The sequence below is a fragment of the Cryptomeria japonica genome, chromosome 1 (genome assembly GCF_030272615.1).
Source record: "Cryptomeria japonica chromosome 1, Sugi_1.0, whole genome shotgun sequence".
Taxonomy (NCBI): Eukaryota; Viridiplantae; Streptophyta; class Pinopsida; order Cupressales; family Cupressaceae; genus Cryptomeria; species Cryptomeria japonica.
This window is the reverse complement of record NC_081405.1, coordinates 678106953-678179041: the sequence shown is the minus strand read 5'-3', so window position 1 is coordinate 678179041 and position 72089 is coordinate 678106953. Positions and strand designations below refer to the sequence as shown.

At 34.3% G+C, this 72089-nt stretch overlaps 3 protein-coding genes across 3 annotated transcripts in view; 1 reads left to right on the top strand and 2 right to left on the bottom strand.

The window, feature by feature from the left end:
• Window positions 1–18455: 18455 nt before the first annotated feature.
• LOC131030330 (adenosine kinase 1) lies at window positions 18456–35354 on the top strand. The gene is made up of 13 exons (XM_057961072.2): window positions 18456–18756; window positions 18864–18917; window positions 24482–24528; window positions 24658–24689; window positions 24797–24898; window positions 25031–25098; window positions 25228–25304; window positions 25383–25480; window positions 25597–25667; window positions 26026–26092; window positions 26177–26299; window positions 34744–34804; window positions 34886–35354. Exons 1-13 carry the CDS (start codon window positions 18680–18682, stop codon window positions 35035–35037), a joined length of 1029 nt encoding a protein of 342 aa, XP_057817055.2. The 5' UTR covers window positions 18456–18679; the 3' UTR covers window positions 35038–35354.
• Window positions 35355–47369: 12015 nt separating this feature from the next.
• On the bottom strand, window positions 47370–50911 carry LOC131030339 (aldehyde oxidase GLOX). The gene is made up of 2 exons (XM_057961095.2): window positions 50423–50911; window positions 47370–48749 (listed from the first exon to the last, which is right to left on the bottom strand). The coding sequence occupies exons 1-2, from the start codon at window positions 50887–50889 to the stop codon at window positions 47609–47611; spliced, it is 1608 nt and encodes a 535-aa protein (XP_057817078.2). The 5' UTR covers window positions 50890–50911; the 3' UTR covers window positions 47370–47608.
• Window positions 50912–59325: 8414 nt separating this feature from the next.
• LOC131030319 (probable ferric reduction oxidase 1) overlaps window positions 59326–72089 on the bottom strand; it is a 19226-nt gene continuing 6462 nt past the window's right edge. The window contains exon 8 of the mRNA XM_057961051.2: window positions 59326–59601. Coding sequence (XP_057817034.2) covers window positions 59429–59601 — 173 coding nt within the window. The 3' untranslated portion in view covers window positions 59326–59428. The remainder of the gene's footprint in view (window positions 59602–72089) is intronic.

The following is a 72089-nucleotide window of genomic DNA, read 5'->3' as shown; positions in this document are numbered from 1 at the left end:
GTCTTGCACACTTATCAAAAGAGTGACAAAGTTTCTTTGAGTTTTTAGTTTAAGTTTTAGGTTGATAATTTTGGTAAAAGATTAGGGTTGCATTAAAGGATTCAATCAAAGGATTTATGTCAAAATCATGATTATAAAATGTTGAAAGAGTTAGAAATAACTTCAAACACAAGTATACATTAACCTTCCTAAATTATATGCTAGACCACTTTTCTTGGGAATAAAATGTAAAGTGTTTCAATATAGAAGTTTAAAATTTAAGTGTCCATGTCTAGAATTAAGTTTCTCTTTCTATGAATTATCATCCAACTTATTGTTCTTAATTTGTAGAATCCCATCAATGGAATCAAAAATAGAAACCAACAACTAAAATAAATCAATGAACACCACCAAAACAACAAATTACACAAGATTTATGTGGCAAAACTCTTGGAAGAAAAAAATCCACAGAGAAGAGAGACCAAGTATGTGTTATCTTTACAAATAATATTAAAAAGTAACACACTTCCTTCATCTTTTTGTCTCAAATCTTCAACACCCATGTACTTGTGAACTCTTAATGAAGCAACCAAACTTGATGTCTAACAACCATTCCAAGGCTCCAGTTTAAACGAAGTTTAGAAGAAGCATATCACTAGGAGTTTCTAAAACAAGAATCACAGAAACCATGGTGCCCAAACATCCCTTACAAAAACCAAACATTCCACTCAAAATTCCCTCCAGAATGTGAAAATCCATCTACCTTGGCATATCGACATACATCATTTCCCTCCTTGTCAAGCACCCAACTTCAAAAAGCCAATAGTAACCTATACAACATATCAAGAGTAGCATTTCCCTTCTTTCCAAGCATCCAACTTAAGGAGATAATTAATTGTATTGGACCCCTTAATCCCTTATGAATGTATTTACAAACCATAGGTAGAATATTTCTACAAATTAAATTTTCACTAACACCTTAGGCACCTCGAGACACCTTTGTTGGAGTAGTTAGTATAATTATCTAATTATTTATTAATTTGGTCCTTTAATTAATTTTTCACTTAAGCTAAACTCAGGTGATTTTTGTTATCTAGAGTTTGCTTTTCTAACTTTAGTTCACTGTAGATAGGCTTTATTTAGCTCCTTTTTTCTTTTTTGTAGTTATCCTAATTTTAGCATTAAGGTTTTACATCTAAGGTTTCATTCATCCTTATATAAGGATTCATTCATTGCAATAATCAATTTGTGTGTGCAATAATACATAATTATGAGGTTGTTATTAAGCATATAATCTTTTCTTGATCTCTCTTTTGTAATAGGTGTTTTGCTTGTAGATGAATCTTAGCTCCTGTGGTTGTATCATCAACTTCTACATGGTATCAAAGCATCAGATCTGTCAAGTTTCTCTCCACGTGCTTGAGGGATCCAACCTTGGATTATTTTTCTATGCACATTAGGCTCAAATAGAGGTTTCCATTGCATCTATAACATCCCAAAACCTTAAGAGTGACTGTCGTTTCATCAAAATTTGAGTAGTTGAAGTTTTAGGTGAATTTGGACGAGGGCATAAAAATGGAGGCAAAATACAAGGGTAGCTAAAAAACTTGGGCACTTTGGAGTGAAATAGAGATTACCATCATGTTGAACACCACCAGATGCTAAGAGGGAGAGTGAATTAGCATATACTAAAACTTAATCAGATTTAATCTTTTATTGAACATTCATTCCATCTAACATATGCATGAAAGTATATAACTGAAACCACAAAAGCAACCACATAAGAACACCAAGATTTTTGGATAAACAAGTTTGACATTAATAACATCAAGAACACATATATGCAACAACCTCCCCCTTTGTCATTGATGGCAACACTTGTGCCATCTCCAAAAAACACCCCCCTTTGACATCAAAGACAAAGGGTGTCTTATTATAGCAAAATTGAACAACCTATATACAACTTCCCCTATCTACAACACTTCCTAAAAAATTGAAGACCAAAAATGTTTCACACACTCATTTGCATATGATCAAAATATCTTATCAGAATCAATCAAGAACCTTGATGGGCAAGTTGCCCACTTTGTTTAGTCAAGGGTATGGTACTCTAATGAATGAACTTTAGCTAAGCCCATGTGGTACTTCGATTAGCTCCTACAAATACCAAAAGATTACATTGACTCTCCATCTTCAATAGAAGATCCTCTGCCTCTTCACAACTTCCCAATACCTTGACTGGCATTTTTAACTCTTGAGAGTCTTTAAGAATCTACACCATAGTGGTAAGATGCACATTTATAATATCTCTCAACCGGTAAAAGTCCTTGATCTGTCCCTTCTGATTTATAAGTAAATTCAACTTTATGTATAGGTTCTCTAATTAAATTCTTCCTAAATTGCCATATCCATCTTCCCTCAAAGTTTATTGACTTAGACACCTCTACAATCTGATTCTCAAAAATGTTTATCTAATCTTGTATACCCTGATTTCACTTAGGCCACTTGTGACAAAATTTATATACCTCTACCACATAATTTACACTTTTCTCAAAAATAGAACAATGCTCTCTTGTAGTCGGTTGTGTGCATCTGCATACTTATTCACCATATCACTTAGCCTCTTCTCTTCCATCTTCTTCTCATAATTTGTTTCGAAGTTAGAAGCACGGTCCTTTGATCCACTCAACATAGTTTGCAACTTCTCTTCTTCACTCAAAGACTCAACAACTTCTACTTCCAGAAGTTTCTCCTTCACTGTGTTATTTATCAACTTAGTACAATCCACCTTAGAAATGATGTATTTTTTCCTATTTGTGTGGTGGAGAACATCACCCACATATAACATATGAAGGGGTGATAACTTATCCAAATCCAGCTTACCTTGTGTCATCAGAACTTGCAACACTCCCGATGTAACAATAGGTTCAAACTTCATTTGCAACTATAATAGTTTTGTTCCAGAATCTTTGAATAGTCCAGAAGATTCACTAACTAACATTCTTCTAATCATCTTCTCCTTCTTTTTTATTGAACTCTCCTTCTTTATACTATATTTCTCTTCTTTTTTCTTCTCCTTAGGCTTCTCTATCTTTCCTTTGTCTTTGTTTCTTCTTTTCTTCCCTTCTTAAGATCGACTTTCTCCTTTTCTTCTTTGGTAAGTTCTAGAATCTCCTTAGCAATATTCATCAAATTTTGTTCTACTTTTAACTTATCATCCAAAACAGTATTCAACCCAATGCTATCCTTTTTCTGCTCATTTGTTATTTTTTCCGGATTTGTCGAATTGCTTGTCTCTCTCGAACTAGATCCTATGTTTTTCTTCTTTGGAGGAGAAGACAAAGTAACCTTTAGTATCTCCATGACCTCCATTGCTTCATCTTCTAGTTGCTTCGCTTTCCTCTTGATATCTTTTGGATCTCCTCCCATAATTAAAGTGACTCTTTCTTTCATCTGGAATCTTGTATTTAAAGACTCGTTTATCCTAGTCCTTTCTTCTTTTGACAATAGATTGATTACCATATCAAGTTCTCGAGTCCTTATGTTTGTCTCTTTCATTACTGCAACCTTTCATTTCTTGGTTAATATTTCCAAAAGCTCCTTAGGTAACTTATCTTGAATGTCATCAATAGCTTTGTTATAAATAATCATATATTTAATACCATTCCTCTCTATCTTCTCCTTATTTGTCGGAGGTGCACCTAGATACATCCCAACAGAGGCTTCCAATGAATCATATTCACATATTGCATTTACTAAACTATCAAGATCCAAGAGCTGATAATTTGGATCATCTTCAATATTTTCCTCCTTCTCCCTAGGCTTCTACTTTACTTCTTTTCTTTTCTTGGTAGGGGTCACTTCTGAGGTGATCAATGATCTTTTTCTTTTGACTAGAGGCATTATGTCCTCTTCTTCTTCTTATTATTATTATTATTATTCTTTGTCTTCTTCTTCCATCTTAGTCCCCTTGGACCTTATCCATATATAAAATTGTTCCTTCTGCTCTTTCTCATTCAAATTGTTGCTTTCCACTTCTTCTACTTCAAGCTCCAGATCATATTTCTTCCTTGTAGCCTTTTGTTTTCACCTAGTTGCCTTCTTCTCACTTGTAAATGGCTCTCTCAACAACTCACATAGGTTGAATCTCTCTCCAACAATCTCCATTTGATGTAGTGTAAATGACTCTAGTGATGACAAAACCCTCTTGGTTTTAATAATAAATCTTGTATGCCAAAATCTTCATCACATATTGAACACCCATATTAGCAATGTCTTCTACTGTCATAGCCCTTCCATCTAACTTAACACTAGTCAACTCTACAATAGTATCATTCTTCACAATCTTGTTCTTCAAAACCATACTAGTGCAACACATACTAGCTAATGCCCTAATGGCATCCCTAGCTATCTTGTAGGGTTTGTCCAAATACATTACATCCTCATGAACCTGACTCAAAATTATCTTAATCCACTCCTTTTCATAGCTAAAATTTGGAAAATCCTTCTAAACATTCAACCCATTGTTGGAATGTTCTTATATTTGTTCCTTGAATGAAGTTAAATCACCTTCTATCAACTTATCCCAGATATCATGAAACTTCAAATGACTAACCTCTTTCAGCTCGACATGAATGTATGCCCTAGCATCTTTAGTGTAAACACAGTCAATTAGAACCTTTGAAAACACACCTTCTTTGTCTTTCACTATCACCACATACAGATACAACTTGAACACGAGTCATGGCTTCAATTCAAGGTTGACAATAATTGGAGTCACCATATCACTCTTTCAAATAATTCATAGGGAACTTAAGGTTTGTATAAGTAGAACTTCAAATACATTTATTGCACAAGAAACTCATTTGCATGTAAGAGCCCTTAAGATAGAAAGATCACAAGTGATCGAAATAATTTCAAGAAGCCTATGTAACCGCTACATCCACCAACTTAGGGTAATCTCACATAAATGCATTTTACCATTACAATTCATAAAGTTGATACTTTGTTTTATCACTTTTCACAAACAATGCTACAGACTATCAAAACCATCCGTAAACTTCTGGAAACACCTTCACAACCTCTACCATGCTGAAAACAACTCAATATACAAACGGCAAGGGGGTTCATAAGATCTCCATTTCTCTCTCCTCCTTAGGCTACATACTATTTAGTTACTAGACAAGGAATATGCACCAATAGTAGGTGTGAACCCATCCTCACTCTTTTCTTCCACCTTCTCATTTGATTTCTTCACCCATGTCATCTTCATCTTCTCTTTTTCTTGATTGTCATCAATCTTCTTTACCAAACTAGTAGTCTTCTCATTCTTTCTTGTAAATAACCTAGCAACGTGTCCAACTTTATTGCAATTATAACAAGTCAAAAAAATTTGCAGACCATTTCTATTCCTGATATTTGATCTACAATCAAAAGCGTTGTGCCCAAATTTGTTGCATGCATAATAACATCCATTGAATGACTGAACATTTTTGTCATAGTTTGTGATTACATATCCATTCCATACCATCCTACGTTTTCACTCATTTTCCTTATTACCAAACTTATTGCAAGTGTAACATTGACCATTAAACAACTAAGATCTTATCTGACTTCTACATTCACTAGCTTTGTGTCCAAACTTACTGCATGAAAAAAAATTGTCATTAAAGGTTGATGAATACCTCATTTGAGCTAGAGGAGTCCTTCTGTCAATCTTATTATTCCTGACCATAATGAAACCTTGTTGATCTTTGTTGGTGTCCTTCAATTCATTCTTGACCTTTTCCTTTCCTTTGTCTCCTTTGCAAGAGCTTTCACCTTTTTCAAATCCAAGTTCACATATATCTTTGTTTTTCTTTTGAGCACTGAGCATCACATCAAGCTCTTCATTACCACCTTTAAGCTTTAGACCTTTGTCAATTTGTTCTTTTGCCTCCTTGAACTCTTTCTTCAGTATACCTACTTCTTCCTCAATTTTGATACATTCTTTGATTTTCTCATGTAGCTTTGTTTCAAGATCATCGATAGCCTTTCTCCTTTCATCAAGTAGCTTTCTCATATAGGTAATCTTCTCTTCTACTTTTTTGCACTTATTTCTACTTTCTTCCAGATTTGCTAAATCACGTCTCAATTCTCCATCCACGTCTATGACAACGTCAATGTACCATTCATTTTGTTCCATTACATCAAAATCAAAATCAAACATAGTGTTCAAACCTAGATCTACCTCAACTGCTATGATGTTACTTTAGGAACCTCTCTCTAATACCAATTGCTGAACACCGCCAAATGCTGAGAGGTGGGGGGTGAATCAACATATACTAAAACTTAACCAGATTTAATCTTTTACTAAACATTCATTCCATCTAACATATACATGAAATTAAATAACTAAAACCACAAAAGTAACCACACGAGAACACCAAGATTTTTACGTACAAAACCTAAATTGGGAAAAAATACAGTGAGAAATATATCATTGTATGATAAACTAATTAAAATGTTTAGGCTAGAGGCCAAGGAGCTCATTGCTCTCGAGATGACTTGCAAAGCTAAGGCGCACAACCTTAGGAAAAGATATACAAAGGGACTTGCAAATACTGAAGATCACTTCTTCAAGGCAAGATATAATACATTTAATAAAGATACATCAATAGAGTTGATCTGTAGTTAACCACATCCACTGAAATGTTGATCACAGTTCACAATTCAAAACATATCATAAACTATCTTCATTAATACTTTGTAACTATTCCAGACCACTGTACTGCTGCACATATACTTCACACACCACACACACCTTCTTCATATTTTTTCACAATGATTCCATCCTATATATATATATATATATATATATATATATATATATATATATATATATATATATATATATATATATATATATATATATATATATATATATATATATATCAAGCGCAACCTCAATTACATCAATTAGGTCGGCCTGATTACATGTAACGTACAAATACATAATTGTTGGCCCAAAAAAAAACTCCAATGCAATGTGAATGGGAAAATGGGATGTGTGAGGCTTCACACCAAGTTGACACACCTTCTAGTCCATTTGAAATCATCACCCATAGATCCACACACAACTGCACATACCAAAATATTATAGGTCAGGTGTAAAAGATAAAACTATCAAAGTACGCTATCACAATTTTATACAATCTTCAATACAGACAACAAAGAGTACTTGAGACTGCCCAAAGATAGCATCAACAAATTCTAATAGCATTGAATAATCGAACCACATCACTAGAATACTGACAGGTATATGAATTCAACACATTCTTGGACACTTACACCAAAACAATCACACTTGTTTAAACATCGACTATGGATCTTTAAAATTAACACAAAAGCTCCGAAAACTTCAAGACACATTAGTAAAAGCCTTATGGAATAACCACAAATAGACTCTACACATCTGCATGACCACATTGCAATCCCATTGTAACTGCATTGTACCATACCACATTCAAACCAAAGACTGTAACCAAGTAGCTCATTCAAATCAACAATTTTGACATCAATGACAACAAAAAGTCATATATGCAACAATTAATGTTGGACTAATCACCAACATCCCCCTTTGGATTTAGGACATGGACTAACTGCCTCCTATGGGTTCGTTTACCTCTAGCATTTGTATTTTGGCGTTACCATGACGATCTTTTGGTGCAACAACAAACATGTGTCCAACAATTGGTATCAGACTCTTGTAGTGGGTTCAAATCCCCTCAGCGACGTTGAGGGGGGTATTGTTGGATTAATCACCAATGTCCCCCTTTGAATCTTGGACATGGACTAACTGCCTCCCATGGACTCATTTATCTTTGACATTTCTATCAGGCATTAATAGGTTGATCCTTTGGTGCAACAACAAATGTGTTCCAACACATCATGCTCAGGAGGTCGGAGAACCCTAAAATTGCCTGTCAAATCACATAAATTGGAGTAGTTAAAAATTAAAAAAAATTAGTCGACACTCAAATCCATACCAACCATATGAAACTATAATTGTCTTTATGGTCGTATGAACCTACACACCACCACTTTCAAGGACTGCATTAAAAAAAACTTTGTTAGTTTGATTTTTTTTTAAATACTTTTTGAAATATAAAAGTTTGATTTTTTTGAGGCAAAGGGTTGAGTTGTTTTGGGGGGCATTGAATCTTGCAAGTATAATTTGTACCTTTGCAAAAATATGCATGCACAATAATCATACAAGCTGATCTGTCATCAACAATTGAAGGCTTTTTTAATATTTAGTGCAACCAACTAATTTAGCATATCACTAAACTTGGAGCGATCATTATTTTTTGGCAAAGGAAGATTTTGGTGGCCCAATGAATAATTTAGCAAAAAAAAAATGGTAGGGTGAGGTTTCTTTTTTGGCAACTTGATAATATTTTTGGGTATATTCACTGATGTCATGCTAACATCAACATGATGCCATCATAATACGACCTACATGCACCCCCTTTAAGCTCAGTTTACCCTACAAACCTACCTTTGGTTCTTTGCTCATAACTTTGTCATATGAGCTCAAAATCGTGCAAACTAGATATCATTAGAAAGCTAGTTCTAACATCAATCCAAGTTTGCAAGTGGGTTTTCCATATTGTATACCAATTTTTTGTACCATGCCTCCAAAGTTAGCCTTCAATTTTTCACTTTTGGCCAGGGCCATAACTTGAACATCCAAACTCCAATTTTTGATAACCAAATATCGTCAAAAATCTCTAAGAGTCTTCTATCTAGATCTATAGTAAAATTTTTCAGAATATTCACAAGGTACTCAATGATCTCATTTTTTTCATTTCTTGATTTTGTGATTTCTCAACTTATACAAGTTCAAAAGAATTCATTTTTCTTGTTGTGGGGGGTAGAATAATCATCTTTCAAATTCCTATATTTTCCTAACCCTAGACTAATCTAAAAACCGAAATCCAATGGCAGAACCCTTTGCTGAGATAATCACACCCTATAAATATCATAGCTGGAAAACTAAAATAACCATATTGCTAAGGTCTAGGGGTTGATGTTCTTATTTAGATTAGACCCAGCCAAATTTGACTTGTTAGTTTGAGATCATCATTCAGTGTAGGGACACGATGGATGAGACTATGGGTTTGATTGGCCTACATACTTCAAAGAGTTTCCAATTCCATATTGATTCTTGCACCATTCCTAGGGCTATGTGGCTCAAATTTGAGCAATTATTTTTGGGTATTAAAGAGTTTCATGCACTTCGGCTTGAGACAAAATTGACATTATTGGTGTCTAATTCCTTTCCATCTATTAAGGAATTTTTGGAGAAGTTCAAATCCATCAAATCACAATTGCATGGTTGTGGCAAGGAGAAGACTGACAAGGAGTGCATCTTCATAATTTTGTCTAAGCTTCAAGGCCAATTTTAGTTCTTTGCTTCATCATTCTATTCCACCATAGATGCTTTGGGTATCACATTCACTAAGCCTTCATTTGAGGTGTTTTGGGAGCACTTGACACGAGAGTAGGCCAATCTGTCATAACTCGATTCAGTTTTTGGTTCCAAATATCAGGCCTTGGTTGCTCAAACTTCAACATCCATAGAAAAATAGAAGAAGAAGAAGAAGAAGAAAAGGAATAAAGGAACACAATCTACCTAGCCTCCTCCAACTTCAAACTCACATGCACATGATTCAGATTATTCCACCTCTTCCAAGAGGTCTTCATCTAAGAAGGATATTGCTTAAGTGTGCTTATTGCACTAGGCTAGGACATGATGGCCATTGATGTTATGCAAAGCAGATTGATGAGCTGAATGAACTTCTTCAGAAGAATCATATACAACCACCTTCATCTAGTATTCTAGTGGGGGAAATTTGGAATTAGGGTTTCAATTAAGATAATAAAACCACTAACTAACCAAATTAAGCAATAGATTGAAAGAGGGGTGAACCTAATAGATCTAGCCACAATCCAAATAGGGAAAGGGCTGAAATTTTTATTAGATTCATTGGTTGTTAATAGTTATCCTCTTTCTTAGTTGAATTTGGAAGGTAATTATGAAATTAGGGTAAAACCATGAATAATTGAAGCAAATTATCGAAAATAGATTGCTACAGATATTCCACAGAGCCACAGATTGAGATCTGGGTAAAAGAATATGTTTAGAACCTATTCACAGAAGTTCAACCTGATTTTTTAGGACTAGGTAGTACATATTCGCCTTGGTCCTCCAAATTTCACTCCGTCGAAAGTTGAACCTGTTCATCGATGCCAAAATTCCCAAGTACAACTCTTGAACATGTTTCTTACACACAAAAAGAGAGGGAAAGATGTTGGGGTAAGGGGTTTGCCTTATGTCAAACCCTAATTTAGGAATTAACCTTGAAATTTAAATGGAACATATTGCTAAATGCTTTCCTTTTGAGGGAAAGGCCAAATTTGAAGCAAAATCCGTATAATTAAAATATATACCTTGATGAAGTTTTGTTTGATCCTCATGAAAGAGTTTTAGGATTTCACATAGAATATCTTCAAACAAGGTTGATCATGGATGCCATCTTGAATGCATAAACTTGAATTCACTTCTACTCCAAGGCTTGATGAATGGCTAATTGCTTGCTCACTTGAATTTGGTAGAGTGTAATTGAGATCTTGATTGAGGTTAGGTTTCAAGTGAGAGGGGTAGACATCCTTTTATACTTGATGACCCAAAAATTAATTGAATTTCTGGAGTAGGTTGACATGGGATCAAATTTCCCACTCATTTGAGGTGACCATTATAGGGACCAAAAATGGGCCCTAATTGAGAGGACTAGGGTGCTAGGCACCTTGGTCCTATCAATCAGTACTCAAGCTTGGATGAAAGGTAGAGAAGGAGATGAAAATGCAGGATCGTGGATGGTGTGAGAAAAATTAGAATAGGAATTAGGCATCGAAATCCAAAGTGTCAAGGTGAGATCTAAGCGAGGATGGAATTGTATGTGGACATAATTTACGACGCTACAAGTACACCTTCCTCTACCACTTTAGAACCTAGACATTTTGGGTCTTCATGTATGACATGCGGTGAAGACAAGATGAAAGGACATGCTCTCTTTGCATCAACACATCTTTATTCCTCTTGATGGATCCTTGTCAGGATCCTCACATCATATGGCATCATCAAAGGGTATGTTATCTTCTTTTGAGCACTATTCTTTTTCACAAATATTGATGGGTAATACTACTTTAATGAGTGTTAGTGGGATTGGTTCTATTGAGGTTGATGGTGTCACATTAAATAATATTATTTGTGTTCCTTCATTATCTTCTAACCTTTATTTCCATTTACAAGATTACTCACAGTGGAACATGCAGGACAATTGAGTTCACCCCTGATTCAATGCTCATCAGAGATCTCCATAGTAGAGAGCTTATTGCAGTTGATAGTGTTGGTCATGCATCTTGATTGTATGAGTTATATCATTTCGCTCCTATTAAGCATGTAGTTCCATTGACTAGTCTTGTGTCTCATGCAACAAGAATGGATCAGGTATCTGAGGAGAGGTTTGGTCACTTGAACCTATGTGTGCTTCAATCATCCATAGTGGTTCTTAAAACTTGTTTTGATCCTCCTCTACCTCCTACTTCTTCAAAGTTTAGTTCAATTCAACAAGTTGATTTTTCCCTTCCAGTTTTAGTAGAGTGGGATGAGTTCTTGCTAGATTTGTAGGGTTATTTGATACATCACACACTCTAGACATTGGGGACACGATTGAAGATATTTCATTCCTCTTTGATGATAGTTTGAGAATTCTTGTCATCCCATTTTCAATGCCTTTAAAGGTTGTTCATTAGGTATCTTCATAATAGTTTGGATTTGCTTTAGTTGATTTGGCATGTTTTGATTCAAACAGTTGGATAGTTTAGCAATCTTCCATAGCACACATCATGAGACCATTCCTTCCACCTCCTTTCATGGAGTTGTTTTAGCCTTGACCTTTTGATTTGTTTCTTCCTAAGGGGAGGAACATGGTTTGGCCGCTCTTGGATCTTCATCAACATTCATCCTCAAGCCTTCATCTTCGACATTGGAGCTTCGCTCTTATTGGAGGATATCGTCTCTTCATTTTTCTCTTATGGGGGGGATCTTGATTGTACCTATGTGATTGATTCAGTACTTGGGGAGACATCTTGAGTCCTTCACTCTTGTCACATGTACTTTCTTTTCATTTCTTTTTTCTCTCTTTTATAGAGGGGTTTTTTTCTAATTGGGTTTTTCTCCTTTTCTCCATTTGTGAGAGTTGCATTGGTTTGCACATGAGTACTTGATGAAGCCTAGTTGTTGAGACTCATTCATGCATGCATTTTGCATTGATATTAGCTCTCTATCTTAACCCTAAATTAATATTAAGGGAGAGTGTTGGATTAATCAAGACAATTATCTAATTAGTTATTAATTAGGTCGTTGAATTACTTTTTCACTTAAGATAAGCTTAGGTCCTTTTTGTTATCTAGAGTTTTCTTTTCTAGCTTTAGTTCAACCATATTTCATCTTTATTTAACTACTCTTTTCTTTTCTCTAGTTCTCCTAATTTTAGCATTAGAGTTTTGCATCCATGGTTTCATTCATCCTTATATAAGAATTCATTCATTCATTTTAATAATCATTTTGTGTGTGTGTGCAATAATACAAATGTTGGAAATATGAGTTTGTATGGTCGTCATTGATGTCAAACTTGGTTTTTCAGATGGATCATGGTTCAGATATGCTCTTTATTGTTGTAATTGTGTTTTGGGTTGCAAATTGAGTTCAATATTTTGGTGTTGGTTGTGGTATTTTGATTCTGGTTTATAGAAGCTGGTTATTTTTGTTTTTTGGCAATAAGAGTGTTTGTTAGACTGGTCCAGAAAGTCTTTGGTGGCCTCGAAATATGTTACAGTTTGTGTTGTAGTTTAGTGGATGTGATTTTATGGCTTATGTAGCATTCTCAGTGTGCTTCTTTGGTGTATTCTTTGTTCTGCAAGAGAGTTATGTTGATTTATTTTTAGGATATTCAGTTGTGGTCTAAGTTTGGTGTGTTCGATTGGGCTATCTTGATTGGATTAGGTTATTTGGTTTGGATTGTTGAATATTGTTGAGATGTTTGCTGGAATAGTGTTTTGTCATTGATGTCAACATATTCTTTTGTGTTCCAGTGTTGTAGTCAGATTAAATGAGTTGTTTTGGTCAGTGTGTTGCAGTTGAGTTGTTGCAGTCTAATGGGTTTAGAGATGCTTATCTCTATTTGATTCAGTATAAGTTTTAGTGCTCCACATGATGATTTGATCGAGCTATGAGGTCCGGTATTGAAGTTTGTTATTCAGTGTTCGTGTTATTCGGTGTTCTGGCTTGTGCTCCACATTGCTCTGAAATTGCAATATCTTTGTTTGCGGATTTGGTAGATTATTTGGGACATTCAGGTCTGTCTCAATTTTGGTGGTTCATGATTTGGCATTCCACAAGATAATTTTTCAGGTTGACAGTCAATTGTGTTGGTGTTCTTGAGCTCCGGTAAAGATATGTTGATGATTCTAGTAATCCTAGTTGTTGCCATTGTTGTGGTGCAATTCACATTGCTTGTGAATGTTTTTAGATCGTGTCCTATCCGTGTTGTTGGTCCACATTGATCATTGTGTGTGTTATTGATCATTTTATTGATTCAGTGGTGTTCTTCGTGTTATGCAATATTTATGGAGTTGTAGCCTGTTGCAGATGATCGAGACATAATTCTTGGAGGTGTTTTATAATTATGGTGATGATTTGGGTCCAAACTGTGTCTTAGCTGACATTGCTTTAGTCTGCATATGTTGTTGTAGCGTGTGAGGTTACTATTTTGTAATTTGTGTTGAGGTTTTAGTCAACCTTGAAATATAGGTTGATGATTTGTACATATTCATGTAATATTCATTTGTGAGAGGCATCTGCATGTGCAAATATTGTATTGATCACTTACTAGTAGAAGATAAAATTGAAGAGGTGTGAAAGAGTGTGCAAAAGTGTAAGAGAAGAGTTTGAGTATATGTGCTTAACCAGAACTGTAATTAGGCATTAGGAGATGCTATTTTCTCAGTTCATGTAATCTAGATTGTTGTCTAATTTTTTGTAAGACACTGAGTCTTCCTCAAGGTTGTAGCCCTTGTTGTATTTGAGCAGTGAGCCTGAATGCATGTGCATTCCCCATTGTAATAATTCACTTACTCCTAAGGGTATTATCTCATTGTGGGTAGGTTCCCACCGTGGCTTTTCCCTTAATCAGGTTTTCCATGTCAAAAATCTTGGTGTTATGTGTGATATTGATGTGGTATTGATTTGTGCTTTAACTATTAATTATTACATCCGAATTTAAGATTAAATTGTGTAGAGTTTTTGTGAAAACTGTTTCACCCCCCCTCTCAGTTTGCTGTACTGTTGCCAACACGTGGTATCAAAGCTTTGTCACAGGTTCAAACCCCTCGCTTGCACTAGGGGGGGATTGTTGCAAGGTGTGCACCCTTGGTCTCCTTGTGTTGTGTAGCGTAGTGCTTGGGTTTGTGACACAACTTAACCGCCTCTTGTGGATTCTATAAGTCTAGTGGTTGTATCAGACATTAATAGGTCGATCTTTTTGGTGCAACGAAAACCGTACTTGTAACACGGATATGCATTGGAGAATGAGTTAAACTAGTGTTATGGGTCTCACCATGACACGTGGAGATTCATGTGGCATAATATGCATCAGAAGATGTCTTTTGGCTGACTGTTTGATAAGCTTTATCGCCTATCTATATTTACATTTAGTGGTGACTTTGGAAGATGAGCTAGAGTGAGTGGATTGTTGGATTCATCTTGGAAGGATGTGTTATGATGTATTTGGGTCCCCTCTCTCTCTTGGAATGGATCGCTTTGAGTATTTTTGGTCTGGGTGGCTTATTTTGTACAATATTGTTTATTTTGCTTGTGGCCAACCCTCAGTTAAAGTTTTTGATGATATATCATATAGTTAAGGAATGAGGCTGTACGAGTTGTGTGATGGAATGTGTGTGAATTGATGAGAAGCGAATACAAATGACATGCAAGCAGATTTGAGTTTGTGAATGTGCAAAAGTTAGTCTGTGAAGAGCTTTTAAGGTGATATATATTCAAGAAGACAATGTGCAAAGACAGTGACAGAGTTCAATGATATTTTCCATGATATTGGTTGCTTGATCCTGATGTTCAGGATAATTTCATGTTCAAAATATCCTTCTCATATCAGTTTTGTTATTTCTTTTGCTGCTGAATGATAGTGGGTCCTTTAGTAGCATTTTGTATCTTTCCCTGAAGCAGTGTGCCTTAGCTATGCAAGTCCATGTATCTTGCCTTGAGGTAGTGTGCCTTAGCTTGCAAGTCCTTCAAGTGCTATTTCTCCTTGGCAATGAGCCTAAAATATTGTAATCATTCACATTTATATTGTGAGTAATTCTAAATGTGGTTTTTCCCTATTTATGTTCTCCACGTAAATATGGTGTTCTTGTGTTGATGGTTCACATGTTTTCAATATTATTGTTGAGTGATTGAATGATGTTTATGATTTACTTATTTTTCCGGATTGATTCCACCCCCCCTCCGCCTCCCCACCCCCCTCTCTCAGTCCTACCGTGGGTTCAACACAAAATTCTCAGGTTGTTATTGAACATATAATCTTTGCTTGATCTCTTTTGTGTGGTAGGTGTTTTGCTTGCAGATAAATCTTGGCTCCTATGGTTGTATCATCAAATTCTGCAACCTCCATAATTAAATTGTAACAAATTAATTGACGTAAGATTTACAAGGTTATTGAAACGTTAATCGTAACAAATTTGACTATTGATTATGTCAAATTAATTATCTATAATACAAGATGATGCCCTTTACTACATGGTGAACAACTACTATAGATAATTATTTCTAAGTAGACACAACTTCAACTATGATAATGAATATTGAGTTGGATGATTTAGATATTTCTCCAACATGATTGAATGGACCTATACCTCACAAGTTGATAACTTGGTTCATTTAATAATCACTTCCTCTCACTCTCTTCTATTACATAAGTGACATCTCATGCCAACATTATGGTTAGTGTTTTGAAATTGGTGGCCAATAAATTGTTGATATTTAAGCCATGTTGGAAAATAATATTTTTCTATTTTTATTTTAAATTCTTGTTAAATTGTGAACAAGTAAAACTTTAATATCGTGGACAAACATCAAATGATATACTATTATTTTAATAAATTCTAATATATATCTAAATTATATTAATCGTGACACACACACATACACATTGCTAGGGTAAATTTGCTGATAACATTATTTAAGATTTAATTTCACCAAATTCACTTAATACACACATGCATACATACAAAACACACACATATATGATATGATTTGCATATAAATTATGGTGAGATATAATTTACAAATACACATTAAGATTTAGACACTATTGAATGTAAATAATTTTATAAAAAAATAGTAATTATAATAAAGTATATATTGATTTGATTATATTATAAATGATAATAACAATAAGCTTACCTAACTCAAATGATATAAATATAAATGAGGGATCATATTCTTTTTATACACATTCATGTTGTAAAGGAACATGTGATATTATCCTAACAACAATAACCACATCCTATTTGATGATGAAATAATAGTTGTTGATATGGACAAAATGACTATTAGTAAATATAATGAGGGTGATAATAATACTATTAATATTTAGGTTCCACTAAATTGTTATATTGAACAAAGGACATTAGAAATGAAATATTTGAATATTAACATTCAAAAAATGATTGCATATTATTAAATAATTTTTAAAGTCAATTTTTCGGAATCGTAGTGATTTTGTGGTTAGTCAAATATGGTATGATAATGTTGATGATGATATATTATTTTCTTGTCTACTTTTGATATGCTAGTGAGATAAGTAAAGAAATGGTCCCCCTCCTCCTTTTTCTCTCGAAGACATGCTTGAAAGTAATGGTGTTTTTCTTGTTTGTACTTTCATTAATATAAATTGTAGTAAATCTATCCCTTCGTCCTAGTATATCTCCTACATTCAAGATGAATAGGTTTGATGATAACTTATTTGTCACACAACCTCTAACTTGGACCCTACTTAATCAGAAAAGAAATTGAACGTTGTGTTCATGTTGACCCAAACAAGTTTCTCATATTTCATCCATCTTAAATTGTGGGCATTACAAGAGCCAAACATAAGTTTGAAATTTAAAATATCAAGGTTTATACCTATGATCACAAAAGTGACTAGGGTCAAGTTGATTTTACAGATTTGATGTAAAATAGTGAATAAGAGATCTAAGGATCAAAATCAAAGTCTAAAGATCATAGAATATTATTTAGTTATTATTATTATTATTATTTTTCTATTTGTTTCTTACTCTTTGCCTAGTTTTATCTTATTTTTAATCCACCCTCTAGTCTCTCTATTATTTTCCCCCTTCCTAGTTTCTAGAACCTCTCCCTCCATCTACTTTGTCTTCTATGTTTGCTCCTAATCTCTTCACTCTGCTCTTTATTTTTCATCTTGACGATGTATCATGTAGTATGATCCAGAATGTTGATGAAAAAAATTGGCACACAGTGTAATTAAAAAATCTATTACTTGCATAACTTCATGGACTGTGGAAACTACATGATTATAATACCTAAGATGTCTATAATATTGTCATGAACTAAACTCATACAAAGAATCTACCATTTGTAACTAGTCATTACATAAAGACACCCTTTTTAAAATAGATCCAAAACATCAAAGGACCCTTGATTTGTTGGTGAAGTTGAATGGTTCTCACGAGCCCACCAAGGATCAAGTCTTCCTAACTTTAAGACCCTCAAAAACCACAAGGGATTCATACTCTCATATTAAGTAGCCTTACGAGCCCACCAAGGATCAAGTCTTCCTAACTTTAAGACCCTCAAAAACCATGAAGGATTCATACTCTCATATTAAGTAGCAAAAATGATTAAGTTCGACATAAAAATTTCAATTAAAATCCCCAAATCATTAGAAACATAAATACATAATTTCACTATTACAATACAAAAAATAACACAATAAATCAAAACATTTATTATAAGAGACAAATCCTACCTAATTGAAGAATCCATAGATCTATCCTCCTCCTTATAAGACCAAGAAATTTATCTTAAATAAGAATAGAACTTCCTTTACTCCCACTTATATCAAACTCATGTGCATGACTTTTATGTAATATTAGAAGGAAAAAGAAAAAATTCAAGAGAAAAAGTTCCAACCGTTGGATGATGTGCAGAACCCATCTCCATCCATAAACCTACTAACCCACTAACCCTACCTACCAAAAACACTTGGGCCCGACCTGAGTTACCAACTTTCCTTAAAAAAATGACCGAAATATTGCTATTATTTCGAACTCCACCAAATATAAAATTGAATCTGATAATTTAAGGACTATTACAATTCTTAATTGTTAATTCAACTAGGTAACAGACACGGTAGCACGATTCCTGCTATAAGTAGGGGTATAAGGTTTGCAGTGGATCTGAATATTTTTCTTCATCCTCTTTGCAAGTGTTACATAACGATATCGATTCTCCAAAGACACCCATAGAGTGAAAGTAGAGCCCCAGAGAGCAGATATGGAGGGTATATTGCTGGGGATGGGCAACCCTCTGCTCGATATTTCTGCTGTTGTAGATGAGGAATTTCTCAAGAAGTGAGTGGAAGTTTCAGATCTTAATACCAATGCCATGCATTTGTTGTTTTGTTTCCTTGTGTTTTCTCTTTTTCTTTCTTCTTATTGTGTTCATTGCATTTTTGTAGGTATGACGTGACGCTCAACAATGCCATCTTAGCAGAGGAGAAGCACTTGCCAATGTATGTTTATAAGCTTGATTGTTTGTATCGTTTTTTATTGGTTTTTATGGGGTAGTTGATTTTTTGGTGTTTTCTTTGGAATGAAAGATTTACAAGGATTCAAGTATGTGATCTCTAATTGCATAATGGTTACCAGGTTTAGCCCTTGTTTCCATTTTCTTTGAAGTTGTTAGTAATAATTGAATGAATGGGTGTGACATTCTTGCAGTCAATCATTTCTTTACAAGACAAGATACTTTTGACTGGCTTTTTCCACCTCCTCCTTCTCGTTTCATGTCTCAACTATATGCGATTGATAAAAGGTCAATCAAAAGTGATCGTGCCTTGTGAAGGAATTATTTTAACAAGCATGAATTTGATCCATTTAATATGATGTCTGCCTTGGTAAATTTGGCTTTTGTATAATCTTCGGCTCAGATGTTGCCATCGTGGTATTAGCTTCTTCCATTGGTAAGCTCCTTTTTAGTGGCGGGCTGTCTCTTCCATCAAAGTGATCCATCTTTATTTGTGAAGACATGACTTTCACTGGCATGGATTGATCCCTTGAATGCTGGTTTTTGTGAAATCTTTGGCTTAGATGTTGCCATCTTCAATCTGGTATTGACTTCTTATGTTGGTAAACTCCATTTTTTGGGAGGGCTATATCTTCCAACAAAGCGGTCCATCTTTATCTGTGAAGAAATGATTTTTCCTACTCGATCCCTTGAATGTTGGCAGTGTCTTGTTTAAATTATAACTATTCCTATTAGCATAACCAGTTGCTTAGATCCTGCTTGCCTAGCATACTCATAGATTGTTCCTTGAATGTTGGCAGTGTCTTTTTTAAATGCTATTTTCGCCTTAAAGGATAATGGATAACCAATTGCTTGCATTTTGCTTCCTGTGTTATCCGCTCTCTTGCGTTGGGGAATCTGCTCTGTGGGTTTTTCTTTGGCTTAGATGGCATGACCATATATTAATATTCCACTATTGTTTCTCTTCCATCAAAGTGATCTCTATTCGAAGAGATGATTTTCCCTAGCATAAGTGGATCCTTTTACTGTTGGTAGTAGCCTTTGTTTGTTGGCAAGTAACAAGTTACCTTGTAGCATATTCTTCAGCCCAGATCTTGCCTCTCTGATTGTGGTGGCCAGTTTTTTGTACTGGTAAATCTCTCTTTTGGGGCGAATTCAGCTTAAATACCACAACTAAGGGGTATCTATTCTGTTCAAATGATCCTTATTTATGGAGAGATGAGTTTTAAATATTTTGTAGCATAGATGGATCCTGTGAATGTACGGCACTCGCCTTTTTCTTAAATAAAATTCCTCTTGTCAGGTGGCCTTTGGCTCAGATGCTGCCACCCTGAATGCTGTAGTGGCTTTCATTTATCGGTTAATCCTCTTTGTGAGTAACCTTTCACTTGATACACCATGATCTTGAGTGTATCTCTTGGAGTGAAGTTACCATAAATTTTCATGTGGTCTCGTTGGTTGAGGTATGCCACAGTTTTTGGATGCAGAATTTTACCCAATTTCAATCGTTAGCTTGTTTTAATGGGACTTGAATAGCATGATCTGCTACGAAAGCCTGGATGAATTATTGCTTAATCTCATTTCACAAGACAATTATAGCAGTGGCCTTGAGTGTTTTAGTTTATTTTCGGTTTTATTTCCTTAAAGTTTCTTCGTTATTTTCTGTTAATGTGGATGGTGAAGTCCAACATGTGCTCATTGCAACACTTGAGGGGTTTTGGGTTTAAGCCTTTTTTTGCCCATTTTGATCTCTTTGTGAGATGGCCCATTCTGTATTGACATATAAATTGTGGTTTTGATTAGCTGTGGATATTTTTGAAGTGTATTATTCCTCCGAGAATCAGATTCAATCCAATCTTATTCTGGAGATCAGATTCAATCTCCTTATTTTTTATATGTTTGAAACTATATTAGGTGCAACTTCACTTTTCATTTTTTCATCTGTTTGTAATCATCTGCTGTTTCATTTTGATTTTGGCAATAACTTGTAATTTTTGGGAGCACTGACAGCTACACATGCAAAGATTAATAATAACATATATTTTAATATATTTATTGTTTTTTTTGATATATCTCCTAGTTTATTTTCGGTTTTATTTCCTTAAAGTTTCTTGTTATTTTCTGTTGATGTGGATGGTGAAGTCCAACATGTGCTCATTGCAACACTTGAGGGGTTTTGGGTTTAAGCCTTTTTTTGCCCATTTTGATCTCTTTGTGAGATGGCCCATTCTGTATTGACATATAAAATGTGGTTTTGATTAGCTGTGGATATTTTTGAAGTGTATTATTCCTCCGAGAATCAGATTCAATCTCCTTATTTTTTATATGTTTGAAACTATATTAGGTGCAACTTTACTTTTCATTTTTTCATCTGTTTGTAATCATCTGCTGTTTCATTTTGATTTTGGCAATAACTTGTCATTTTTGGGAGCACTGACAGCTACACATGTAAAGATTAATAATAACATATATTTTAATATATTTATTGTTTTTTTTTTTATATATCTCCTAATTTATTGCATTTATATGCATGTTGGAACATGCATACCCTGCTTACATCTTAGTCTGCAGCGGCTGGGATCATTGCCCATTTCAATCTCTGTTCTTCTCTAACATATATCTTATTCCTTTCAGTATGTAGCACAAATTTAAATGTTTTAAACCTGTTGGTCATATTGTGAGGTAACTGTCAAACAGTTGTGCTCCTCAGTATCTTTGTAGCTATGGAAGCTGGCTTGCCACATGAACTTTTACAATATTTAGATCTAATTTTTAATCAGTAATGCTGGCATTTGCTTATCTACTCATCTGTTCTTTTCAGTCAGTTCATTTTAATTCTATATTATATTTATATTTGCATTCCTACTTGTAGCTACAAACGCAGATCAATATGATGATAGGTCTGAGTTGTTGCTTGTCACTTTTCCATATAATGCGATTTTTCTTTTTTTTGAGATGGCTTCTACTATTTAGGAACTATGGTAAATTTTGCAAAGATATGTTCTCTCAACTTGATATTTCTAATTCGTAAATCTGCTCCAGCTATTTTGAGCCCTCTTTTTTAACTTATGAGGTATTTGTTACTCAAATTACCCTAGGTGCTATTTGAATATTTGGTGCCTGTGGTGTGTTTTAATTTTGATGTCATGACATGATCTGATTTCATCTCACATTTCTCTATCCATATTAGGTATCCTTTTTTTCTCCCTCTTTGTTAGATATATTGATTTTTGAGATCAAACTCATCTTTTATATGAACATTATGTATTTTGATTAGAAATTAATTTTGGTGTCATAGCATAATCTTATTTCATCTCACATCTCTGAGTCCATGTTAATTATCTTTTCTTCTACCTCTTCTAATATTTGGTCTCAAGATTGAACCCTACCCGCTATTTGAACATAATGTATTTGATTTAGAGATTATTTTTGATACTATGGCATTATCTGATTCCATCTCTTTCTTTAAGTTTACTTTATGATTTTTTTGTCCATATTAATTGTCACTGCTATTGTATTTATGTCAATATCCAATGCCATGGCTCCATAAGTAGTATAAGGTTGCCAATCAATGGCTGTCCATCACTCTGATATTATCACTGTCCCAAAGTGTGTGGGTGTGTGCAAGTGCAATCAAAAAAGAAAAATGCAAAATAAATATTATGAACAACAGAGAAATAAAATTAGCATTTTCATTTTAGCTAGAACGAATAGCCTTCAACCTTGTAGTCAATGCTTTGATTAGGGTTCTCCCATACTGTTTTCATACGGGAAAACCAAATTATGAAAAAGTGCTGTTTTTTTGACAAGTGAGTAGTAGGTGACTGAAGATTTGACAGTCAAGGAGTTGTTTGAATTTCTCTTTTTGAATGGCAGGATGGTATCAAGTGACTATAGGTTTGTCTGTCAAGGAGATCTTTGAACTTCTTTTGTAAAAGCATGACTATTTTGAGACCTGAAATCTTCTTCATCAATATATTGTTATATTAAAGCTTATTCATACTGATCTACTGTTCATTGCTTAGCAGTTCTCCTTAAGTGACTGGATTTGTTCCTGCATTTTTTAATTTACTAAGTTTTTCCACCTGTCATAACATAGATTCATGCACAGCTGCATTTTAAACTTTGAAAGTAGCTTAAAGAAGGAACTAATTGGCTTGATACATCTAGCATTTCTCTGTAAGGATCTACATTTGAGAATGATAGCTTCCTGAAGTAAAAGGGCCAAGCACCTCTGATTATAGTAACATATGAAAGTGAATAAGATCCACCCCTCCGTGGAAAGAGAGTGGCATCTCCCTCAGATTTCATGATAGGAAGTATACTTAAATAAAGTCTTTCTCACTGATAGGAAGTATACCTGAAAAATTAAGTATTTATTTGTTTGAAAGTCATGGATTATGGTAGATCCTTTTGCCGCACAAGATAGATAATTCTTTTAAAGCTGATCTAATAACTATACTGATGTCCTTGTTGATATTGTGTGTGACATATTGTGCTTTCTTCTCTTCGAAAAATTTACATAGAAATTTAGAATCCATGTTTATGGATATTCCCATTAACAAATTTTTGATTTTGGCTGATGTTTCTGAAGAAAATACCCTAATTTTATTTGATAAGGTTCATGTTGTCTTTTTTAATCTAAATTTATGACCCTGGACATATGGTGTGGTATTGATCTATTAAGTTGATTGCTAAAGCAATTTCATGCTTCCTGCCTCATGCTGTATGTCATTTTGCAGTTGAATGTTGAGGGTCTAGTGCTACTGTCCAGCCAACATGTCCACTTTTGACTCTGGGTCATCCTGGAACTTAAAGTGAACTTTTTATTCATTGGACATTATCTATTCTGGAAAACCCTATGTATTCAATTAGATATCGAACTGTATGGAGATCTATTTTTCCTGAGGACACTTTTTCAGGGTTTTAGGGTCTAATACTTGGGAGTTGACTTTCTTTGTCAATATTTTTTCTTAAAATATTTGACATAAATTTGCCATTCTTTTAGCATGGTATGTCTCGGGCAAGGTTATGGGTTGCAATTTTGTTTGCTTGGTATATGAACATTTTGGTAATTCAATCTGTCATTTCAAAATGAAGATTGGCATTCGGGAATAGTTTCAGGTTCTAATATATGGGAATTATCTTTCTTTGCTGATATTCTTTTAAAAATATTTGTCATATCTTCCATTCTTTTTGTGTTAAGGTGCAATATTTTTTTGCTTGGTAAATAATTATTTTGTTGAGTTTATTAAATATTTTTCATTTGGAAATGAAGATTGCTTCAATTTTTACCCAAATAGAGTGATTTTCTTTTGAACTTGTCAACATTTTGTACCAAACTTAAAAAACTAAGAATTGAATAGGATTTATGACTTCTAATATTGTCAAGATGTTCACCTACTCAGACATGTCCCAAGAATTCTATCCTTTATCACAGTTTGAAATTAAAATCATGTTTTTGTTTACTTTCTGCATTCTCTATAAGGTGTTATGCACGATACATTTGCTTTCTTCAAATTGTACTTACTATATTCCTGCTTGAATCAGGTATGGAGAGCTTGCCCAGAGAAAAAATGTTGAATATATTGCAGGAGGTGATGCTTTTGTTGCAAAATATTTCAACTAAAAGGATTTCTGTTTTTGAGTCAGTTTGGACTACAATGTTTGTTTTCTAGAGTTACTGATATTTCTTCTCTGCTTTGTTTATAATCAATGGTATACAGGGGCCACACAGAACTCTATCAGGGTTGCACAGGTGATCATCACTTTCCTTAATTTAATAACAATGTTTGCATAATTTTCTTTTGAATGTTCTTATTGATAAGCATTTCTGGAAAATAATTTCATAGATTATTGTTGTAGTGGATGCTGCAAATTCCTGGGGCAACGAGCTATATTGGCTGCATTGGAAAGGACAAGTTTGGAGAGGAGATGAAGAAAAATTCACATGATGCTGGGGTTAATGTAATTTTTTTAATTCCATTTATTCAGATTTTTTATTTTCTTTTTGCCATTATGTTTGCTTTACAGTATCATTAATTTTCCATGATTTTCTGATTTTGTGAGATTACGTTTGTATCTCGATTCTCATTATAGGTGCATTATTATGAGGATGAAACAACACCAACTGGGACCTGTGCTGTTCTTGTAGTTGGGGGTGAAAGGTGAGGAATGAATTTTCGAGAAACTCTTTTGTTGGTTTTCCTAGCTTCATTGTTCTGTTTTCTGCCTGTTCGCTTAAGGGCTATGATTGATGGACAGAATTGCTCCACATCTTATATTTGTGATACCAGGTCACTTATTGCTAATTTGTCAGCAGCAAATTGCTACAAGTCAGACCATTTAAAATCACCGGAGAATTGGGCTTTAGGTATGTGAACTAGGCTCTGTTTTTACATTCTCTTCAATTAGAATGAGCTGATAAATTAACTATTTGATTGTTGTGCAGTGGAAAAGGCCAAGTTCTTTTATATTGCTGGATTTTTCCTTACAGTCTCACCAGAATCCATATTGCTTGTGGCAGAGCATGCTGCCAAGGCAGGCAAGGTATTATTTATGCTTTTGGATCTACAAACAAATGTCCCATTTGAGTTATTGGTTCTTGTGTAACATTAATATTTTCTCACAGAAGGGTTATGTTTTCTTTATCGTATACCTTGCAGATATTTATGATGAATCTTGCAGCCCCTTTCATCTGTCAGTTTTTTAAAGATGCTTTGATGAAAGTTTTTCCGTAAGTGCTTTACCCCATATGTTTTTGGGTTTCCATTGTTAAAATAAATTTATAGCACATTCATTCTGTATGTGTTGATTTTGGGTTCTTCCTCCTGTGAATCCCAGTTGTTTTGTTTAATGAAAACCTATCAATTTCTGACTGACTCCAATATTATGTAAATATGTTTGGCCTCCCAAACATTTATCTGATTTGTTTTTTGGAGGAATCTCCAGGCAAATGGTTTTTTTTTTTTCCTCACATACTAAGTGCTTTAGAAATATGTTTTTTGGAGGAATCTCCAGGCAAATGGTCTCTTTCTTTTCTCACGTACTAGGTGCTTTAGAAATAATTGCTTATGTGGAGGCTTCTGTCTTAGGTATATGGATTATATATTTGGAAATGAGACAGAAGCAAGAACTTTTGCACAGGCACAGGGATGGGAGGTAAGCGTGTATACTTAATTCCTGATCTGCTTCAATTTCTGAACTTTGGATTAGATAATTAATGATATTCATATAAAATTTCAGACCGAAAATGTTGAAGAAATAGCCTTAAAGATGGCTGCACTACCAAAGGCCTCTGGAACACACAAGAGGATAGCTGTTATCACACAAGGTGCTGATCCTGTTGTTGTTGCAGAAGATGGAAAGGTAAATTTTGTAACATATTCTTTGTCTTTTTATATTCAAGAAACAACTTTTACATGGGACTCACAGGATACACTTGCTGGAGGAACTGAGTAGAATGAATGAATTGAGGGAAGAAGATAATAGAGCCATTTATTTGTATTTCCTGATTAGAGGCATTTATATTTCGTCTAACAAATCTTGAGTAAATGATTTAGCTTCCATAGCTGGTGGCTTTCTCCATAGGTAATTTTCAAGAATACTTTATAACAAGCAGTCTTGTGCTCCTGTAATTGAAAGGGCGGTATTAGAATGTTGAGTGTCCCATCTCACACTTAATGTACATACTATCAGAGACATTGTATACCATAAAGAAAACACCAAGTTCAAGAATCAAGATTATTATCACATGGTCAACCACTAAGTCCAGACCATCCATCTGTTTTCTGGCATATTATACCTTTAAAATTTTAAATGTTTCAGGTTTCCATGATCATATATTTGATGGTAACTTCTTGGATAACAAATATATATACATATTTTCCCAAAGATGGGTTTAACATGAAGATTCTTAAGTCAAACAATTTTTTTATTTTTTATGTGGTCATATTCATGCATTAAATAATTAATCTTATCCTGCATATACCTGTTCATATAACATGCTGCATTCTAAGATCAGAGGAATAGCTCTTTTTACCTACCATTTCCAATGATTTTCTCTCGTGACTGTATGAGATGTTTTTTGAAATCAATAAAATAAGAGATCTTTGCCATTAAAACATTTGTCAAATATAATTGCTAAGCATGGGAATATGAGCTACAATACAATTGTGACATTTGGAGTCCTCTAAACCTTGGATCTTAGAATGTTGTCATCTAATGATTGTCTAGTTTTGTATTCTAATATGGTTCCACAAAGTCTTAGGAGCAAAGGAGGGATCATTATTGTTTCATAACTTAAAACATTGCATTTTATCTCCATCTTTATGAGTAGGAAAATTGACATTTTTGTCAATTGTTTGAGGAACGTTTGTTTGGATAATGTTTAATAGAGATCTGAGTGTTGTTAAGAGGAGAATACTCTTAGTCTTAGAATTTCAATGGCATCTGTTCAAAATTGAGCACTAGTTAGGAGATAGAGGACCCAATTGCCGCATAGGCACTTCACATCTCTCAAGCTCCTAAGGCTGGTTGTCAATGATGGAGCCACATCGGCAATGTTTTCACTAACTTCTCTGAAAAATTCCCCAAAAAATGCTAGCCCAAAACATGTGCATCCAGTCAAGTATTACCATGCATCTTATGTGTCACCACATGATTGATTGTTTCTTTGATATGACTTGTGAAAAAGGGGCACTTTTTGTCTATTTATTAGGTTAAACCATTAAGAATTGCCATTCCTTAACTTTACAAGTAACGGCTATAAGTCAAAACAGACAAGGCTCCTTGTTGCACAAAAACATGGCAATTATTGGATCCTGTCCTGCAATCGGGTCTTCTCCCATAGTGGATGGCAGGTTATTTGAATTAGTTGGCATTTGAATGGTAAACTGCTTTTTCTTTTTGATCCATAAGAAGTTGTGAACATGGGCTCCACTCCCATAAATGAATGACAAACTGTTTTTTATTATCAATGAATTATGATTATTTAAAAATGGAAATAAATAAAAATCCATCTTGTCGGACATGGCTAGTGGCATATCTTTATTGGTGGACAATATGTCTAAAATGTGTGTATTTTGGGCTCTTTTTTTTATTCCCTCACAATTCAGTGTGCACTGTGCAACAATCATGTTGCATAATACCTCTCATACCTTTACAAGTTTTATCAAAAAGATTTTGTGAGGCATGCTGAGTCTTGACAATTAAATAAAAGCCAAGTTAAAACATCATACATTTTTAACAAAAAAATATATTTAAAAAACAAAGTAGATAATGCAATATAAAAATATAAATCTAAAATGTATATTTGAAGCAAATAAAAGATAAAACTCTTAATCGAAAAGTGTAATGTCCTGTTCTAGAACATTTCTTATTTTTGCATTTAAACAATAACTCTTAATTCAAAATGATAGTTGCATTATATTATAAATATGAATTTATCTAAAATTATTAATTTCATTATAATATTGAGATTTATAGCTTATGACATAATTCTGAAAGTAGTACTCATCTTGATTTTCTGCTATAATTCTCCTTCCAATTTCAGCTATTCGCCTTGAATGATTGTCCCTAATATCCACCCAAGTTAGGCGTTTCTGTCCACCAACTGGCTAAGAGAAATTAAGGGGTTTTGTCCTCAAATCTCTCAATTTTCCTTGGAGGGGTTTTGTTTATTTGGCTTGTAATATTCACTTGTGATAAGTCATAGTATTCATTCCTAAAATCGGTGCCTTTTTCTCCCTGACTTATATACTTTGCCTTGTATCATAGGACACAATCATGCATTGTTCTTTAGACCATTTATAATTTGACTTCAGTTAGTGTTTACTAATCATTTAATGATCACTTCTGTAAATATCTTCTACCTTGCAATCTTCTCCCAATAACTTTTTCTAAATGAACCGATCTCTTTCCATTTGCTATATTTTTGGCTTTTAGCGCCTATACATTTTTACTTGTCTTTATTATGGCTGAGGTGGTTTGTCTTATTTGGCACCATCTTTAATATCTTTTGTTAATTGTTTTCTTTAGCAAATTTCTTTCTTTTGGCTTGATCAGATTCATGTTGTAATGGTGCACTTTTATTTTTCCTTGAGATCCACAAGAGATGTATGTGGGAGCATTGGGTTAATCTTGTTCTAATTTCGAGGAGGGGACATTACAAAAAATTACCTTGAACAACTCGACTTTGAGAATTACATGAAGATGGTTTTTGACATATTTTAGTTTACAATATTGAATATCTATTTAGTGATATTATGTTTGTGTCTTTGGTGATTTGTATATGTATGCGCGTGCTTGTGCATGTATATTTTTACACACACACACACACACACATATATAAGTTGTGGTGCTGACAGTTGATCTGTATGTGTTTTTTTTCTTTGAACACGATGGCAACGTTATTTAGAACCATAGTGCACCAAACAATTTCTCAAGGCCGGAATCCCTCAAGCTAGCTTTATCTGCCCTGTTGACTATTCCTTTTGGTTCAAATATTGTTGTTGTTGCTAAACCAGATAATCATATTCGAACGTGCACTTATTTCTTTGATCTCAATAAAGCTTCTTAAAAAGACGATTTTTAAAATACTTGTTACTTTTTATCTTTGTTTTATCCATTCACTTGAATGTGTGGGTGTGTATATATATGATACTTCTGGATGTGGTATTCATGCTGTGTCCATGATTATTATATCTGTATGGAGTATTCAATGCAGATACATGTATTGAGACTAGGGATGAGTAAGTGATATGCAAAATCTACAAGGAAACATCATAGCTTTAATGAATACCGAATGATAATTGATTTCCCAGGTCTTTTCTATTTATCACCCTGCATATCCTCTAATTGTGTTAACCATCCCATAACATCACCTAGTTTAAGGTGACATACCTTATGTATATAGATCTATAGAATCACACCCATGACATATAGTGTACTAACTCCCTGTCTTTATATACTAATACCAAACATACCCACCGTATTCAGCTCATTGGAAATGCTTATTGACATTCGTAAGGGGGAGCATAGGTAGCAGGTATGAAATGTACTCCAGTTAGTCTAAGCCTTTTTAGTAGGTTAAGTACATTTCAAATCCTATGAAATTCTCATAGCATGGGATTGGCAAATAATAAGATTCAATTCTTATCAATGGCAAGCGTTGCATTGATGGTCTGAGGCAGTGTCTAAAATTGTTTCTGATTCGATTAAGCAGGGATTTTGAAAGGGCCCTGATCCCTTGTACAAAGAGAAAGATGAAGGATTAAGCCCAGCAGGTCAGCAAAAAAGCTAAAACAGAACAGCTACAGAACAGTAGAACAGCAACAGAACAGCAAGAGGCAAATCAGGGTGGTTTAAAAAATTGGTCCAAAGCTCTTTGATTGAGCGCCTTGGAAGGATCCCTCTCCCCAAATCGCATTTTTTTGAGAGGAAACATAAAATCATTGGCACATCCTCCATTAAACCCCAAAGCATTATCTATCCTTGAACAATCCAAAAGGGATTTCCCTTTGTTAAAATCAGTATTTTGAACCTCCTTGGAAACAGGGAAAGTATCATCCTTATTTGTCTCTTTTTTCCAAACAAAGCACTGTTTCTTATTTTTAAGCAAGAGTTGTAGTCTTGATCTACCCTAATGCGCACATGACAGATAACCGGGGAGTCCTCATACTCAAACTGCTGCACCCAATCCCCAAATTTAGAGGATAGGGTGATCTGGGTAGGAAGAGCCTGATTTTGCACACAAAATCTAGCAAATAGTAAGCGCTTCCTAAACTTTTAATCTTATTAGGAGTGCTATGCTTGCCAAAAGATTGGCAATTATCTTGAAAATATTTTCATTCCAAAATTCCAGTGGCAGCCCATACGACTGAACCCAAACAGGGAACAACAATTTTTCCTTCCATGGTTTGAAACCAGGAGACCAATTTTGAAGACTAAGGCCTTTTGAACTCAAAAATCAAGGGCCTTCATAAAGAATCCTTGAACAATCCTCTTGGCAAGAAAAGGAGAAAAACTATTTATCATAGAAGAAACCTTTACCTTGCTATAAATTTTCCGAACTCGAAGGATCCATCTTCTTATAGTATCAATATTGGGCCAATTCTCGTTGAACCTCCCAACAAGAGAATTCTTGAGCCAAGTGTAATGTCTCCACTTTGAAATAGAATTTAATGGTAAATAATAATAATAAAATTAAAATGTAAAAGAAAAAAAATTAAATGAAAATTAAAATATAAAATAACATGATTAAATGTAATTAAAATTTAATTAAGTTAATGAATTGTCAAAGACGTGAATGGTGACTCCCTGAAACATGAGATATAAAAGGGAGAAGAGGATAATTTGGGGATCAGAAGTGCAGGTCAGATTTAAATAAGAAGTGCAGATCTGATTGTGAAAGGTTGTGTCCCTTACAAAGGAGAAATATTGAAGAGTTGCATTCTTTCAAAGGGTGCTAATTTGTGAAATGGTGCGTCTCTTGCCAAAGGGCATACATGATGAAGAGGTGTGACCTCTCCCTCATATTGAGAGATATAAAGGAAAGGAATCAAAGCATCCAATAACATCACCATCAATATGATCAGATCAGATCAGATCATAACTGTTATTAAGTTACAGGCAGTAACATCTTTGTTCTTGGTGGTATGCATGGGATGTTCTTAATATGTAAGCTTAATATATGAAGCCTGATGATGTTCTTATGCAGAATTTAGTAGTAATATTAATATAGACTGCAATATGTATGATAGTCATACTTAATTTCATATACATTCATAGTACATGAAAGACTATAATATTAATAGCCCATTCCTTAATACTTCTGCTAATGTCTATGGAGGATGGGAATGATTTGTGTAGGGAAAGGCAGTCTAAATCCTCACAAGTCAGGAAATCCTGAGATGGGGTAAGGACAGGTATGCCGGAAACCTTGAGGGAGTAGTCCTTAGATAAGATGGGGTTAGGGCCTGCATCCAGAAACCTTGAGGGAGCTTGCTTAATGATTGGTCTCTAAGCACCCTAGCACAATAAATTTCCCTCGGTTTGGGTTAGAGAACTCATGGAAGTAACAGGGATATGACCTTGATATATAGGGTCATGGAATTGTATTAATAAGAAGTAAGTGCCTACTAATCCAAACATTTAAATTAAGATGTTATAAAATTTAATGATGCATTCATTAATATAGATTAATTGTTGATAAACAGCCTGCCTCCAAGTAGGGGACATTACACCAAGCAATTGAATCAGCTAGAAGGGAGTTAGGAACATCAAAGTAGACCTGAGCATGCTTCATATCCACAAGATTGCTGCCCCAAGCAAAACAACCAACTGGAGTCTTATTAAGAAAGGCTGCAGGGTATGCGATAGGAGCAGCAACCGTACGCTAAAAATCAGCAAACCAAAGCAGTAGCTTTTGAAACAACAGAGCTTGAAACATACTTCAAACTCTCCAAGGGATGTCCTCCTCAAAAGACTTATCAGTACCATTTTCCACCTTCTCAACAGGAGTCAGAATATTCTCTGAACCCTTATCATCCAGAGCAATCTCCTCAATATTCTTTTCATCACTATTTTCCTCCAACTCAATAGGAGAAAAATCCTTAACAACTTGAGTAGGATTAAGGGTTTTTAGTAGATCTGATTCAACAAGGAAGATAACAGACTAGGAGAAGGGGGACAAACCCATCTTCTTAGACCAAAAATCTGGTCACCATCCTTAGCCTCCATCACTGGCAATTCGACCATCTTGTTAGCATTTGAATGAGCCTCCAAAAACATATTCATGAGGAACACATCCTCATCATTTGGGTCTTCTCCATCAAAAGGAGAGAAAAAGAGGTCTTCATGTTCCTTAGCATCAAAAGCCTTCTTAGTATAAGAAGACTGCCATGGGGCCTCCAAATGCTTGGAAACTCCCTCAAAAAAAGCGGAGCCAGCTGCCAGATCTGCAGCAGCAAAACCCTCAGTAGCCCCCTCAATAGAGCTAACACTTGCAGATTAGCATTAAAAGCCTTCTTAGTATAAGAAGACTGCCATGGGGCCTCCAAATGCTTGGAAACTCCCTCAAAAAAAGCGGAGCCAGCTGCCAGATCTGCAGCAGCAAAACCCTCAGTAGCCCCCTCAATAGAGCTAACACTTGCAGAGGACACCCTACCATTTCTTTGTGCAATTTTCTTTTGCCAAATCCCTTCGCCGTTTCGCATCACAGTCCGCCACAAACAACAACAAACATAGAGAGAGCACGCAGCTAGGGCTGGGACCCTAGCCTCCGTACCAGAACCCGTGTGCAGCTCCCTGAAGATAGCCAAAGATTTCTGCTACCGTTAATATCTAACCTGATCCTTGTGCCCTTAGTACCCACTGGTATAGTTTCTCCTCTTGGTGACGATCGCAGAGCAGTGTCTAAAATTGTTTTTTGGTGGTTGGATCCAGAGTTTTATAATCTTTCTGAAACTTGATAAATAGCCAGAACAGCCAAAAACAAGGAAAATCAATAAGATGGATTCTTTCTTTGACTCAATGCACTTTTTTGCATCCAAGTCGCATGAACTCCAATGACTCATTTAAAATTATTGTTAAGCTTGAAAAGTGGAAAGAGAGCAATACTATAATATTTGCTGGAATAATTTTTTCTGAGAGGGAATAGGTGTGACATGTTCCAAATATAGATAGCATGGATGCTGTCTTGGCTATCACATACTCTCATACTTGTGCACAATAACTGCTTTCTCAAAACATGCTCTACTCTAGTGCCCGAGACTATTGCTCTTTTTCTCTTTTCTGTGGGATAATTTATAATGTATCCAAATGATCACTTTCTGAGAGGGTGTGAATGCGGATACTGGCTAAAACTGTGATGTTTGGATGCTCTGTTGGCCTCTACACAGACACAGATTTTTGTTGAATAACTGTTCTCCCATAACATTTCTAGAAGTATATTTTTGAACATTCTCGTTTGCCTTTTTCTCACACAATTTTTTATGTTGGAACAGTTAAAAAATCGTTTTGATACTTGCACTTGGTCAGGTTCCCTGGGGATTTGAACCTGTAGCTCTGCTATGAACTACTAGATGTATTTTACCCTTTAGCTCATCCAGCTTGATCTTGTCTATAAATGATGCTCTATGGTGGCCCTAGTACCGACTTTATATGAACTCTTTTTCTCATTTCAAAAGATTTAATGTCTGTACTTAACTATTGAAGATTAATGCATTCTATCACAAGTGATCACATTTTTCCATTTACCGGTTATAAATATCTTGAGCAAGGCACTTGATGGATTAAGCTTTAGAATTTAGTAAATTAAAGGTGAAATATTTGGATATGACTTGAAAATGGACACAAAAGTTTCTTAATTAACTGGTCAACTCTCTCTACATGCAGGCAACAAACTTTATAAGACTCAAGGGACTTGCTTTATATATACTAGAATTGAGTCTTAAGTCTACTTACACAAAAAACCAGAAAGTTCAATGAAACTCTCTCTACATACAGGCAACAAACTTTATGCATTAAGACTCAAGGGACTTGCTTTATATATACTTAGAATTGAGTCTTAAGTCTACTTACACAAAAAAACAGAAAGCTCAATGAATTGACAAAATCTACAAATTTTTGTATGAAATGATGGCAAACATCTTCATCATTCTATCCACAGCTATTTTTTTTGGCCGGTAGTGTATATAATTTTCCAATGAATAGAAGAGTAAATAAATTCTGTTCTGGTTCAAAGCAACTTTTCTGTGCCATCTTGTCATCAGTCAAAATGCTAATGTTATAATTTTTTGTTATCGTTTCAGGTGAAATTGTTTCCAGTGATTCGGCTGCCCAAGGAAAAGCTTGTTGACACCAATGGAGCAGGTCTGTAAACTTTTAACTGTTTTTAAGCGCTTCTAGACTTGTGTAGAAAAACAACCTCTAAATTATATACTGGTTTTGCAGGAGATGCATTTGTAGGAGGCTTCCTATCTCAGTTGGTGCTAGGCAAACCGATTGAAGATTGTGTTGAAGCTGCAAAATATTCAGCGAATGTTATAATTCAACGATCTGGCTGCACATATCCTGCAACACCGGAATATCCAATTTCTCAATAGGCTATTTTATCTCAAGATATTTGAATTTTATTGTACTTGCTGCATTTTGGGCAAGAAATCTAGAATAGTTGTTATTTCTCTGCCATTTTTACGCGAATGCTAATAAGAAATTTAATAACTTGCTATGGTCATTTTTAAGGGGCCATTTCTACCATTTTATTTCAATATTTTCAAATGTGAAAGTGTCCTTTATTGAAATGCATTCTCACCTTTAAGGTTGATGTAATGCTTTCACAAAATTATCGAAAATTGTCAAACAATTTGAAGAAAAATCCATAATATATATGAGCTGGGGCATGCTTGCATCTTTTAGGAAATACTTGATGCACGCAGGGTGAAGGTGCTTGTGATGCATTATTGCCTGGAATGTTTTTAACTTGTGTTAAATTTTTTTCTTTTAATTGAGATTGTTTCTTACAGGGAAAATCAGAATGCTTTTAAGGTTCTATTCCGTCTTATGTATGGGTACAAATAGAATTTTCTACAATTTATGAGCAGTGGATCATCTGTATACGGTTATTGATATTTCATTCTTAGTTTTGCCTTACACTGTAGGGCTGCATCATCTGTATAGTGTTATTGATATTTCATTCTTAGTTTTGCCTTATACTGTAGAGCATGATATACAGCATTGCATCTATTTGTTGGGTTTCATTAGAATGAAATTTATGTGTTTCTCGTAAGGGATTCTGACCACCTTTTACTGTATATCTAGCTGTTTAGATTAGATATATCATGCCAGGACACAATTTTTCTCGTCAGTGTACCTGATTAGAATATTGCAGTATCATTAAGCTTGATTTCATGTGGAAAACAAGCTTAGATGATTAATTGAAGAAAGCCAAATTATCCCCCTGCCCACTTTAATATCGCTATATGATTTGACTATGCTGAGACTAATGTAAATTTGGCAGGGGAGCCCGGTTTGTTCTTTTAGCATGTAGTAAAGTTGTATTGTAGACATAGGTTTGGCCAACCACTTATTGCTTCTGAAAATCAAACATTCTTTGCTATGTTATTTGACTTGCAGCTCTTGCATATTGAGCTTGGCTTGTTGATTTTTGTGCTTTGTTGAAATCAAAGTTCCCAGACTCGGACTCGGCTCGGACTCGGCAAGGCCGACTCGATTCGTGACTCGGCCATGACTTGGCAACGACTCGGCAATGACTCGGCAAAATAAAAAAACCTTTGAATTAAGAGATTTTTAACAATTTATAACTTGTTTCATGCACCCATTATTGAATAAAGCCCAATTATAATGTGTGCTAGCTTGTTATGCCATGAAAGGCACGCTGGTAGAGTATGTACTTGTTTGGGGCTTCTCTTTTGTATTTTCTTTGGCCAAATTGAAATTTTGGGAGCACCAACATGAGACATCATGAACATCTTCACTTGGAAACTGTAAGGAGTGCTTGTGTATGGTAGCATTAAATAGTGTGCTTGTTGAACTTAAGTTTTACCTTGGGACTATAGTTGACCTTGGTCTTTCTTGGACCTCTTAGTTTTTAGGCTATATATATGTTGGATGGAAGGGGGAATTGTGAGGCTAGAAGGGTTTGAAAATATGTTCCTTGGAGACATATCCTTTGCCAAAAATAACCTTATGCCCCATGGGGGGATTTTTTGGGATGTGGGGACAGGTAGGAAATGTCCCCAACTCACCCTTTTTTTTCAAAATTTTAAGAAACATCCCTGTTGTGAGGTACTCACACATCGCTCCATTGCAAATGAAGACCCCCACTTTTTGCTTTCTAAGGTTAGCTCTTTTAGTTTTTTTGTTGGTCGTTTTAATGTCTTAGCCTTTGCATTGAAGGGATTGAGTTTCTCAAAGGTCATCAAATCAGGTGGATCTCCTCAAGGTGGAGTGAAGGAGGTTAGGTCAGTTGAGTGATTAGGGGTTATTTAGATCATTCCTAGGGTTTTTGTGTACTCTCCGGTCACGCTTCAAGTTGCTAAATCAAACCTTGGTTGAATGCATAGTGTCCTCCTAGGTCTCGTCCCTTACATCAAGGTCAGAGTGAACTCGCCTTAAAAGTCTGGAATGTCATCCTGATCGTGAAATGGCTTGAAATTTGACTAAGTCTGGAAATTTGAAGGATCCTCCAAAAACTAGATTTTGCATTATAACTCATGGAGGTCCGAAACCACTCTCAAACATCTTGACAATATATATGGAATATGACTTAAAGTATAAAATGTTATATTCCATATATGAATCCTGACGGAGAGACTAACTTGTCAAACAAGTCAAAACATTGACCTGTCGTGGCCGAGTCTTGGAGCTTGGACTCGGCGAGTCTTGCCATAACTCACCTGACTCGCGAGTTAGGCGAGTTATGGTCAAAACTCGTCGAGTCCGAGTCCTTAGTCAGCAAAACTCGCCGAGCTTGGCTCGACTCGCCAACTCGGCGAACTCGCCTGACTCGCGGCGAGTTTGGGAACTTTGGTTGAAATTAATGGACCATAAAAAAAGTTCTTGGGATTCCCAAATGTCTACATGTCTTATTGAAATCAATGTATGCTCCTTTGATTTGATGTTGCACAGATGCCATCTTTAAAGGTAATGCGATAACAATGTATCATCTTTGTAAGTTTGCTGCATGCATGTTGTCCATTGAAGGGCATAATATGCCAATATATAGTCTTTGTATGTGTGTTACATAAGACAAGAGACTGACTTCATCCAGTTTTTTGTTGTTGCTGTGGTGGTTGAGACTCATTGGAGAGGAAGTGTTAATATTGTTCGTATAAATTGACACAATTTTAGTGATTAAAATTTGGAGGGAAAATGTTAAGTTGGTTGAGTTTCAAAATGCAATGTAGGAAGCCGTGGAAAATGTATTTATGCCTGGGCATAATTTGTGTTGTAGGGTTGAGTGTTATTTAAAATGTGTATCTAGGGCTATTACAATAGGCTATATGGACATAACTATTGAGTCATGAAAAATTATGTTTTCAAAATTGATAGGATAGAGTTATGGCATGACAACATATATCACATTATAACTAATAGTAACATGGCATGGTCACTTTAAATGCTTGTGAGAGAAAGTTATAAGAGTAGTAATAAGTAGAATTCAATATATATTGATAGGACCTTGCAATTAATGGTATATCACTCGTGATTCAGATGAAAGTATTGACCAATTTGCCATGAAGCCATAGCTTTTACAATGAAACTAATTAGCTACAATTATGCCAAAGTTATGTAGAGTTCGAATCCAACCTCAACCACGTGCAATAAGAATCATGCCATGTTAAGATCTTTGTAATAGCTTTGTCAACAATCAAGATTCTTTTGGTTGTAACACATGGTAAGGGCGTCGAGAAACTCTACAAGGAAGTCATTTTGCCATACAGAATAGACATGAAAGTTATTCCAACTATGGCATAGAAAATATGAGTCTTGTAATATTTTCCATTCTAGATTGGAAAAGTTGAAGTATCTATATTTATAGGATGAGATGATCAATACTTGGAAAGGTTGCAATGAAGAGGGTGCTTAATGAATTCCATCTGGTGCACCTCAAGGGATCTATACGCTATCCTATTTTGTGGGAAGCCTTTTGTATTTTTCTATGCTTTTATTTGTTATTACTGCTACTTCACAGTGTCATCCATTTGATAAAAAAATGCATGAATAAATAGCCATTACATGTGGTTTGCTAAATTTGTAATAGCCATCACTCTATAGTATGACCAGAAACACAAAGAAGAGGCACACATAGCAAGGTAAGGAGGCAATATTATCAACAGTTAAAATAGGTTTGGAATTTGTATTGTTGATAGCGGTGAGTAGTTGCAGCTGCAACTGCATCTAAATGATTGTATGTGTAGTGGGCAACTTGAACTTGGTTTTGGACAAACTAAACAATGACATTTTATCTACCCATCAGGCCATGAGACATGTGTTTCTTATTTTCAAAATTCGAAATCTGTTCAAGTAAAAAAGTTTCGCCCTTAATTTTTCTTCTAGGATTTTAGTAAAGATTTCTTCGAACTATGTATTTTATTTTAATTGTTTTAATTGGCAGTGAGAGTAAAGATATTGTTAAGAGGTGATGAGATGATGATGGATTATATAGTAAGACAAATATTTTGCATGAAAATTTAGCATGTTACTAAAGTCATCGTAGTTGTCTTCTCTTTTCTTTCAATAAATATTGAATACTTAAAAATTAGTTTAAATAATACATGAATAATTTGTGGTCTTAAGAACTACTATGTTATGCTAATTGAATTGATAATATTATTTATTATAATCTTGTTTCATCATATCTTAAGATTCATTAGTTATCTTTAGATATTTAAGAAAAAACTTTGTCTCTTATCTGTGTAGAGACGGAGTATTTAGAAGATGTTGTGCTTCTGCATTGGTTTCAGTATTAGATCAGTCATAAACTCAAACTTAAATCAAACAAGGACATAATGCATAAAGACAATGGTCAATGGTAGTGATGAAAACGATGCAAAATTTGTTAAATGCTCATTTATATTATGTCCTTGCTTGATTTAAGAGTTTGAGTTTATGACTAATCTAATACTGAAACCAATGCAGAAGCACACCATCTTCTAAATGGAAGAGGCTAATCTCCACACAAAACAACACTCTATATAGTTTTTAAAATCCACAAAGCACATTGGATTTCTATGAAATTTTTAGGAGTGATTTTTTTTTCTTGCATCTCCATTGCTGTTAAAATACAAAAAACCTGGTTGAAAGATTCGTCGGATGCCACTAAGGATGCTACTAAGATTAAAGATGCTGCTGTCCCCTCTATTAATAATGGTTTGTTGTCTCTCACCCCGCTGGTTTCATCGTGTGTTGACACTACTTTTGCACCACCTGTTGGTTGCGGTCCTGTGTCCGTGATGGTATCTCTTTCCCCGCTGGCTGCTTCACAGGATTTTGGCACAGCTTCTGCTGTTGGTTGCGATCCTATGCCCGTGACGGTTGTTGTTCCCTCTTTTGACACTTTTTTTTTCAGTCTGGAAAAATCGGTGCTGGGCTCTTCGGATGGTTAGTTGACGTAGCTAAAGTTGAAGATGGTAGCCAATTGCAAATCTTGAGGGCCCTTGTATTTGGTTGTTTGGGTTGGTTTTACTGGCCCTTTCTTTGTATGGGTTGTCTGTTGTCTTTTGGGGCAGTCCCTGTTTCTTTGTTTGTTCTATCTAGCTGGTCTTTCAATGCTTTATCTATTTTATTATTTGATGTAAAGGGTTTCAAGGCCCCTTAAAAAATAGTTTTTCTCTTAATCTAAAAAAATACCAAAAACCCGACGAAAAAACGTCGTGTTTTGCAAATCTGAAAGGTTTTTTGGAATGCCATTTTATGTAAAAATTAGCTCGTATTGGCTGGACTAATGGTGCATGACAATATGCAGTCATATCAAACAAATTACGTTCACCGGATTCACAATGCATGGCAATATGTAGCAACCACCTAACCCAGACAAACAAGAAAAATAAATATAGAAATAAATGCAGGAGGAAACTTTTTAATACAAGACAACATAATTTTAGCAAGCAAAAGACTTTATCAGGGTGTTTAATCTCTCAATTTATCCACACAAATTTGTTGACCTTTGAAAAGAACATCTATATTTATGTAGCATTAGCAAAAACTTTCAGTCTAAAAGCAGGTTTGGCAAATTTGAAACAATTGTGGAAAATAAATGTTTATAAGAAATACTGAAAACCATTCTATCAATAATAATTTAAAGCATAAAACTTCTAGGAAGGGTATACACAATTTTCATTTGTCGAGTAGCAGTGATGTGATCAAAGTAAGTATAAAAGAAAATTTTGAAAGAAGTTTTGATTTAGATGTAAAGATGAAAAACAATTTGAATAAAATTATTAGCAAAGAAGTTTTGATTTACATCTAATTAGTTTTTCAATGGATAATAGATTTTACCTTATAGTTATTCTTGGTAGATTTTTCAAATGTAAATCTTCATATTAAAACTAGTAATTACAAGGGTAAGGGGGAATCCATAGCATGCAAATCTTTTCCTTGCAACAAGAGTGCTACAAGTGTCTCAAATGTGTGGATTGCAAGGAAGGGAATGCCATTGTCCAAGTCAGATGTAAAAAGCTCTGGGTCTTTTCAAAATTTGGACTTATTGTTTGTCATTGGCTCTTGATCAATTGTTTTTACCTTGACATTTTGATGTATTTAGCTTTTAGGGACACATTAAAACCGATTTACCCTTTAATAAATAATTAATTGACCAAAGTGGTCTCCACACTTGTACCAAACAAAGGAAAGAAAAATTAGCAATTGTAGCTTTAAAATAGGACACTTTTAAAGCATTTTTCCATGTTTTAAGGGATATCTTGACTCAAACACCTTATTGATACCTTATTGATTTAACATGTGTGAAACAACCTTGTCCTCCTATTGTTTCACCTTTGTTTGTTGTTTGTCCTCTTAGGGAGAGGCCTCTTCTCTCTTCCCTCCTCATGAGGTTTTGAATGATAGCATCACTTGGACTGTTGTTCATAGACGAAGGAAAGGTTTCATGTCCTCTTCTCTCCCTCTTCCTCATGTCGAGAAAGAGACGTAGTTTTCTTAGGGTTAGGACTTGTTTCCCGTTGGTCTTTTGTTCTAGTCAAAAGCTTCTTAGTCTTTGTGTGATTCTCTCAGTCTCATTGTCGGTGAGAATCTTTTTGTTTGCCTTGATGATTTTTTTTATTATAACAGGTTTCGGCCCTTCCCCGCCTTATCTAATCAAAATACACATGTGAAACACATTGATACACTAAAAATATCGATATCCAACAATAAGAAAACACAACACAATAGTTCTCAAAATTAGATTAAACAAATACCACTTTCAACTAATGAGAGATGAAAAAATAGTTGTTATTCAATACTCATTTGTTTGCAACATTTTAAGAAGATTCTTGATTTTTTTGTATGCATTTTCCCTTATGAATATCAAATAATATTCATTAGAGCAACTCACTACAATCTACAACTAAATCAAATATATTACTTGTCACATCAACAAGATACCAAACTAAGCACCAGATTTGCCAAAATATAATACTCCTAATACTTAAAACTTTTATAATCTGCATATGAAACCTCCAAGTCTAATCAAACAACTTCCTTTATCCATCTCCGTGTTTCACTCGTAAATATTCATTCAATATGACAACTCTCTTAAGAAGATCTTCAAGTTGTAATTATAAAAAGCATGAGAGAGAAACTAGGAGAACATTTAGGAAGCAACTCCTCAATTTGGAACTCAATTCAAATTGCATGAGCTTCATAACGTGGCACCCAAATTCAAAATAGAATCAAAAGCTATATAGGATTTAAAACAACTTAAAAAAAGGAACATGAGCATGCATTCTTTAGGTAGCATGCAATATTCTAAGTAAATTTCATAAAAAACATGCATTAAAAAGGTGAATTATACAGCTTAAAACTCTCTCCAAACTTAATTTCAACTTCCCTTTAAGTCAACTCCTAAAATCTATCCATCTTGATGATTGCCTAGGGCTCAATCACTACCAAGTCATAACACTTTCAACTTCCCTTTAAGTCAACTCCTAAAATCTATCCATCTTAATGATTGCCTAGGGCTCAATCACTACCAAGTCATAACACTCTCTTGTTATGTCTTGTATAGAACCATAAAGTGGTGTGGCCACTTTTTAGTTGCCCATCTTTATGCACTTAGTCTTAGTGCTCTTTGGAAAAAAAAAAAGGATAAAAGTAGACCATTCTTTTCTAAGACTACATTGTTTTTATAAAATCAAATTGCCACTACTCTTTTGTGTACATTAATTAGCTACCAATCACCTATTTGAGAATGCCCTTAAGATTAGGTACAATATTTGGTCATACATTAGATAACCTCGTAGAAAAAATTCAAATAAAATTATTGCTTGGAAAGATTGCCTCATAAGTCATGTGAGTAAGCTTAAACTTACAAAAATTTCACTCTACATAATCTTAGTGTACTTTTATATTTCTTTTAAAAATTCCTAGGTGTATGGACAAAAGCTAGACCAAAGTTAGAGAATAATTTTTTTTGGTTAGGAATTGAAGACAAATAGAGGATATCGATTTTTTCTCAGGGTAGATTTTGTTTGCCCAAGAGTTGTGATGGGTTGGGATTACACAAATTAAAGATATGAACATGAATCTTATTGCTAAAGTGGGATGGAAGCTCACGACTCATAATAGCTTTTTAAGTGCGCCATAATCTAAGCTAAATATTTGAGTAATAAAAATAAGCCATCCCTCATTGTTGAGAATAATTTATTGGCCAGAGTAACATAATCAAGTCCATTTAGTAGTTGAAAAAAAGCATCAAATGAAAAGCGGGAAATGGAAAAAATATGATATTTTGGGAGGACCCTTGGTTATCCAATGTACACCTTGATCTCTACTAGTCATGCACTAGACTCAAAGTGTCTTTATGTGATTGTCATTATTGTTGTGTTACTAATTTTTGGAATAACACTGCAGAAGGTAGCTCTTGGAAGATATCTAGGCACATGAGCAGTATACTAGACAATTCTACATTGGAAGACCTAATTATTATTTATTTAATTCTTTCTGCTTCAATTTATTTACTAGGGAAGATTAAATTATATGGTTGGCAGCTCCTACTAGAATATAATCAATAAAATATGGGTTTTATTTGACCATGGAGCTACCAACCCTTGAGTTCAACCACTCTTCTATTTGGAACCATAACCTTATTCCTAAGATCAACTTCAAATGGTGATCCACTTGCTAAGGTAAAATATTTATTGTTGAAAATTTAATCTTAAGAGGATTTTCTCTAGCTAATAGGTGCATCCTATGTTAAAAAGCTAAAGAATAATCCATTAATCACTTGTTCGTTCAATCCCCATTTGATTAGAATATTGGAAAAGATGTCCTCAAAATGTTCAAACTTATTAATTGTGACCATAGGATTTATACTCTTTGGTTAGTATCTAGGACCCCCCATTTTGACATCCCACCATCAAAAGGGTTTGGAAGAAAGCTCCCTATCACTTGTGTTGGGGTATTTGAAAGGAAATGAAAAACATGACAAATTGGATTAAAAATTTCAACGTTGAAACATGATATTTTTGAAAGTGTGTTAATCCATTCAAGAAAATGTTGATTCTTCCCAATTCAAAAATCCTAATTCTCTTCCTTCAACAACTAAATTAAAAGTTACAAAATTGTAACCTTAAGTCCTTTCTTGATGATGATAATGATGATAAGTAGAGAGGAGAAATGATAATATTTTGAGGCCCCTTAACACTAGCTATATTAAACAAGAATTCGATGTTTTTTCTAAAAATAACCTAGGTCAAGTAGGGGAAAGGGGTTCCTGGAAATTGAAAGGATGATTTGGTTTCCATGTTTTTGAGAAAACTTGGTCATTCATTCAAATTATATGGGAAAATATTATTCTTCCCTTGAGTACAACATTGGCTATAGTGGAGGTGTAGAAAGAGTCTCCAAGCTTGGGTGGATTAATTAGAGGAACATGTGAGAGGAGATGGTGGGGATCAAGTAGCATAGGTTATTGTAGAGAGGGACATTGATATAGTGGAGAGAGACAAATCACATATACAATTGCAGAGGATGGATGCAAAGATGGCTCAATTGTGGCAAGAGCATGATACCATTAGGTGGATGTTAGGTTCATAGGGTATTACGTAGGCCTTTACAAATATAGTGAGAGTATAAAGGGACACATGATATTCGAGAGACACAATATTATTATCTTTGTATTAGGGAGTGGTACTAGTTGGTGAAAGAGTTCCCAATTTTGTGAAGCGGAGCAAATCAAGAGTTTCAGGATCAATGATATCAAGTCCCTTGATTAGTGTGAGACCACCGCCACCACCATCACTAGGGCTTGTATTGGGGGATAGCTCAAGTTAGTAGTCTTTGATAGTTTGTATATAGATACCCTTAGGCACATGTATTACCATGTATACTCATTGATGCTCTTAAAGCCCTTTGTACAAATATTTATTGATGACACGTTTGTATATTGACCTTATTTATTATAGTGTATGTAAATATATGAGATGAGGCAATTCTTTTGGCAATTATCATGTGATGGTGTTATGTGATGTTTTATTTTATTGTGGTTATGATGTTACTTGTTGTTTCTGGATTCAATTGTGTATTTTTTTTTGCATTAACGTTTCGAATCACACTATGTGATTCATCATCAGGATGATAGAGAGCATAAGGAGTAGAGAAATCCAGAAACAACAACAAGTAACATGATGGGTTGTGGAAAATGTCTTTAATGGTTATGATGTGTATGAGTGTGTTATGCATATGATGAATGGTTATTTTATGGTGTATATTATGATATTCATTTGATGAATTATGTTTATGCTACATGTTTTATGGATGGATATGATGGTTTATGATGTATATGATCATGATAGATATTTATGATGTATCAGATGGACTAATATGTGTCAAGAATGAATTAATTTTATTATTATGTTTGTTTTATGTTTCTGGGTGATTATGATGGAAGGGATATGATCATTATGTATAGATGCTATGCATGTATTTTATGTGATTAGGTTAGGGAATCAATGATTTATGATTTTGATATGGATATGGTCATGATGTGGTGATGCTATTTTACGTGGTTATGCTTATGGATATTATGGTTTATGCAATTATTATGATGGATGAATTTATGCATGAATTTATGATAATGATGTCCTCTATATGATTGTGTTGATGGTTTTGCTATGAATATGACGATGCTTTTTCTATATGATACTTTTATTATGATGTTGTGGATTTGATGATGGATTTTATATGAATACATTTATTATGATGTTATGGATTCTCCGAGGATGTGGGATAGTTATGATTATGATGTGATGTGATTAGAAATTGGTTGTAAGAGGATATTTCCAAGTCAATGGTGATATTTCTCCCTAGTTTTGAAGTTGACATCTATCAAATTTTTGTTAGCAAGGAAGGCCCCAATCCTTTTATTCTCCCTACTATTATAAGGCCTTACTATTCTAAGGTGCCCACAAGGCACACTTTTTTATTCCACTAAACCGACATGCAAGTTTATAGGTGGTGGTGTCAAAATTTTCGAGTCGTTGAAAGTCGGTTCATTATATCCTCTATTCTATGTATTCACAACATTTGGTTAAGGCCAAGAACTCCAAATGATGTGAAGGAAATAGATTTTTTATTTTATGGAGGATTTTTCATCCACAAAGTCTTTTTGCTACTTGACAGAGGAGCACAAGCCTTAGGGCTAAAACCTCTTCAGGCTAAGAGCCATTGACTATGGGGTATCCTTTCCACCAAATTTACCTAGGGCACGATCTTGGCCTCATCCCTTATGATGTTAGAGCCTTGCACCCACCAAGACTTGATCCTTGGCAGGCTCATTAAAAATAATTCAATTTCACCAGTAGACCAAGGGCCCATTGATAGACAATAAAATTTGATAGAAAGAATTGATGGATGTGAGAAAAATAGATTTTGATAGAGATATAACAAATGGATGTGAAGATAATAGCTTTAGGTAAAGATATAATAAATGGGTGTGAAGACAACATTTCTACATGATGACTTGGAGAAAGATTTCTATATGACATGACTAGAGTGCATTGTGTTGTTAAGAAGTATTTAGTTTGTAGATTGAAAAATCTTTGTGTGATCTCACATAGTATCAAGGTTTTGATAGTTTCGTGTATTGTTTCACCTATTTATTGGGTGCTCGAGTTAAAGGTTTCATAGTGGACTTTGTAGATATTGTTATGCTATTGGGATTCCTCTTAATTTCTTAGCACGATGATACTCCTATTATGACTTAGACTTTGTAGATGTTTTATGATAATTGATTACTAAATAATAGATTGAGTTAGTTTTGAGTGTAGTTTTTTTCTTTTGCAAGAATTTTGTTCGTGTAAATCATTGTGTTATGTTATATTGCTCTGCTTTGGTGTTTATTTATTTATAATTGTATGATCCATTTAATTTTGCACATACTTCCTCTCATCGATTCACGTAAGAAGCATATCTGCACCTTTATTTCCTTTCATAATGCTAATATTATGTACATCTCTTTTAATACTCCTTTATACGTGAAAAAAATGTCCATTTTATAAATTTGCTAAATATGTAAAAGAATTAGATTAATCCTTAAACACAAATCTAAGATATAAATTAAAATACTTCAGTATTTGAGTGACACAATCATCAAGTATATGAAAAAAGCAGAGCTACATTTTGAATTTGGAGTTTAAAATTCAGGAATCACTTCAAGAGTCACACATGATCTTACTAAGGTGAATTAAATCAGCTATTTATCATACATTTATGTGCCATTCTATAATTTCATTCATATAATATATAATTTTACAAATGATATCGAGCACCAACAGATCAATACAAGCTCTTTGCTTGCAAACAAATTAGAAATCATCTATAGAAGATCAAGAGTCACTACTCTAGAAACCATCTAGAATTTCACTATAAACATCCCTATAAAAAATTGCACTTGAAATTTCCTCCATAAAAACCCAACAATTTAACCAATTAAAATCATGTGATAATTTTTACCCAACCAGCAGAAGAGCAAGGGATACCACCATTGACAACAAAAACCATATAATAACCTGGCGGCGCCACCTCCGCCCTGGGCGGAGCTTTACATTTCAAAACCGTGGTCCCCTGCCCATACTTCCCAACAACATTAACATTCACCAATCTCTGCCCCTGCAAGAACGAATGCGTAGCAAAAGGGGCACTCATCAAATTCACCTCAAACTCAGACAATTCAGCACCAGAAACCGCAACAGAAAACACTCCTCCATAACTCACCCTCTCATCAATCCTCTCAATTCTAACCCTCATCTTATCATTACCGCTATCCAAATACCCAGGTGAAAAGGCCTCCAAACGGAGCTCCGAAGGAAAATCCCCATCAAAAACATACGTTGTGTGGGTATTACTACCCGCCACGAGAACCCGCCCGTCCGGTAACAAATTAGCCGTTGAGTGATACATACGAGGTACCGCACTAGGGTTCTGTAGTTCGAACCGTCTCCCAGCCGGTTTAGAGGGGCTGTAAATGACCGGGTGAAGGGCCGGTCCGGCGGCCTTTTGGTAGCCCTGAGAGCCCTTCGTAGCACCGTTGATTATCAAGACGTCTTGCGTGGGCAACATTACCATATCACCCATTGTGCGCGCAAAAGGCATGTACTCAATTTCCCATGACGGCTCCCGATTTGTGGGAGTGATTTTACCGCACGTGCGCATAGCCGTCATGTTTGCGCCGCCTTTGGCCCAGTAAGCTCCGGGTGCCGAGCCTCCGCATACGAGGATCGTGGCTTCGACGTAGGAGTTTCTGTCCGTTGGATGGAGTGTTAACATGACTGATGAGCCGCCAGATGGGTAGGTTCGGGGGTTGCCTGGTATGGGAGGGAGTGTTTTTTTGGGTTTGTTTGTGGTGGTGTTGAGGAGGATGCAGTTTGTTCCGGCGAGGATGAATAGTGAGCCGTCTGGTAGGAGGTGGAGAAACGGGTAGTAGCCGTTGTTCTCGTCCTTGTTTGAATTTTTGAGTAGAGGTAAGTCTGTTGGGTTATCGTTGTCGTGCCGTCGTGGGAAGTACTCGTAGTTTGCGCCGCCAATGCCTCCCATCACGATCTGGGTGCCGTCTGGAAGTAATTGATTCGTAGAGTACCTGAGGAAAAAAAAAGATTTATCAGATTTAGATTTTTTTTTGGATTCAATTTTGTAAGAATTTTTTTTAGTTGACAATTGAATTTTGAGGACAATTACAATCAATAAGATATTATGTTAGGTCAAGGGGTTGAGCTTAACTGGTTAAAACACCGGGTTTTCACTTTGGAGACCCAAGTTCAATTCTCAATGACATCTGAATTGGAATTTTATAGCTAAATGTTGTTCATCTATACTAATATGATAAATATTGCTATTATATTCAAATTATTAAATATTATATCAATTTAATAACAATTTAATAGAGGAGGACTATTTATAAATATTAAAGATCTATATGATAATATAAATATTTTTTAATAAATAAATATTTAATAAATTATAATTTGTCATTGATAAATCAATCATATTTTTTTATATTAATTTGAATTAACATTTTTTTTAAATTACTTAAAATTTATATCTAAATAAATAAATCATAGTAAATTTTATTTAAGTAGGTCAAGGTGTAACAAGAATGATAACAAATAAAGGATAATGGCATGAACATGTTAGCAAAATAAACACATATTTTAAAAGAACTACACCTACAAAATAACTCTTACATAAATAAAATATTTTAAATAATTTTTTTTTTCAAATAGTTTTCAAGTAAAATAAACAATGCAAACAAAATAAAATAGTTATTTAAAAATAATCAAACCCATTCTAAATTTAAAATAAATTATAATTTATTGAAAATTTGTTATTTGGTATCAACATATTTATAAGGAGGTGGAGTTTAATGGTGTGAGTGTGTTAACAAAAGATTTTAATAGAAAATAATAAAATAAAAAACAAATAAAATGATCTATATAGAAAAAATAACAGTTTTACAAAATATTTATGTACATAATTATTTTTATTTACTAAAAAATGAGTAAAATAATTTTAATAAAATAACTTCAATAAATAAAATAGTGAAAAACTATACACTTTAACAAATAAAATAGAAATAAAATGTATATAAATTTTTAAATACTTTAAATATATTTTAATATTTACTAGCACATCTATATTTTAAAAGTAAAACAATAATTTATATATATATAATATCTATTATACTTTTAAAAAATCAAAACAAAAGAAAAGAAAAATGTTATAATTATGAAGTATATAAAGATTATTAAAAATATACCTAATAATATAGAAATAGTTAGACCTAAACATTCAAATATTGAATTATTTTAATAGAAATTCTAAAATTTGATGTAAAATAATTTTTCTAAATATAACAGTTTTATTTTAATATAAATATATTTACATCAATACAAATCATAATTTAAAGATAATAAAACTAAACAGACATATATATTTTTGAAACGGCCTATAAACTATTTAACTATAAAATTCTAAAATTTAAAACTATTTTATTTTTAATATATTCACACATTTTAAAAATATTTAGAACTACATTAATTAAAAAAAAAAAATATTTTTTTATAATTTCATAAACCCTTAAAACAAACACAAAATAATTTAATTATTTAAATTTAAATAATTATAATGACAATTCAACCGCTGCTACTACTGTAATAGTTTCCTATTAATACCACACTAATAAATCTCTATAAAGTACTTAAATTAGAAAATTAACAAATCTTATAACCTTCTAAATAATTTTCAAAAACCTACCATCTAATTACTTTGAGCATTGGTTCCTTCGACTCCATCCACTGGCACTGCTGGTGGCCACCGGCAGAACCGGTACACGGGGTGAAGTACCGGACCTTCTGTCCGCCATTACCGTACCCTCCGGTTTGAATAAGAGTCCCATTGGGCCCAAACTGACCAGAAGAACACCACGTGTCGCTCGAAACTCCACCCAGCGGACGCAGTCTATTTGTTGCCGGATGGTATTCTTTCGACTGAACAATGCAATGTCCCGAGTTCGAAACTCCGTCATCACAAGGGCGGCCGGATAATTTCATTTTTCTGTCCAGCAAAACGACTGTATCGTAATGTGTAACTACGCTGTGCATGGAAGAAATCCCTGCATCTTTTATTAACACTTTCCAGCTGCCACTCAAACAGACAACATTTCCCTGCAATGTTAAGAACACAAGCAAGGGCAAAAACATTTCAATGGTGGAAAAAGCCATGATTTTTATTGCTGATAGGAAATGATTATCGATGAGAATTAGGGTTCTCTTTTTATGTAGTGAGAGGGGGGCGTGGATTGTGTGAACTGGTCTCGTGGATTTGTTTTCTGCAGGTCAAACGGCGAGGAATTTGCGTAAAACGCAATGCGTGATGCAAAGGCGACATTTTTATGCGTACAAATTTTGGTGATGGAGTCGTTTTTTTAAGGGTTTAATAATCTGCTGGTAAAAATTTCCAGAGCTGGTAAGATGATTTCATCAAGTCAAATGAAATAATGTTTGTCGTTCAAAGCTTTAGATCCGGATTCAGGGAGCCTAGAGGTTATCATGCTCCAATTGCCGCCATTGACTACATTTACATGTAAATCTGGGCTCTGACTATCAAAAGTTAAAGAACTTCATTCTGATCATTTTAAATTCTGTTATCTGAATATACTTAAAAAAAATCAAAAAAATTTTTGGACTGTTTTTCACATTGACTAGTTTCAGACGCCTGGTTTTTACTCATTTTGGCTGTATTTTATGGTTTAAATGTAAGGGCGGTCATGTATATGAATTTTGAGAATTATATACTGTGTGATTTTATTTGTCAGTTTATATAATATTGTATTTATATGTAAAATATAACTTATATGCAACTTAAATGGACCATAACTTATATGCAATTTAAATAGACCAAATACCTATTAATAATCATAAATGCGTGTTATCTCTAACTTTTATATCCAACACCAAATGATCAATGTTTGAACACAAAAAATATTTTCTTGCCAATAATTGAAATAGGGACAGTCTAGTATAAAAATATAAATGATAACAATATTTTTTTAAAAATAGACTCGAAATTTATTTTTGAAGTAGAAAGATATAAACATTTACTATAATTTCTAAATTAAGAACCAATTAAGAGAATTATTAAGTTCTTGACCTTGGAGGGGATTGCAAGCCTAACTCCAACCAAAAGGGCTTGAGCTTCTGTCACATTGTTCGTGTGATTGGTGAGCCTGGCCATGACAACTCTGATGACTGAGCCCATATGGTTTCTAATGTCACAATCAATTCCTGAAATCCTTGGATTGCCCTTTGGAGCACCATCAAATTTTAGCTTGCAAAAGTTCTTTTGGGGGGCTTTCCATCTAATCTCCTTTCTGTTAACAGGCTTACATGAATTATTCATAAGGCAACCTTTAAAAGGAAGTTTCAAAAAATTCCATTGATTCGGGATATCGGTAGCCCAAGAGGTGAATAATGAATCAAGCTTCTTATACTTTACTATGTATACCTTAACTGACTCATAAATTGAATTCTCTATTTTGTTTAAGGTTGTCCTCAAATTGTTCCTTTCATTTCTAAAAATACGTATATTCCTTTCCCACCAAATGTTCCAAACTAGGATGACAGAGCAATATCCCAAATGCTTGCAAAAAAAGAATCAACAAATAGTCTTGGCCAAGATTCAAATACCAAGTTTAGATCTGAATGGAGAGGAGTTGTCTAATTTAGCTTACACTAGAGTCATTTCCAACATTCTTGGGCAAACATGTACAATTTAAAAACAAATGATATTTTGTCTCAAAAACCTCATTACATCGAACACAATTGAAAGGTTGAGCTATGCCTAGAGAGAATAATTTGTCACTAGTCAAAATTCTACCTCTTAATGCAAGCCATGTGAAGGATCCCACTTTTTGAAGACCAGCAGCGATCCAACATTTAAAGAGAATCTTTTCAAAGGGAGATTATTTTTTCTCTGATCAAGAACTTTGTACACTTGTTTCACTGTATAAGACCTCGACTTGGAAGGCAGCTAGATGAGTTTATCCTTCTCATCTTTTAATTAGATCACCCTCTTCTTGAGCTCTTGTGAGAGGACCTATTGTTGAAGAATTAGAGCACACTATAGACAAGTCTCTCCATTTCAATTTGCATACCCCATCATCAAGAGATGTTTGAAAATAATCATTTACTTTGCAACCCCAAGAAGATTTTAAAATCATTTTAATATCCTCTAACCCTACTACACGGTCCAAAGGAGGGAAGTCATTCCATGAGTTTTCCCAAAAACAAGTTGTTTTGACTATGAAAAGTTTGGAAGGAATAGTTCCCTGTATTTTTGTAGGAAGTTCCACATCCGAGACTCGAAGGGGGGTCAAGAATTATGAAAATTATTTCCGGTTCATTTGAATCTAAATACTTAGCTCTGATAATGGAAGCCCACAATGATTTGTTATTGGAGTAGAGCTTCCACACAAGTTTAACACCCGATGCTTGGTTTATGAAGTCTAAGTTATGAATTTCCGCTTCTCCATAACTCTTGGAAGAACATACCTTGCCCCATGACAGTAAGTGGATCTTATTTTGATGATTTTTTTTTCCTTTCCAAAGAAAATTCTTCAACATGGATTCTAGTTCTGATTTCATTTGTTTCGACATTGGGAGAACAAACATAATATAGTTGGGAATTATAGTCAAAACTGATCTAAGCATGACAATTCTACCCGCTAATGAAAGCCATGTGTTTTTCTAAGATGTAATTCCGTTTTTGATTGAGGTGATGATATTGGACCAAAAAATCCCTTTATTATACCCTTAAAATAAAGGAATACCAAGGTATTTTCACATAAGGGAATCTTGTTTAAAACCCAAAGCATTCATGAATCGATTTGACAATAAGGGAGAGCAATGGAGGAAGAAAACCTTGGATTTGGCTGCATTTATCTTTTTGTCCTGACACTTCACATTATAGATCTATTAAAGTATTCTTGTTAGTCTTTGTCTCCCTTAAAGAAGGATCCCCTAATAAGATTGTATCATCTACAAACAAGATGTGAGTGGCTACAATTTGTGTTTGAGGTATAAGGATCCCCTACCATGCCTTAGCTTGATGTTGTGTTGAAATCATTCTCCTTAATGCTTCTGTCATTATGATGAAAAGAAACGGAGAGAGAGGATCTCCCTACATAACCCCTTGAAATGAAGAGAAGAACAAAACAAACACCCATTGATTAAAATTAAAAAAATTGCCCCTAAAATACATGAAATTATCCATTTACACCTCTTAGCAGAGGAACCTAATTTGAGATGAATCTAATGTAGAAAATGCTAGTTGACTCTATCATTGACTTTCATCATGTCAATTTTAATGATCATGGCTTCTTTCTTATGGGAAGCTACCGAGTGAATGATTTTGGGGATAAACCTTGCCAATCTAATTGAGATAGCTTTTGTAACTATTTTGTAAATAGTGTTGCAAAGAGAAATATGCCTAAAATATGCAAATATAGATGGACTTACCATCTTGGGAATAAGAGCAATATGAGTGGTGTTAAATTGCTTTAGCATGTTACCATTTCTTCTAGATTCTTCCACCACTCGCCAAACATCCTCACCCATAAAATCCCAACATTTTTGAATGAATAAAACAATAAAATCATTAGGACCCAAGGCCTTGTTTTGATGCATAGAAAATACAATTTGTTTGGTTTCCTTTAAGGAGAATGGTTTTAAAAGATCCATATTATCTTGATTATTGACCAAAACAGGGATATGTTGAAGAACTTGCTGCGTTTTTAGGACCATATCATCATCCCTCATACTATGATCAATGAATAAAGAAGAGAAGTTCGAGGAAATAGCTTCATTCTGAATTTTGTCCTTCTCAATAAGAGAGTCACTTGAAGAGTCTTTTATTTGAGTTATCAGGTTTCTTGCCCTCTTCATTTTTGCAGATGAGTGGAAATATTTTTTTGTTTCTATCACCCTCTTGAAGCCACTGATCCCTTGACTTTTGTTTCTACTAAATCTCTTCTCTTTTAACAATTTATTTTAACTGGGATTTCGGTTGCATTTGCATATGATAGGACTGATCATTGATTCCATTCTGAATAATCCCCTCATTAATCTTCTTAATTTTGGTTTCAAGTTCAGCTTTTTAGAAAAAATATTCTTGAAGACTGTGGAATTCCATTGCTTGATTTGAGATTTAAGCCATTGAAGTTTCTTGCAAAACTGATACATTCTAGAACCATGAAAATATGGTGAATGTCTCCACAATTCTTGGAGTTGAGGCAAAAATGAAGCCTCTCTGAACCATATTTGTTCAAACTTGAAGGAGCCTACTGGTTATTGACATAGAGGAACAAGGGGAATATCCACTTGGAGTGCAAAATGGTCTTATCCAGTTAAAATCAAGAATCTGGGATGGAGGGGTGCTAAACATGGAAAACCATGTTGGGTTTATAAGAAACCTATCTAGCCTCTCTGCAATATGGAGAAAAACCTTTCTCCTATTTGTCCAAGTTACATTCCCATTTGTAGGTTCATGCAGTCCTTGAAGCCATTGTTAGTCATAAAGTGATTGAAATATTGCATCGCATTGAGAGTTGGAATGATGTTGCCCAATTTATCCCTCAGAGATAACACTACATTAAAATCTCCACCAATAATGAAGGGCATCTTTGGAAAATTTTCTAAAGATAGTGACATAGAATCCCAAAGGTATTTCTTACCCATTGTTGAGTTAGGCCCATAGGCATATATCAACTAAAAAATCACATTTGAAGAAGAGATCTGAACTTGAATAAAATTATCTTTTATCACTATGCTTATTACCTGTGCACACTTTTATCTTTCCACAAGATGGCAAGCCCCTCGGATGTTCCCAAAGATTGTGCTGTTATCAATCAAAATAAAAAATATTAAACCAATGAAAAAAATAAAATACACAAACTTCTTTAAAGTTATGTTGAAAACACAAAATAAAATATTATGGATGAGAAAAGACAATTTGGTTTAGATAAGGGAGGAGAGAAAATCTATATAGAGCCTTTACGTTTTTTTCTAAAGGATTTATATTCATGTAATCATTAAGTGATTGGTGAACTTAATAAGAATAAATGTATTGTCTTAGTGATTCTAAACCTTATCTTTGTTTATTATTAACTATGATATGTGTATGTCTTCCTATTTATTATTTTATATGATCTATTGAGCTCTACTTTAGGTCTCAAGAAGCATATATTCAAATTGAACCTCTTTTATAATTTGTTTTATTTTCACGATATTTTTCATTTTTATTCCATTCTTAGTCTTATCTTAGAACAAAAAAGGATATGACCTTCACTTGATATTAAAATTTTGGTCACATTCTATATCAACTTGTGTTTTCATTATTTGTGTGTCTCGCAAGGAACATTTACTCATTAGAACCAATAAAATTTGTCCTTCAATAATATAATCCTATAGATACATATCATGAAATATATCATAAATTATTATTTTTAAGTAATGAAAAATTATTATATCACATACATGTTTCTTGACCAAGAATGGCAACATTATTTTTGGCAAGTGTTAAGATTATCATACATTATGATTTAAGGATTTCCAATATTTGTCTTATAACTATTGTCTTGGTTTTGATTATATCATGTAATTGAATTGAATAGAATATTCTCCATTCACTAAAGTTTTTAAGTTTTATAATCTTATATTTAATATAGCTACATACTAAAATCTTATTTTTCTCAAACTATTTTATAACATGATCACATGACAACTTTGTCCAAGTGTCTAGGTAACTATTGACATGAATAAACCAACCAAGTAGAAGGGGGTATATAAATTCACAAGAATGTTTAATAAGTGTTATAATTATGGTGCATAAGTTCCAACAAGGTAAAATAGGTCAACCAACTATAAATTGGGAAAATCAAATTTATAATGTGAATTTCCTAAAAAGATTTTTCGAGGCAAGTTTCTAGGATATTTTACCTTGTGTAAATAAGGTTGGTGATTACAAATTCTATATGTCAAGGTAAATATGGACTAAGAAACTATTTGTAGTATTGAGTAGAAGTCTAATAAAATAAAGCCAAGAATTTACATGACATGAAGAGTCTTGAGGAAATATTTCTTTAAAGATAAAAATACTATGCAATTATTTTGAGAAATCAATTAATCACCCTAATAAAACAATATGATCAAATAAGAAATAGATATTAAAATTTTATGAAAAAGTATAAGAAGTCACTAGATAAAGGATATTAAATCAATGAAATCAATAATGAGAAGGTTCTCAAGGAAATATTGTTAAGGTATATTCCTACTTTGAAGCTAGATGTTGCTAATTTTATGTCAGTGTGTACTTTGGTTAGATCATATTTTTCTCATGTGTGAAGATTTTATTTTATGTTTATGAACTCATAAGTCTCATGATGTCAAGTCTATGTCTTGATTATCATATGTGAGAGTGATTTGTCTAACATGGTTTGTGGGTGAGTTGATAATGAGGAACACATGAAGTAAATGTTGATTAACATTTAGGCCTTAGTGAAGCTATAAAGATAGGTGTTTTTAGGATGATGGCTATCTAAGGAAGAAGGTGATCGCTACATAAAAAGTATAAAGAAATTGAATTTAATAACCTCACATGCACAATTGGATCCCCTTTTCCATTATACATATCAAAGTGAATGTGTCTAATGTAGGAAGAAATACATGGGAAAGAATGTCAAGACAGAGGATTATATTGTAGTCCATAATAACCTATTTCGTTGAATAAGTAGGAATATATTATAATTTATGTATATGGAGCTAGAGTGATGCAAAATATGAGCGAGTTAAGGAGGAGGGGGAGTCAAAGGTACATAATGAAGAGAAAAACTAAGAGTGGAGGTGGTAAGGGTAATGGGATAGGTATCTTGTATAAGAGAAATAGAACTAAGAAATAGAGTGGGGAGTGAAATGAGAAGAAAGTGAAGGGTCAAAGGGTGTTGGGAAGAAGTAATATTGTAGGTCATAGAGAAAAAATTGGGAAGGATGTAAGGTGAGAGGTGAGTGAAAGGAGGGAAAATGTGCAGGTTGAGGAATTGGTAGGGATGACCAATTTGAGGCCATCTAGAAAAAACAAAAGTGATAAGAGAAGAATAACTAGGAAGATAATTTGATGCTTGTAGTTGACAATATGGAGAAGCAAGGGAGTGGGTGGAGAATCAGGTGGTGTGGAAGAGATCAAAGAAATAAAAAATATAGTAGAAGGAGGAGGAGGTGATGAGGAAGAATGATAAATAGGTGCAATCACATGAAATATATTGATAAATTTCATTAAAGTGCATCAACTAGGAAATAAAGTTTGATTCCATCCTTTAAGGTATACACCTCATCATGAGTGATATGAATATGGGAGGTCATACATTTATATTTATGGAGTTTTGTATGTCATAAATAGGAAGGAAAATGTTAGATTATTCAATGGTGGGTAGAGGAGGTCCATATATATGTTTGTATTGAGCTATGTCCTTTTGTGAAGACATTGAGAAGGATAAGATGCCACAAGCTAATAAAAATGGGTATAGAATAGGGATGAGAAGGATGAAAGAGGGAAAATTAGTGGTAAAAACTAAGAATAATGAAAAACTAAGGATTGGGTGGCTAGGGAATATAGGAATGGAGAAGAAAGTGTGGGTAGGGAGTAGTATAAAAGGATGAAAAAATGAAGTAAGTTGAAGGAAAGGAAATAGGGATGGAAGATTAGGAAGTAGAGAACGAAGAGGAAGTAAAGATGGGTGTGTTGAAGGTTAGGCGACTGAAAGTTGTGCAAGGTGTTTTTTATATGGTTATAAGTGTGTCTATTTAGGCTTATTTTTTATGTTTCAAAATATTTAAAGTGAAAGCATACTGGGTTCGATGAAATAAAATGAAAATTAATGGTATTATAAACTATTTTTATTTACTTTCATTTATTATGTTTGATTACACTTAATGAATCCAAATATTTGCAATACAAAAAAACCAGAGTAGTATATATAAACTATATATAAATTAAGTATCATACAATAAGAACTATTTATTCAAATGCATCTATATGAAAATACAAAAAAAGTTAAGAAATCGTATATATTTTTCATTAAGTTAATTAATGCACTTCTTTCTTGTTCTATGAACATTTTAAATAAATATAAAAATAGTAAGAATTAAAATTAAGAGCTTACCAAACACTAAATCAAAATAATCCAATAAATTGTGAAGATTTTTTTGTAAATTAAATATTTATAAAAATAAGTAACAAAAGTAAATAACCATTTAATCATATATATATATATATATATATATATATATATATATATATATATATATATATATATATATATATATATATATATATATATATATATATATATATATATAATTCACTTTCAATAGTTTAAGAATAAAGAAATACATAAACTTAAACAATGATATTTGTATTATTTAATAAATGTATAAACAATTTATTTAAATTATTAAAATTTTAAATATATGAATGAACTTAAATCATAATGATCTCACACATTATATATATTAAAAGAAATAAAAAATAAAACAAGCAAAGCATATTTTAGAGAATCTTATCTAATAAATTGTAAAAAGAACCTTATTAAATAAATTTATCTCATAATTTTATATAAAATCTATTTTGAAATAATAGTACTAATATCTATATAAAATAGTTCTCTTTTATAATAAAGCCATAACTTAGTTGTCTCTATTAAAAAGACTACTAAAGAGAAAAGTTTATAGAATGAAATTCAAATACAACCCTCAAGTTGGAGTGTGTCATTGAGAAATGATGTTGACAGATGGATGCTATACTCTCTTGCATTTGGTGTGGTCCACATGCCAATACACCCACGTTTGATCCCACATTTTCTTTGGCATACCTTGAAAATATACCTATTTGAGAATGAAACCAGATTTCAAAATTAATCTAGTAATTAAAGATAAAATAATAATAAAATTCATAATGTTTATATTCAATATCAAAACTTCATCAAAATAATCAAATTCTTTCGGAGAAGTTTTTCATAATTATATTTAATTATTCAATTTTATTGATTGTTTAATTTTTTAACTTGTTTTTTAATTTTTTTTTTAAGTTTTGATTTTCGCCTTAGCTCCTTATCATTCTATTTCTTTTTCTTTATATCACTTTCCCATCCTCATTTTCTTCCTTTTAATTCAATCAATTTATTTATGATTTCATTTTCTCTATTTTTACTATGTTTCTTTATTCTTTTGATTCATTCTCACTTTTTAGATTTATCTTTCTTGGTCATTTTTATTGTTATTTTTCTTATGTTATCTTATTGTTTTATTCTCTTGAATTAACTTATTATTTTGTGTCATGTTACTTTCTTAGGTCCTCAAGGTATTCTCATTCTTCCCCTTTCTCAATACTTTCCTTAACCTCCTTTCCTTCTTGTTCGACGTGTTACATGTCTCCCTCTTCTCTATATTAGTTTGTGTTCGTCTACTCAACCAATTTTTGGTTCTATAACTCTCTTTCATCTTGATGATGGATCATGAAGTCTAATCTAAAACATTGATGCAAAATAAATTTTACATAGTCTAATCTAAAAAAATCATGTATTCAATATTAATCAACAGTTACTATTGGTGTTGATGGTATGGCGTCTAGCGAAAGTGTCTCCTTCGATCAAGCATCCCTAGAAATTCATGTCAAAAGTGCTTCATGAGGCGTGCCTTCTGATAACCCCGTGGATGTGGTTTTACCCATTCTAAAATTTGATTTTGCATGTCAATGGTTAGAGTAACACACTCTTATATTATTTTTTTGGAAGGGTCCCCCCTAAAAGCATGCTCTAGGATTGGGTTGCCAAATCATGGGCCCCTCATGATGCCCATCTTGATGAAGTCCAAAACCTCAACAAAAGTTTTTTTTTTTTTTTTTTGTTTCACTAAATTTAATCATGTTCAAGATATTTTTTGGCATGACCCATGCAATGTCAAGTTGTCTTTACTAGTTTTCTAGTTTTGGTCCAAAGACTTTTCTATCTCTGACGATAAGGAGCTTTGTGTGCATGTCTAACTAGAATTTATGCGCAGATTAATCTGTCTTGTTGGCATTTTCTTTTAATTACTACTTGTTTCTTAGTAAAGGTTATTCGTGTCGAACCCAACCGTTTCTATAATGCTCAACCTGAGAAAAAAGTTTTTGTTGAAGCGGATTTGTCTTGTGACCTCATAGACACAATTTATATTTAGATAGGAGGTCTTTGTCACATCTAGTCTGCACTTTATTTGAATTTACTAAATAGATGCTTCCAATGTCAATCCTTAGAGCATAAAATTAAGGACTTCCCATTGGTTTTTCCAAGGGTTAAGACCCCTCCAAGGGTTCCTGACCCTCCACATGCTCCTAAGGTTTCTAAACTAAAAGAGAAATGGGCAATGGTGACTTGCAAGGGGAAGTTTGTCACGTCTAGTAGTATGCCAAGCAAACCCCAAGAGCCTGCTGCTATGTAGCCACAACTTGTTGATTTAGAACCTTATTTGAAGGAGAAATATAGCACCAATTTTATCAATACTAAGGTTCATGTTCATCAAAAGCTTGTGCAAGCATGTCAACCAACTTCGGTTCTCTCTTCTACACTACATGGTTTGTGCCTCTCTTGTAGCCCTTCAAAGTGTGTGGAGGAAGAAAAAAATGTTCCATAAAAAAGGAAGAAATTATTTTCCTAGATCTCAAAAGGATTTTGACTTCTTGTAGAATCGATACTCCTCTCTCGAAGATGAGGATGGTATGTAATAATTTCAGTCAAGAATTTGTTTTGTCTGAGGTCTCATTGACCTTGCCAGGAAGTATCTTATGCAAGATATGTTAGGTCCTACTTGGAAAGCTAATGTACTGAGAGGGGAGGGGTGAATCAGTACTTCAAAACTTTTCTTGATAAACAATTTTACTGATAAACACAAACTATGTATTGCTGATCTCAAAGATATATAATATTGAAACATAATCATACAATAACATGCATCAAAATATCACTCCATAACACAATGATTTTTGGTCATGCAGAAACTCTTGGATAGAGAGAAAAACTGTGGTGGGGATGACACCCACAACTTCACTACTGCAGTAATCAAGATTGCTCGGTTAGAGCTACATGTTTAGCCATTTCTGATAGCTTACCCTGTTAGGAGTATAGAGATCTTTAGATCTACCTTGCTAAAGGATTTTACAAACACTTCTACAAAATGTTGTACCTGGTTAAAGGCTTTACAATTTATAGACTTTATTAGAGTCTTTTACCCTGTTAAAGGTTTCTATTACAACTTAATATTTCAATCAAAATCTTTACAGAATATCTGCAAATTCACATCTAAAATGTTATAGCAGACTCTATGTGCTTAATATGAAATTACCTTGCTCGTAGCATTCCTCGATAATTGATAAATCAACTCGATAACCACTTCTGCATACTCTGTTCCTTAAACTGTTTTCTGAAACCTTCTCGGTAGCCTATGATTATCTCTGTCAATCTTCTTCCTTCATGCTTGACTTAATCATTCCTTCGTCTCTCTACTCTTGATTGACCTTACATATCATCTCTCTCTCAAATACTCAAATCATGCTGTTTATATAGATCTCTGAGATGTTGATCTGTTCATGCTTCAATCATATAAGCATGTTTTATTGAATGAATAAACATAGAAATTACTTCATTGGATATTCTCCCTCAAAATCATACAAAATCTTTGAATGCAATTTCCAATGTAGTAACGGTTTCATCTTCTCGAATTATGTAACATGTTTCACATGTGTGTTCAGGTTCATTGAATCTAGTAACGCATTTTCACTCGGTTCAGATTAACTCGGTATACCTTCTTTGCTGCTCGGTAAACATATAAACTTTACTTGGTAGACAATCTGCATATGTCTCGGTTAATAGCTTGGTGTATATCATCTCGGTGACTTGTCTCTCTTCTGTCACCGACACCGGTGGACTTGGTGTTTACCAACTGAACTTTTCGGTAGAATGAACCGACTAGTGTATATAGAATGACTTTGGGCATAAAACTAATGGCAACTTAGTAAATAGTAACAATCTCCCATTTTGACATTAGTTTGGTATGTTTGACAAAACTCCTTTCAAAGTCATAAAACAAAATCTATATACTTGCAAAATAAACTGAAATGTCAGTATATATAATGTTGAAATACATACTCAAATACATACTCCCCTTATCAATCTTCTGTACATATCTTGATTTCCTGTTCTTGATGATACATGCTCCTGATGTTCCATGCTCCCCCTTACAATTTCAACTATACACTCAAATACTCTGTATACTTGGTATACTCAGATATTCATGCTCGGTCATGTTCGGTACACTCCCCCTTTTTGACAAACATCAAAACTAGTTAGCATTTGGTGGGGGCAACTGATCAAAAATAGATTTATACTTAGTACGAGCTTCTGTAAGAGTGTTCTTAAGTGCATCTTTGACACTGTCCAATATTGTATTTTGAGCTGTAATATTAGCTGACAATGTGATCAAACCATCTAAAGTGCTTCCCTCTGCTTGAGTTGATAATTGGGTAGCTTGGTTGATCTGCTCTTGAACTGACAATAAATAGAGAATAAATAAAGTTTGAAGAGTTATGATATCCATCCTTATTTTATACTCTTCATTCTGAAGTTCTAACTGTTGAGCCATAAGTGTTTGTAGCCTTGTATAAAAATTCTGTAGAGAATTTGGCACGGTAGTCAATTTATTTGAGAGATCGGTGATCTCTTTTTCAATGACTTCATTCTTATTCTGGATATCTTTGATAAAGAATGAAAATGTACATAACTTTTGGAATAAATAAATAATATGATTGAGTTGAGGGGACAACTCAGCAATGAATTCAATAAGCTTTAGTTTACCTATAGCAATTGCTTTCTGCACTTCTTCAATCATTTTGGCAGTTAGCTCTTTTTCCTTCAATTTGCTAAGGTATTCTGATGCTTCTACTCCCAATTCCTCCAATTGAGTGAGTAGTTCATCCAGTTGCACATGGATGACAACATCTTTATTGATGGTAGCTTTAGGTATCATATCTTTCAATAATGTTTTGACCTTCTGAAGTACTCGGTTCTTCTGTTGTATTGCTATCTGTCTTTCCTGCTCTGCTTTGGCTTTACAAAGCTCACCAAATTCTATCAATGCTCGCCCTTTCAATTTTTTAGGTCAACATTTGGTATCACAATAGGCTTTGACAGATCAATCTTAAAACTGTGTCTTTTTTCTTTCTTCTCCTTTGATGATGATGCCTTTGCCGATTGAATGGGTACAATGGCTTTGGAGACTTGTCCTTCCTCAATATGTTGCTCGGTAGAGGCAACACTTTTGTCGGTTCCTATAGCCTCTTTTTTATCCTTCGGTGTTTCCTTGCTTGAAGTATTAGTGGCAACTGTCTCGGTGCTTGAAGGTACTTGTAAAGTTGGCTCACTGGTGGCCTGAGAGGTAGGTTCATCTTGTTTAACCTTTGGAGCCTCTGTACCTTCATCTGTGTCCTGAGGTTTCTCAGCTGAGACTTGTTGGGTGATCGGAGGATAGGACTTGACTTGTTCCAAAACTGATTCACTTGACACTAGTTTGGCATAGGCGTTTCCTTCTATCATTTCTCCATCCCGTGCTTCAGTGTCTATTACATCCTCATCTATCTGAATAGTGAAAGCAGGATCTTGCTTGGTGATGTCAATTATTTCTTCTTCACCTTTTGGCTCTTTAGCCTGAATCCTGAATATCTTCTTCCATTTTTCTTTGGTTTCATTTTCAACTTCTAGATATAGTCCATTCATCATTTTTAAGGCTCTTTGTTTTACTTGAAAATTTGTTTGGTAGTTTTTCAAGTGATCTTTTATTTCATCTACCGACATATCTGGAAAGAGATGTACCAAAACTCTTTCTCTTATTTTCTTCTCCAAGTCCATAGCATATTTCCATCTATTATCAATATGTGAGTATAATGCTTTAAAACCAGTCACTTCCAATGGAACTACTCGGAACTTGAGAAGTGTACTAATTACAGTCTCTTCTCTTCATATGTTCTTGTATCATATTTTACATATCTAAATGATCCAAATCCACCATATTCCTTCAATTTTGTACAAAAATTGTCAACACTATGTACATCTTCCTTTGTGCTTTTCACAATCTAAAGTTTATTTACATCCTCTGACTCTGTGTCACTTTCCTCTTTATCCAAAATTAGTCTTCTGCTCTTCTTTTTATAAGTTTTTGTAACTTTAGGAATTTCTACATTCTTTTGCTTCTTATCGGGTGACACAGTAGATGATCTAGTGTTCGGTCGCTTCACTGGTGGGGTTGGTGATACCTTGGTTGCATCCTGCTTCTTTCTTTTCAAAATTTTGCCTTGTGGCAGCTCGGTGCTCAAAGTAATTGCTGCTTCTTGAGCTTCAGATTCTTCCTCGATTAAAAGTTGATCACTCTTAGTAGGAGTGGAGGTAGAACCTTCTCCAAACTTTTCAGTTAAGTCCTTGATCATTCTTGTGGCTTTTTCGGCAGCCTTTGGTACAACAATGCTCATTTTTACTTTTTCTTTCACCTCTTCATAGGTGCCATAGCTTTTCTCGGTAGCATGCCTTGGAAGTGCTAAGAAGGCATCTATCTGCTATTGAGAAATGTCGAAATCTAATTCATAACCCATAGGCAGTAATGATTGAGTCCTGGGTTCTACTGCGTTGACATAACAATAGTCTGTATCCAACTCAAAGCATATGATATCCTTGTATTTTTCCACTAGCTGAGGTGGAATCCTGTACTTGCTATGCATCTTTTCCTGGAATTTGTTGAAGTAATCATCCATTATCGTGTTGAAATTATCACCTAGTTGATTGATGAAATCATTTATTTGATGGGTGATAGGTCGGTGTAATTCCCAAACAACGTTACCGACTGATGGAAAGAACTTCTGAAAATAGAAGAACATACATACTAATAGTGACCCAAACTTTAGTGTGTTAGTAGTATTATTCTTCTTTGGTTTCCTTATTGTATTTAGATTTTCAAAAAGATTCTTCAACAACACTTCACATAAATCAATTTGCATACCCTTTTTTAACAATTTTGTAGGCCAAATCTACAGCTGCACATGGTACACTGTTCTCTCTTGCCGACTGGAAGAAACAATAACCAATAACTCTAATAGCAAAATTAAGTTCTGAATCTGTCACATTGTTCAACTTAAGACCTCTGCTATCAGACTCAACTCCTGTTAAAGTTATCAATTCCTTCTGTGAAATCATCTTCTGTGCTCGGGCATGGTCAAATATAGGGTATCCGGTTATCATGTGAATAATCTCCTTGATGATCTTGAAAGGTTGATCCTCTAGCCACATAAAATCGTCATGTACTCGGGTCAAGACAAATTTGACCCATTGGGGTTTGAAGACTCGAGGGTAGGTTAGGGCTTCGGTTAATCCCTTGACTTTGATATTCTCAAACTTGCCATCTAGATTTCTATTGGTGCAAAATTTATCATACATATCCTTAATCTTAGTGTGACCTAGCTCATCAACTTTGCACTTGGTATAAAATCTAACATCTTCGATCAATAGAACCCTATCCAGAATAAGAGAAAATGCAGTTTTCTCATCGGGTTCGGAAGCCACTTTGGGAGGTAAGGTGTATTTCAGTGTAGGCTTCTCAATGGTCTCTACTACAATGGGTTTCTGAACTTTAGGGGCCATTTCAAACTGAAATTCTACTTATGAAATAGCTTAGGGTTTCAAATAACCAGAAAATGCTTCCAGCTTTAATAAATACTTCACAAATATTCACAACATGACTTGATCGGTTAACTGCTAAAAGTGTGGTTTTAGATTTGCTAAATACCTTGAATTCGCTCTTGGAAATGTTTGATCGCCTTTTGATTCGCTCTGCTCTGCTTTGCACTTTGAAAAATGGAAAGTGAAAAATGACTACGCTCAATACTTTTAATACCTTCTTTTGACCTTATTGGGATTCGTGCGGTTAGGTATAATAGGCATTAAATGCACTTGGTTTCTCTTTACCAACTAACTCTCTTATTAGCTTTTACTGATTAGACAGGCTTATTACTTTTACCAACTTCTCTGGTAAATCAAAAGACTAGACAATTTTTTGAACTTGCTATTGCATCTTATCTATGTAGATTTTGAAATTAAGTGCATGAATACATAGGAACTGTTAAGATCTAACCTTTGAGAATGTAGTCCCTCCATACCTTTATTGACTAATCCGAAGTAGATGCACCTAACTGGGTAGGTAAGGTGCTTCCTTCATTGGTTGACACATTTTCCTTCTTTTTCCAAAATTTCTGCAATTTGCTTTTTATCTCCTCAATATCTCCTCTCGGTTGGTCTCTGCAGTCTTTAGCTATGTGTCCAACTTTGTGACAATGAAAACATGCCATTTCTGGAATTCTCCATGATCTCCAGTTGTTCATTCCAAACCTTATCATACAGTTTGCACTTATATGTCCATATCTTCCACAACATTCACACCAAATTCTTGTTGTAATCCCATGGTACTGAAGTATATTGTCGATTGAGATTTGTGTGAGTTCGGTAGCTTCTAGTGTTTGCTCGGTGTGGAGTCCACATATAGTTTTTTGCTTAAACCAACATTTCTCGGTGTTGTATCCATATCTATTGCAATTTTTGCAAAACCCTTTGTATTTTGCCTTCTGATAATTATTGACTGACTTTGTTCTACATTGCTTAGATGTGTGACCATACTTTTTGCAATTGTAACAATAACCATTAAACCTAGTAACATTCGGTTGCTTACCTTTTCTGATTTGACAAACGTTAGCAGTATGTCCTTGTTTTCCACAACAGTTGCAAATAGGCTTCTTGTCCTTGATGTTCTCTTTGTTTCCAGCTTGCTTTGATGATTCTCCTTTCTCGGTAGTGTTGATCCCTTTCTCGGTAGAGTTGATCCCTTTCTCGGTAGAGTTGTTTCCTTTGTAACCGACTCCTGTAGTTTTGTTGGATTTTCTCATATTTAGTTGCCCATCCAACATTCTTGATGCTTCATGGCTTTTCCTCAGTGTTTCTTTTGACTTCTTTTCTGATTCTAGTTCATCGGTCAATCTTGATATTTCAAGTTTCAATGCTTGGTTTTCATTTTCCTTTAGAGTAGCTTCATGATGTGCATAGTCGAATTGATCAGACAGATTATGTTGAACTATAGTCATCCTTGATATTTCATCATTCTTTGCAGACACCATTGCTTCTAGCTGTTGTTTTTCTCCTTCTATAGTTCGCTTATTATCTTCAACTGTTCTCAATGCATCAAGATTTTCAGTCATCTGTGTGCTAAAATACTCATGTTCCCTTTTCATTTCTTTTAGTTGTTCACTAAGTGCTTTGTTCTTTTCTTTCAGTTCTGCAATCATTTCTTCAGATTCTTCTGATATGCTATTCTCAAATGATGTCTCAATTTGTTCCACCAACTCTTGTGAGTCCTGTAAATCATCAGACAACCTTCTTCAGACTTTCAATGATCTCTGCATTTGCCTCTGCATATCTGCAATCATTTGATTAGCATGATCCAATTCTTCTTTAAGATTCACAATCCTGCGAGATTGTTTATAGCCTTCCATTGATAGGATCTTTCTCTTTAGGCTGTTAGACCCTTTACCAACAGTAAAGCTCTGATACCAATTGTTAGGTCCTACTTGGAAAGCTAATGTACTGAGAGGGGAGGGGTGAACCAGTACTTCAAAACTTTTCTTGATAAACAGTTTTACTGATAAACACAAACTATGTATTGCTGATCTCAAAGATATATAATACTGAAACATAATCATAAAATAACATGCATCAAAATATCACTCCATAACACAATGATTTTGGGTCACGTAGAAACTCTTGGTTAGAGAGAAAAACTACGATGGGGATGACACCCACAACTTCACTACTGCAGTAATCAAGATTGCTTGGTTAGAGCTACATGTTTAGCCATTTCTGATAGCTTACCCTGTTAGGAGTATAGAGATATTTAGATCTACCTTTCTAAAGGATTTTACAAACACTTCTACAAAATGTTGTACCTGGTTAAAGGCTTTACAATTTATAGACTTTATTAGAGTCTTTTACCCTGTTAAAGGTTTCTATTACAACTTAATATTTCAATCAAAATCTTTACAAAATATTTGCAACTTCACATCTGAAATGTTATAGCAAACTGTATGTGCTTAATATGAAATTACCTTGCTCATAACAATTCTTGGTAATTGATAAATCAACTCGGTAACCACTTTTGTATACTCTGTTCCTTAAACTATTTTCTGAAACCTTCTCGGTAGCCTGTGATTATCTCTGTCAATCTTCTTCCTTCATGCTTGACTTAATCATTCCTTCATCTCTCTACTCTTGATTGACCTTACATATCATCTCTCTCTCAAATACTCAAATCATGCTGTTTATATAGATCTCTGAGAGGTGATGTGTTCATGCTTCGATCATATAAACATGTTTTATTGAATGAATAAACTTAGAAATTACTTCATTGGATATTCTCCCTCAAAATCATACAAAATCTTTGAATGCAATTTCCAATGTAGTAACGGTTTCATCTTCTCGAATTATGTAACACGTTTCACATGTGTGTCCAGGATCATTGAATTTGGTAACACGTTTTCACTCGGTTCAGATTAACTCGGTATACCTTCTTTGCTGCTCAGTAAACATATAAACTTTACTCGGTAGACAATCTGCATATGTCTCGCTTCATAGCTTGGTGTATATCATCTCGGTGACTTGTCTCTCTTCTGTAACCGACACCGGTGGCCTTGGTGTTTATCGACTGAACTTTTCGGTAGAATGAACTGACTAGTTTATATAGAATGACTTTGGGCATAAAACTAATGACAAATTAGTAAATAGTAACAAGATACTCAATAGAATAATCTTGGTATTGATGTGTTATGTATTAAAGAAATTAAGATGTATTCTTTCATGATTTCTACAACATGTCAGGTTATTTGGCCAGTTGGCTTAGGTTTTGCTTCCAATCATTAGGTTGGCCATGGAGGGGTTGTTACCCTTCTTGTGTCAAGATGGCATTCTTGTGCGATTGACCATTGGTCAGATCCTACTCAGTGGCTTGTCTATATCCTCATGAGAATCAATAATGATTCTTTTGGGATCATTAATATTTGTGCTTCTAATGAGGCTATTGAGAGATCTACTATTTGGCAATGGATTGTGGATTCAATGCCTCCTGCCACTTGGTTTTGTGCCGAGACTAATATGGTTGAGGTGGCTTCTAATAAAGAGGAGTCTTTGCCTTTTTCTTGGATAGCTTATGAGTGAGAGGTGTGGTTCTACGTGCATAATAAATTAGGCTTTTACATCCCTACACATTTCGCAATCACACTCAAGTTGTTTGGCATACATGGAGTAATTTTCAAGTAGGAAACAATAGTCCTTAAATGGATTGATTGTGCCATGATAATGTCACAATATTTTTTCTCTTTTTCCTCTTGTCAAGATCTTTTAGTGATGCCTCTTTGTGAGCTCACCTTGTCAAACCACTTTCCCATTAAGTTCAACATTAATTGGCAAATGGGTCCAGAATGGCCTTCCAAAACCTAGTTTTTTCTAAATACTTTTCTAATAAGTCACAAGCCCATGTTAGCCCACATTCATAGGATTTGGAACTTGGATTTTTGTCCTTCTCAATATTCTAGGTGGATGGCTTGGTGGAACCATTGTATCAACGCATGCCCCACTTCCAATATATCTACATGGCCGACAACTAGCCATTTTCCATCAGCAATCCTAAGAGGCTACCACCTTTGATATATGTTGTGCAATGAAAGCACTTGCTACCAACACATTCTCTCCTAGTTTACAAGTCTGTATGGCTTAGCTCCACCAACAAAAGTAGATCACTGACAATCATGCAACAAGAGGGCCTCATGTCAAAGCCAAAATACACTGGTTAAAGGAAGTGTTCTCATCACTTCACCAGGCGAAAAAAATTAAGGAAGGTTAGATGGTGCTCATAGAGCTATTAGACATTCTTCAAGACTTTGTCCGCCATCGTGAAAAGGTTTTCACTACTCAAGATATTTCACCAAAGTGAGATAGAGCTCTCTAGGATTGCCTCTAGGTTTTCCTGTGTAGGCTTTGTGAGGCTCAAAAGTCCTTTGACAAGTAATTACTCTCCATTGAGGATGTAAAGAAGGTTGTTAGCTCCATGGTTGATGATAAATCTCTAAGATGGGATAGTTTCCCTTATGAGTTTTACAAAGCCTTATGATCTTGCGCGAGTTCCAACCTTCATAAGGTCTATCTTGAAGCTTTTCATAGCCAATCTTTAGGTAAATTGATCAACAAAGGAAACATAAAATTCATACCTAAACTAGGGGACCTTGACAATATTTGTAATTGGAGATTGATTATGTTACTAGCTCTAAAGATTCATCATATGCTTCCCCAAATTATTTGTTTTGAGCAAACTGGTTTTATTAAATCTAGATTAATTATGGATAATATTAAATTGTTGTTTGGGAAGGCATGGAATGGGATTGGCGCTCTAAGAAACAAAGCCTTCTTTCTAAAAATTGACTTTGCCAAGGATTACAAACACATTGAATGTCCCTTCACTTTGGCTATGCTTGGTACTCTAGGGTTTGACCCTCACTTCATTAAATCTATGAAAATTCTTTTCGATGAGGCCTTTGCTTGCATTACCATTAATGGTTTCTAGTCTCAGGCTTTCAGTCTCCACCATTCCATTTGGTAGGGGTGTCCCCTTTCTACGTCTTTGCATGTTCTTCCTACTTAAGGGTTTGATTATTTGTTGGAAAGCTCTATCTCATGTGGGATGGTTAGAGGAAACACCCTGCCCGAGTCATCTAACTAGTTAGTTAAGGGGCATTTTGCGAATGACTCTTTTATCATGCTTATTGAAGAGCAAAATATCAAAGAGGTCCTCCAATGTCTCAACACCTTTTTTGTGGCTTCTAGGTTATGCATGCAATGGTACAAAACTCATTGTTATTGTCAATCCATTCTTCCCATGCCTTTATGACTTCTCAACTATAGTTGGAAGTGGATTGGTCAAGGGGAAATCTTTTAGTTTCTAGGCATTACCTTTTTCTTTTAGGCTTCTCCAATGGACCTTTGGAATGCGATCCTAGCCAAAATTGAGAAGAAACTCTCTTATTGGATAACCAATCGACTTTCGTAAGACCATAGGTATTTTCATCGTGTTGTCTGGGAGTTTTGTTGTCTCCTATGAGACTCAAGCGGCCTTGGGATTCTTTCCACTTAGTGGCAAGGCTTGGATAATTATGTTAAATGGATTGCGTGTGCTAATTTTGGGAATAAGGTCTGAAAAATTATTCTGAA

Coding starts and splice junctions, on each gene's coding strand:
- LOC131030330 (XM_057961072.2), top strand. CDS start 18,680: ATGGAGGGTATATTGCTGGGGATGGGCAACCCTCTGCTCGATATTTCT. Junction 18,757..18,863: donor GATGAGGAATTTCTCAAGAA/GTGAGTGGAAGT, acceptor GCATTTTTGTAG/GTATGACGTGACGCTCAACA. Junction 26,300..34,743: donor TTGTTGCAGAAGATGGAAAG/GTAAATTTTGTA, acceptor TTATCGTTTCAG/GTGAAATTGTTTCCAGTGAT.
- LOC131030339 (XM_057961095.2), bottom strand. CDS start 50,889: ATGGCTTTTTCCACCATTGAAATGTTTTTGCCCTTGCTTGTGTTCTTA. Junction 48,750..50,422: donor ATGCTCAAAGTAATTAGATG/GTAGGTTTTTGA, acceptor TTTTTTCCTCAG/GTACTCTACGAATCAATTAC.